Source organism: Amblyraja radiata, chromosome 27 (genome assembly GCF_010909765.2).
Source record: "Amblyraja radiata isolate CabotCenter1 chromosome 27, sAmbRad1.1.pri, whole genome shotgun sequence".
NCBI classification, from domain to species: Eukaryota; Metazoa; Chordata; class Chondrichthyes; order Rajiformes; family Rajidae; genus Amblyraja; species Amblyraja radiata.
Window position 1 is genome coordinate 18,081,112 of NC_045982.1, and position 72,089 is coordinate 18,153,200.

The 72,089-nt window shown below is 41.1% G+C and overlaps 1 protein-coding gene and 2 long non-coding RNA genes across 3 annotated transcripts; 2 read left to right on the plus strand and 1 right to left on the minus strand.

The window, feature by feature from the left end:
• Nucleotides 1–33,427: 33,427 nt before the first annotated feature.
• Nucleotides 33,428–48,321, minus strand: LOC116988527. The gene is made up of 4 exons (XR_004415974.1): nt 47,977–48,321; nt 34,191–34,322; nt 33,990–34,110; nt 33,428–33,486 (listed from the first exon to the last, which is right to left on the minus strand). It is a non-coding gene; the product is annotated as an uncharacterized LOC116988527 (long non-coding RNA).
• Nucleotides 40,651–42,676, plus strand: LOC116988528. Its single transcript, XR_004415975.1, has 2 exons — nt 40,651–41,408; nt 42,287–42,676. It is a non-coding gene; the product is annotated as an uncharacterized LOC116988528 (long non-coding RNA).
• A 764-nt stretch (nt 48,322–49,085) lies between the features above and the next one.
• Nucleotides 49,086–51,226, plus strand: LOC116988529 (POU domain, class 3, transcription factor 1-B-like). The gene has a single exon (XM_033045329.1). It carries the CDS (start codon nt 49,252–49,254, stop codon nt 50,383–50,385), a length of 1,134 nt encoding a protein of 377 aa, XP_032901220.1. The 5' UTR covers nt 49,086–49,251; the 3' UTR covers nt 50,386–51,226.
• The last annotated feature ends 20,863 nt before the right edge of the window (nt 51,227–72,089 follow it).

Sequence of the window (72,089 nt, forward strand, 5' to 3'; positions counted from 1 at the left end):
CTTGAACTTGATGTCACGTCACTCATTCCTTCTCTCCAGAGATGTTGCCTGTCCTGCTGAGTTACTCCAGCATTTTGTGTCTATCCAATATAGATGTTGGCAGGCAAGTCAAAGAGGATACAGGAAATAAACCAGTAACTAAAATAATGTAGGCTGTGATGGTCCTAATTGTACCTAATAATATTGTCTCGCTATACAATGCAGTAAGAAGGTGGTGTTGTTGTTAGTTCAGTGCATTTGCAGGTGTGGTACTTTATTCTAACACCCTTGAATCTTTCGGCAGTTCACCAGTTCATGTTTTGTTTAATCTCTACACCATTGCTCAGACATCATCTCGCAATTGTGGTTCATGCTCATGAAATCAGTTTAGTTTAGTTTAGTTTATTGTCACGTTTACTGAGGTACAGTGAAAAGCTTTCATTGCATTCTATCTAGCCAGCGGAAGGATAATACATGATTACAATCAATCCATTTACAGTGTATAGATACATGATAAGGGAATAATGGTTAGTGCAAGATAAAGTCAGCAAAGTCTGATCAAAGATAGTCCAAGGGTCACCAACGAGGTAGATAGTAGTTCTGGAGTGCTCTCTGGTTGTGGTAGGATGATTCAGTTGCCTGATAGCAGCTGGGAAGAAACTGTGCCTCAATCTGGAGATGTGCGTTTTCACACTTCCATACCATTTGCCTGATGGAGGGGAGAGAAGCGGGAGTGGCCATGGTGTGACTCATCCTTGATTATGATGCAGGCCTTGCCGAAGCAGTATGAGGTATAAATGGAGTCAATGGAAGGGAGGTTGGTTTGTATGATGGTCTGGGCTGTGTCCACAATTTGCCGCAAACTCTTGCTGTCAAGGATGGAGCTGTTCCCAAACCCAGCTGTAATGCATCCTGATGCATCTGTAGAAGTTGGTGAGAGTTGTAGGGGACATGCTGAACTAAGCCTTCTAAGGAAACCTTCTACTGTAAATTGTGGACAGAATTCACGAGGAAACTATTCAGCTGCCCATTCTTGTCCATGCCCTGCTGACATTATGGCTCCATTCATCTAATTGGGTTATACAAATTCAGTCTTTTTATCCAGTCAGGCTGAGGGCAAGGCCAGGAGAAATGAAACTGTGCTGAGGGAAACAGGAATTTGGTCTGAAGCCAGCAGCTCATATGGTCTACCAGTGATTAGTGTTGTTGGTTAAGGCTGCTTCACAATGGGCAGATAAGCTTCACTCCATGCTATGCATGGCCTCAGAATCTTTGAGCCTAGAAACATATTCCTGAAGTGGAAAGAGTTCCTCAACCCCTGTTCAAACACAGATAAATTCAGATTTATATTAATCATGACCAAGACAATGTAGTTGTGAAAATATTCCTTCATTGCTACCTGTATTGAAATCACAAATGAACCTACAGCTGACATACAAATAAAAGAAGGGTCTCGACCCGAAATGTCACCCATTCGTTCTCTCCAGAGATGCGACCTGTCCCGCTGAGTTACTCCAGCATTTTATGTCTATCTTCTATTTCAACCAGCATCTGCAATTCTTTCCTACACGTAAAAATAAAGGAAGTCTTTGCTTTCTCTTCAGTCTGAGGAAGGGGCCTGACCCGAAACGTCACTTGTCCTTCACTTCTCCAGATGCTGCCTGACCCCTTGTGTTCCTCCAACACTTTGTTTTTTTGCTCAAGATTTCAGCATCCGTAGTTTCTTGTTTCTCTTTCTCCTCTTTCCTTCGACGTGTAAGTTTGGGATCTTAAATAATGCTGTAGGGGTGGATCGTGCTTAATTCAGGAGATAAATGTTTGCATTTTCTCCAACCAAGAAAACAAAATCATATTTTAGTTTACGCTGGCTCAGGGCCAGATTGCTGTTCAGGCCTCAGGCTGAAGCAGGTTTATGCAGTTCTGAATGTTGTGTTTCAATGTTCAGCGGGCAGGTTCTAAGACTAAAAAAAATGTTTCAACTGAACGATAAAAGATACTCAAAATTAAGCAGGATATTTACTTGGTAAATTAATTCAATTACTGTTAAAAGGCATATCCTTCAACCAAATGCATGCTGATTGAATTTAGTTATCTGTGAACCATCCATCCACCTGAAGCTATTTTCCTACCTTCCCAACAGCTGTCAGAGTGAGACCATGAATCAGCACATTGACTTAAATGTGACTTCCCCGTGTTATTTGTGGTCCAGTGTACTTGATTTCCCGATGTACTCTGGCATTCCAACCACCCACCAGTTCCTATACAATTGGGTTTGGGAGGATAACAATGCAACTAAAGTAAGGCAGAGGCATGGTGATAAAGGTTCTCTCTTCTTGTGACAGTGTTGTATCAATGCACTAATCGGTTGTATAACAAGCACACTTTCAATCAAATCAGAATTCCACTTCCATTTGCTATAATTGATTTGACCCTGGTTGTGGGATTTATGGAGCAGCTAAAGCAAATGAACTGGCATTTGGGCAACATGGCATAAATCATAATTAACCATTTTACTCTGCTTATCCAACTCATAATTCCAATGCTTAGTGCGATACTTTACAAGTCATAGGTTTTAGTTTACATATGTTAATTGTAGAACAAGAATATTTTACTTGGAATAGTTCAAAACACTCAGTGTTGTTCTGTAGACTAAAAATGTATTCAATCTGATAGTTATCCATGAGATAGTCATAATTAAATTTCCCGGCAAATAAAAGAGTTAGCCATATTGCTTAAAATAAGAGTTTCTTAACTTCATAAGTTCATATCTGTTAGTAGCCGAATTAGGCCAAGTCTACTCCGCCATTCAATCATAGCTGATCCACCTTTCCCTCTCAACCCCATTCTCTTGCCTTCACCACATAATCCCTGGCATACGTACTAATGAAGAATCTGTCAATCTCTAAATATCAATTGACTTGGCCTCCACAGCCTTCTGTGGCAATGAATTCCACAAATTCACCACCTAATGAAATGTCTCCTCATGTCTTTTCTAAAGGTATGTCCTTTTATTCTGAGGCTATGGTCTCTGATACGAGACTCTCCCACTAGTGGAAACATCCTCTCCATCTCCACTCTATCCAGGCCTTTCACAGTTTACAGTAAAGATACATTTAGGTATAGCCACCTGTGTTTGCTCTTTTGTAGTGGAACACACTATAACAAAATAAAAAAAACAGTTTTCTTGAAGAGTTTTGGCTTTCCAAGATATTAGTTTGGAAGAGACATTGGGAGTTCACTGCCTCTGGTTTTATAAGTTTTGAAACGCAGAAAGAAAAGAACTACAAATACCGATGAAAGGTTATCGAAGTAGAACATTCCCTCGCTTTGAAAAGCAAAAAGATGCAGTTACTGAAATCTAAATTAACAACACATACTGTATATTTGGGGACATTCTGCAAGCATCTGTGGAGAGAGAATGGAACTAATGTTTCAGATCAATAACTTCACAGGAGCTGGAAAACTGAGCAAACAAGCATGTTTTAATTAATGGAGAAGGAAAAGGAAATGTCTGTGATTGGGTGGAGGCCAAGGATGGCAATCATGTATTGTCTTTCCGCTGAATAGTTAGCACGCAACAAAAGCTTTTCACATGACAATAAACTAAACTCACCAACTCAAACTCAAATCAACTAGGTGAGACAACTGCTTTGAGAGGCAGCCACGAGCAGCTTCTGACTGGAAGATTGAGGGCAGATAGAGAGAAACCAAATCAACAGAGCTGAAAGTGTAAGATGCTGGACACAGCAGGTGATGAAAATCCGAATCATCAACTTGAAACATTAACTCTGTTTCTCTCTCTCCACGATGTTGCCTGACCTGCTGAGTACTTCCAGCATTTTGTTGGGTGTATCTTCAGATTTGCAGCACTGTTTCATAACTCACATTCCCAAAGTTATTATTTCTCTTTTTTCTCCTGGGATATATTTTGTTAAAACAATGAAGAGAATGGTATTTTGCTTTATTTGTCACTCCACTTCTAACGTGACTATTTTTTAAACGAGGAAGCATTAATCTGTTTTTATATCTAGGTTCTTGCTCCATGTTCCATGCCCATTGTGCAACTGAGGAAGGGTTTGAGTGGGGGTTGAAAGGCAAACATCAGGGAACTATTTGGCAAAAAATATATTGACAGACTGATACATCAACCACTCAAAACAGGATGTCAAGGCTGCATCATCGTGATCTATTTGGCCTCATTGATCAGTGAAAACCCCATTAGTTACATAAGGCATTTCACTGAACAAAGCACGATTCCTGCATTTCAAATGAGAAGAAAAACAATAAAGGTAAAAACAGGATTAATGATGTGAAACAGTTTAAAATGATTGACCATATACAATAACAAGAAGCTTCTGCATTTCACTTTTAAATTCAAGATTGCATCACAAAACATTGACAGTAAATGCTGGGAAGCATCAGCAGATTGAGCAGCATCTGTGGAAAGAGACATAGTGAACATTTCAAGTCAAAGGGTCCTCATCAGAAACTCTGGGCATTTAACTTGAAACATTGACTGTTTCTCATTCCACATATTCCTCCTGATCTGCTATGTTTTTCCAGCATTTTCTAATTTTATTCCAGATTTCCAGCATCTGCAGTTTTTAAAATACATTCTCATTAAATATGAATTGATTAAAAAGGTTGAGAAAAGCTCAGGGTACTCACCCTAGGTTAATAATCCTTCTAGGTCCCATTCAACTTCACATAACTTACCTTTTATGTGATGCTTTTGCAGGGTAATGTAATCCTTCAAACATTGCATTGACTTTATTATAAATGTTGCTTCACAAGGAATCCTCTGCTATAGTCATAGAGTCATAGGAAGAGATCACCAGGTGGATGAAAGATTCAAGGATGTACGTAAAGCCTCGTTGAAGAAATGCAATTTCTCCACTGACTCCTGGGAGTTTCTGTACCATTGCATTGAGAATGGAGAAGGTGCATTCAGGGTGCTATTGAGAACTTAAGGCCATGTATCGGGAGCACACAGTGGACCTGCATAAACAATGGAACAAGCAGACCACTTTACACACAGATCACTTAACCTGCCCCAACATTGGAAGAACTTACTGTAGGATTCCCAATTTCTGCCTAATGGGTCAGTTTAGAGTCTATAAAACCAGAGTTGGAACCAGAGTCATACTCAATCCCAAGGGTCTGTTGAAGAAGTGAGAAGTATCTTATCTTCTGACTCAGGTGTCCATCCCAACTCAAAGCCCTCCTCCTCCTCCTCCTCCATGTTTCAACAAATTATAGAGTGAATGTTGAATTACGTCACACTGATATAATATCACACTGGACCAATGCGCATCACCTGTCCAAAGATTCATTGAAAGTGGTATTGTTGGGTTTCCACATGTGATCATCTGATTTCAGTGGTAAATTGGCAGCTTATTAAAAATGCAAATCTGAGTGAGTTCCTGAACTTCATCCACAAAACTTGCAAGGAAAGAGAGCTATGCTGTTGGAAATCAGGTTAACGGGTATATAATGATTTGTATTATGGTGCCTGAATGTCAATTCATTTACTCTAACTGGTCCATTGGGAACCTTACAACTTCATTTATCGGTTGGATTTTGCTCTCCTTAGCAGTTTTATTTGGAGCAAAACTCTTCCAGATTACATAAACATCAGTGCGATATTCAACATTCAGAGCATCTGAAAATGGTTCTTATTTACTCAAGGAGCAACCAGCTTTTACTAATCCTGTTTCTCATGAAAGTGACCTAGATGAAGGGCTAACACTTTAAGCTTCATTCCTTGTCCCTATATTGCAAAACTTTTTTTTATTGCTTGTTCATTGTGTTATCTATTGAGCATTATGATTACAACCCTGTTCTGCTGATGCTAGTAAGAATTTCATTGCTCCGTTTTGTAACATTTGGTAACTAAACACTCTTGACTCTCTTCACCATTCAGAAGCATGATAACAGAGGGGAAGAAACTGTTCCTGAGTCTGGTGGTGCGTGCTTCCAATGAATGGGGTGGGACTTTTTTTATTATGTTGGCTGCTTTACCGAGGCAAAGCGTAGATGGAATCAATGGTGGAAAGTCTGGTCTGTGTGGTGGACAGAGCTGTCTTGGGCAGAGCTGTTCCTAAACCAAGCTGTGATGCATCCCGACAGTATTTTTCTATGGTGCATGTGTAGAGGCTTGTGAGAGTCACTGGAGACATGCCGAATTTCCTCAGTCTCCTCGGGAGGTAGAGACGTTGGTGTGACTTCTTGTGCCGCAGGCTACCATCTCTGCCACATTGCCCAGTTTGCTGTTCGCCACTGCACTGGGGAGTTCATCCAAGTCCCTTACTCAAGGGCTGGATGTATCTTCTCATCGTTCAGCCCAAAGGAGCAGACAACACAGGCACGGCAGTTTGTCTGTTTCTCGCACTTTCCCAGGGAGCAGGAATTTATAGACCATAATCCTGTCCATATAGAGACCACCCTGGCTAACTCCTGCCTCCTGCTCCAAACACTATGCATCCCCCAATTCCTCTCTCCACATGAAGACTATATCCCTTGCGGCCTTGTCTATCTATCCAGGTTCCTCTAACTCTCCCTCCATCGCTACCACCTCCCCTACCCACCCCCCCTGCAACCCTACTAGGGCCCTGACTCATCTCCCCCCCATTATTGCAGCTTCTCCTTTAATTTGCCTCACTGCCCCAAACCTAGAAGCATGTTCCTTTCACAATGGTTTGTTCCTTTTAAGGGGTTCTGGCCCTGTGCCACACTGGGAATGCCGAGATGAAACAGACAAACAGTGTCAGCTACACAGGAAAAGCTGACAACGCTGATCTGGAAAGTTCACAATTGTTCACACCCTCTACATAACAGGGGAACCGAGAGTGATGTTGCATGCCAGAAATGTGTGGAGGAACTTCTAGCCCATTTTGAGATAACTAAGTGGTTAATCAGAATCTAAAGTTTCACCGTAACAGAAAAAGTTACACAATAAACGAAGGATCATTTTTCTTGAAATGTGGGAATGGTTATGACACAAAGTATTCAACACAATGAGATCCACCCTCCAATGTCTATTAGCTCAAACGTGTTTATTGTGAAAGAGTTAATAAGAGTCATTATAGCACACTAATGGCACAGTCAAGTTATTGAATTAATCACCTGATGTCCCGGGACTAACTATCCTGAGGCAATGATTCAATCCAGCCAACTCAGCTGTGAAAATGAACATCAGTTAATGAGGTAGGTTTCATAAAAACACTGGTCACCAATAAGGAATGGGAGGTATGGTGCCACTATAGTTTAGTAATGGGAGCTATGGTGGCACTGCAGTTAGAACTCTGTTGACCCAGGCTCGACCCTGACCTTGGCTGATGTCCATGTGGAGTCTTCCTGTGATTGCCTGGGTTTCCTCCCAGTTTCCTGGTTTCCTCCCACATCCCAAACATATGCTGCTGGGTTAATCATGTAAATTGACCTAGAATAAGTTGGTGGGCATGAGCGGGAGCGAATAGGTCAGGGGAAAGTAAGAGAGGGAATTGGGTTGATCTTCTTCTTCTTCTTTTTGTGTCCATCTTGTCACAAATGTTGACCTTGCTGTCATTGTCCGTCCAGCGACAATCAGTGGAAGCCATCACTTGTCGCAACAGATGATGGTGGTAGCAGAATTAGCTCAGGATACTTCCAGTTTCCAGCCCCACGATGTGAATGCTTCTGCTATGGGGCCAGTGGGTTGATGAAAGTGCTCTGAGAGCTGGCATAGACTTGAAGGGCGGAATGGCCTCCTTCTATGTCATCATTCATTCATTCATTCATTCATCCATCATTGTTGAAAACATTAACGATGCAGTGGTGCTGGTTTCCAACGCGAACGGTGACGGACGCACCACACATCCCTGTCCTCCAGTTCCTGTGGACCTCTGCAGCTGGAAGAATTAGATTTTGGTGTGTGTGCTTTATCATTGTTCCTTACAATGCTATGTACAACAGTAATCGCAACTTCTACTGAAGTGTGGATGGCCATTGGCTCGCTAGAAACTCATCCACCCTTTGACAGGTCTTGTTTTTGGTCCTGCTGGGGATCCGCAGCCCCCTCCTCACCTGGCAAACCAGGTGGGGGAGACGGTTTAGTCACCGACTATCCAACCATGGAGCAGGTAGCACAAGATTACATGGTACCTGTGGCGGGGGTAACTCCCCCCCCCCCCCCCCGACCTGAGCTGGATTCATGAAATATGATTATGACCTGATCATAAAATAAGTGAAAATAAGGTCCTTCAGATGGAAATCTGCCTTTTTAATTCTTCAGGCAAATGGTTCAACGCAGTGTGAAGGGTATGGTCTTAATGCCTGCAGTCGTGGTACTCTGGAGGATCTATCACCTGGCAAGACATACCCCAAAATGTGGCATCAACTGGTGAAGTTCCAAAGAGGACGGGATGCATGATAAGCAGCTGAAACAGACAGAGCAAGCAATCCCACAAACAGAGGATCAGATCAGAGGTCTACCATCCTGCCTAATTATGTTGTGGTAGATGATTAAGCAGCCAATGAAAGGAAGTGTCTCTGACAATAACATCAGCCTCTGAGTTGCCAGTACATGAATAGGAAAGACAGGGCTGAAATGTTTGTAACAATGTCCAGCCAGAAGTGACGAGTGGGCATTCCATCTCCTGCTTCATCCTGAGATCCCAATCACAAAGGCCATCTTTAGCCAATTACACCCAGTGCCTCGCATGTCACATTTGTTAGAATATCATCCGCTTGAGGACAGTAAATAATTCCCACAAATTCATGCGCTCCGCAAGCTCAATGTGTGTCTTCAGGCTTTGACGTATTTTGAGACCTCAGTATTTAACATTTAACATTTAATGTGCAAGTTATATAACACTTAATTTGAAACCATCATTATTGCATAAGGTAGGAAGAGTTTCATGGAGAAACAATTAACTGCAGACGCTGATCCAGAAAAAAAGACAGAAAGTGTTGGAGCGGGTCAGGTAGCAAATCTTGAGAACATGGATAGGTGACGTGCTGGGTTGGGATCCTTCTGACTTATCTATGTTCTACCCAGAAATGTTGCCTGACCTTTTGAGTTATGCCAGCACTTTGTGTCTTTTGGAAGAGTTTCAGCCAACCGCTGACGTAACACAAAGAAACCGATTCTAGTCTAGATCAGACATTTTAGACATCATAGTCGTGCATCATGGATACAAGCTCTTCAGTCCAGCAAGTCTATGCTCAGATTCAGATTCAAGTTACTTCATTGTCATATACATTGGTGTTCAATTAAATTCCTTGTTCACAGGAAACTAATAGAGTAAACAGTATATATACATTAACGATAAATATACTAATAAATACATTGACCAGTTCAATTTAACAGAATGGTGCAAGCATAGTTGTGCATTTCCTCTTATCCTTTTTGTTGAACCAGCAGGCAACAGTGCTATCATAAGTGAACTTAAAGATCGAGTTGGCACAGCACTGGGCTACACAGTAATGGGTGCACAGGGAGTAGCGAAGAGGACATATCCTTGAGCTGAGGATCAGAGTGGTGAAAATGTTATGACCAATTCTAATCGACCAATGATTGCAGGTCACGAAATCCAGAAGCCAGTTGCCGGATGGATGCCCCAAGCCCACACCTCTCCCAGAAGTTTATTTTGTAGAAGCATCTGACAAATATTTCCACCACGTACACTGAAAGTTTTAAGGAAGGTTGCAAAGTTTAGCAGCAAGGCAACTTTTCTCGTGGATTCTGTTGTTGTGCGAGAGATTGCATTCAAGAAGGAACCATTAAATTAAGTGACGGCATTTTACTGCATTAGGCAGCAGCTTCATATCGGTGGTGAAAGCCCAACAATCTTTCTACGGAAGGAATATCTCTGTAAACAGAAACTTGCTCAACAACCCACAAGATTTGAATACAATGCAGCCCAACGTTTCAGTTTACCAAGGCAACCTAACACAAGTCAATGATGCCAAATTTAAGTTTTAACCACATAAATATTGTTCATGGTATCATGATTATCTAGAAATGACATAAATCTGGTATAGGTTCTTTTGAGACAAATATTACATTAATATATTTGTAAATTTATAGCTACTTAAAACTAAGGGAAGATTTTTATTTTCCCTTTGTTTCCACACCTTTAAAATAATTAACCTTGTGATTATGTTGGACGCGGGCCTGTTGGTGATAGATAGGCAGAATGAACAGTTGAATATTACACAGTTGAATATTATCAGCAGCTTCAGTAATAAACTCTCAAATCATTTGTGATTTTAACCGCATCATATTGGTGGATGAGTAAAATCTTTATAATTCATTTATTCAGAACATGCACAAATTCCTCCTTTTTATCTTCATAAGCAATTCTGGAAGTTTTGCTTCCATCATTCCGCTTTCCACAATTCCGTTTGTTAATCTGTTCTTTCTACACAAAGAAACGGACACTAATCCTATTGTAATTTGAACAAAATCCTTTTGTTCCTTTGCTTCTCCAAGGCACGTTTTCCATAATATTCATCAAATCCTTCAAATCTCTTCTCAGATAATTCCTTAGCAGGCAGAAAAATCTGAGAGGATCCAATCCAATCCCCCGTGGTGTCTCCTCTGCTTGGATCATTGAGATGTTTACAACAGGAGATCACCATCCCATTGAACCCACGCCCATGTAGAAAGAGCCAGCCTTTCTAATCCTACCTCTGGTCCATAACTTTGCCACAGCAAGTGTTCAGACAAGTACATCTTAAACACAACTACTTGCATCTCTCTTGGGAAGTGAACTCCAAACCCTTTCCTTCCACCTCATGTACAGAAAATCTTCAACTCTACTCCTTCTATCAATGACTTTATACCCTCCAGTTATTGACCTCTCTGCTAAAGGAAATATCTCATCATTTAATCACCGATCGGCGGGACAGAGGCGCAGTGCCTTACATGTGCCAGAGACTCGGGTTCTATCCTGACTGCGGGTGCTGTCTGTATGGAATTTATACATACGGCCCGTGACCAGAGTGGGTTTTCTCCGAGATCTTCAGTTTTCTCCCACACTCCGACATACGAGTTTGTAGGTTAATTGGCTTGGAATAAATGTAAATTGTTCCTAGTGTGTGTAGGATAGCGTTAGTGTGCGGGGATCGCTGATCGGAGCAGACTCGGTGGGCCAAAGGGCCTGTTTCTACGCTGCATCTCTAAACTAAACTAAACTGAACACTTCTCAATACTCTATATCAACTGCACGTATGGCTATTCACCATTCAGCAGTCGAAATGAAAAATCTTCATCTATTTTTGAGACAATGCTATCTTGCTAATAATTAAAGTAATCACTTTAATATGGAAGATAGACACAAAATGCTGGAGTAACTCAGCAGTGTCAGGCAGCATCTCTGGAGAACAGGAATAGATGACATTTCGGGTCGAGACCCTTCTTCAGACTTTAATATATTAATACTTCAATATATTTGACGATTCACAATATTGTACTTAACAATGTTAGCTGAAGCAGTAATACATAATTGCAAATACATGCATTAATCCTGCTTGCAGAAAAATATGTTTGGTCAAAAAATTATTATAAATAATTCAAAGTTATGGAACTGACAGAAATGAAGTTTCCACCAATGATCCCCCCCCCCCCCCCCCCCCCCCCCCCCCCACCCTCCACTATACCTAAGAGCGAATACATGATATGGCAAAGGCTGATTAGGGGTAATGCCTCAATACATGAGGGCAAAAGCCATAATACATTTAAATTGGAGGCCCACACTGACCACATTTTGTACACAGGCAATTTTCATATGTATTTTAAACAAATACTTCTATGGCCAATTTTTGGGAGTCACATCACTGGAAATTGTGACATGCGTTGTTTTTTAAATGTGAATTTAAATGGCAAACCCCACTTCTCCTTTGCACAATAAAACAGAACGCAAAAGATGGATTCTTCACGCTTTGAGATATCACATTGACCATTCACCTCTGTGACCTGTGTAAGTGACTGAATGAGCAAACCACATACACATCACCTGTGACTCTGAAATGAGCCAAAAACAATGTTCGCAACCACATTTTGAAATTTAGACGTGACGAAATGATTTACTAAATATTCCCCATTGGTGTGTAGATTCTATTCTCAGACCTTTCCTGTTGAAAGTTGGGAATGTTAATCAGAGGAAATAATCTACTGCTTTGGGATTATACTGTCTGAATTCTCTCTCACATCTCAGTCGCAACATAGTCTCACTACACTACAGCACAGGAGCACTTTGAGAATGGTGGTTAGTATAAAAACCACACATGTATAATAATCAAGTGTTAACCTTCACTCTTCTGAGAAGTATAAACACTGAGAGCATATGTGCATGTTAAATGTACTGTACATCTCCATATTATTTAGAAACATATAAAAAATAGTTGCATGAGTAGGCCATTCGGCCCTTCGAGCCAGCAGCGCCATTCATTATGATCATGGCTGATCATCTAAAATCAGTACCCCGTTCCTGCTTTCTCCCCATACCCCTTGATTCCTTTAGCCCTAAGAACTAAATCTAATATTTAGAGCTAGCAAAGGATGCAATACAGAGATGCTACTGAGGTTTCAGCATTCTCTCGCTTTAAAGAAATCCCCTGGTTATCTCTGTCCCGCCCACTCCCCTGACATCAGTCTGATGAAGGGTCTCGACCAGGAAGATCACCCATTCCTTCTCTCCAGAGATGCTGCCTGTCCCGCTGAGTTACTACAGCATTTTGTGTCTATCCCCAGTTAAAGATTAGCTTTTTGAATCCAAATCAGCATTGTTTAAGCCACACACTTCTATTTCTCAGTATTTGTGACAGGGAATGACAGACGTGGGCAACAAAGAGGATGGTATATCGCAAATTGCCACGACCATGAGTGATCATTATGATATTGCTTAACAAAGCAACTCTAAAGACATCAGGTAGGATATTATCACCAAAAATGAAATGGTGAAAATTTCAGGTTGGCTGTGCCCATTCACGACTTCACGAATGGCGATCAAATCCTCAAAATGTTATCCGTCTGTAAGTATGCTTTTGTAAGATAAATCAGACTGTACGAGTAATGAACTAGAGGAACATTGTACACAGTACCACAGTAGATCCGAAATTTGAAAAATAAACACATTAAACACTAAAAGACTGTAAAATTAGAACAACAGTCTAAATAAATGAGCCAACTGCGAACTTGTCAAAATCGAACAACTTCTTTAAAGCGTATTGTTGTGGGTGCTTAACAAGAAAGGGTGCGTACTTGTGCTGCTTAATGGCAGTCTGGGTTTCTTGCAGTGTAGTGGTGTATGTGCAGTGAACAGTCAATCGATGTATGCAATATTGATCTGAAACCAAGACTGCCATGAAGCAGCACCAATACCCAGTCGTAACCATGCCCGGTCAAAAACATGTTAATGTCATAAGGTCATTAGTGATAGGAGTAGAATTAGGCTATTTGTCCCATCATGTCTACCAAGCCATTCAATCATGGCTGATCTATCTCTCCCTCCTAACTCTATCTCCTGCCTTTTCCCCATAACCCCTGACACCCATACTATTCAAGAATCTATCTATCTCTGCCTTAAAAATACCCACTGACTTGGCCTCCAAAGCCTTCTGTGGCCAAGAATTCCACAGATTCACCACCCTCTGACTGAAGAAAATCCTCCTCCTTCCTAAACGAACGTCCTTTAATTATGAGGCTATGACCTCTTGCCCTAGATTCTCCCACTAGTGGAAACATCCTCTCCACATCCTTTCACTATTCAGTAAGTTTCAATGAGGTTCTTGTTAAGCACAAGAAAGAACCCACAACAGTTCTGGATACCACATTGAACATTAGTCTCTCTCACCGCACCAACTCTGAGGCTTACTCCCTTGGTGGAATAATTGGCCCCACCCTCATCAGTCATCTTAATTTTAGGCCGTGCCCTTGGTGAATGGTTCAAGTTTTAACTGGAGCAGGTCATTAACTGGCCAATGGACAGTGCCTCCTGAATGTAGCAGTTATGGAAATCAGACAACTCCGTGTTCCAGAAGGCAGTGGAGGCCGATTCACTGGATGGTTTCAAGAGAGAGTTAGCTTTAGCAAATAGTGAGGTCCTGTCTTCAATTGAGGTCCCATCTTCAGAATCATATAGACGAGCATGGGAAGACGAGCTGGCTCAATCCATAATAAAAGACACATGGGATGAAAGTTTACAATATATAAATCACTGTTCGCTAAATGCTAGACACTTCTTGATTCAATTCAAAATATTATACAGTCTACATTATTCAAAGCTAAAATGAAATAGGATTTCTCCAAATATTTCCCCTCTCTGGGATAGATGTCAATTTCAAGATGCCAATTTAACGCATACCTTTGTAACTTGTATAAAAATTCAAAATTTCTGGGTGGACATTTTTTAAATTATTTCTGAAGTTATCAATATCCAATGGGACCCAGAGCCAAAATTAATAATATTAGGATTATCAGAACATACTAAAACTTTACGGCAAGTCAGAGACAATTTCTTGACTACAATTTAATAACTGCGAAAAAATTAATACTAAAATTCTGGAAAAACCCAGCACAATTAAAATGTGGGTTACGGAAATAACTGAGACCTTGCATTTGGAAAAAATAAGACTTGTCTTAATTGACAAACCAGAACTTTTTGTTAGAATATGGTCTCCATTTATTGAATATTTGAAAAGGTAAATTGGTTTAACACAGAATCAGGGCTGAAACCTGAGTTGGGGACTGGATGAATAGTTACACTCTACAGTTCCCAGATCTATCTCCATAATCTTGTTATTGGTAGTTTCTTTCTGCGTCTCCTTTGTTGTTTTTTTCTTTCTCTTCCTCCTCTCCCTCTATCAATTTCTCTCATCATTTTCTCCCTTTATCTTTACTCTTAAAAAAAAATTGAAGCTATGTAAGAAATTTGTAATTAAATTGTTGCTCACTATTATTTGTACATATGCTTCTAACAAAAATATATATTTTTAAAAGATTTAGCAAATAGGGCTAACGGAATCAAAGGATATGGGGAGAAAGCAGGTACAGGGTACTGATTTTGGACGATCAGTCATAATTATATTGAATGGCTGGTTCGAAGGGCCGAATGGCCTATTCCTGCACCTATTTGCTATGTTTCTATTCCATTCAATGAATGCAGTTTAGTCCTGTATGTAGTTCCACCTCCTGTTTTTTGTGAGATATTAAATTTAGCCCTCAATTTCAAGAGTTCAAGAGTTCAAGAGAGTTTATTGTCCTGTGTCCCAGTTAGGACAATGAAATTCTTGTTTTGCTTCAGCACAACAGAATATTGTAGGCATAAATAAATACAGAACAGATCAGTGTGCCCATATACCATTGAATATATATATATTTACACACATAAATAAGCATATAAAGTGCAATAGGTTATTAAAGTTCAGATTTTTGTTTCAGTTGAGTTTAATAGTCTGATGGCTGGGGGAAGTAGCTGTTCCTGAACCTGGATGTTGCAGAATTCAGGCTCCTGTACCTTCTAACTGAACATAGAAACATAGAAATTAGGTGCAGGAGTAGGCCATTCGGCCCTTCGAGCCTGCACTGCCATTCAATATGATCATGGCTGATCATCCAACTCAGTATCCCGTACCTGCCTTCTCTCCATACCCTCTGATCCCCCTAGCCACAAGGGCCACATCTAACTCCCTCTTAAATATAGCCAATGAACTGGCCTCGACTACCCTCTGTGGCAGAGAGTTCCAGAGATTCACCACTCTCTGTGTGAAAAAAGTTCTTCTCATCTCGGTTTTAAAGGATTTCCCCCTTATCCTTAAGCTGTGACCCCTTGTCCTGGACTTCCCCAACATCGGGAGCAATCTTCCTGCATCTAGCCTGTCCAACCCCTTAAGAATTTTATAAGTTTCTATAAGATCCCCTCTCAATCTCCTAAATTCTAGAGAGTATAAACCAAGTCTATCCAGTCTGGTCTGAAGAAGGGTTTCGGCCCGAAACGTCGCCTATTTCCTTCGCTCCATAGATGTTGCTGCACCCGCTGAGTTCCTCCAGCAATTTTGTGTACCTTCTATCCAGTCTTTCTTCATAAGACAGTCCTGACATCCCAGGAATCAGTCTGGTGAACCTTCTCTGCACTCCCTCTATGGCAATAATGTCCTTCCTCAGATTTGGAGACCAAAACTGTACGCAATACTCCAGGTGTGGTCTCACCAAGACCCTGTACAACTGCAGTAGAACCTCCCTGCTCCTATACTCAAATCCTTTTGCTATGAAAGCTAACATACCATTCGCTTTCTTCACTGCCTGCTGCACCTGCATGCCTACTTTCAATGACTGGTGTACCATGACACCCAGGTCTCGCTGCATCTCCCCTTTTCCTAGTCGGCCACCATTTAGATAATAGTCTGCTTTCCTGTTTTTGCCACCAAAATGGATAACCTCACATTTATCCACATTATACTGCATCTGCCAAACATTTGCCCACTCACCCAGCCTATCCAAGTCACCTTGCAGTCTCCTAGCATCCTCCTCACAGCTAACACTGCCCCCAGCTTAGTGTCATCCGCAAACTTGGAGATATTGCCTTCAATTCCCTCATCCAGATCATTAATATATATTGTAAATAGCTGTGGTCCCAGCACTGAGCCTTGCCATTGTGAAAAGGACCCGTTTACACCTACTCTTTGCTTCCTGTTTGCCAGCCAGTTCTCTATCCACATCAATACTGAACCCCCAATGCCGTGTGCTTTAAGTTTGTATACTAATCTCTTATGTGGGACCTTGTCGAAAGCCTTCTGGAAGTCCAGATACACCACATCCACTGGTTCTCCCCTATCCACGCTACTAGTTACATCCTCGAAAAATTCTATAAGATTCGTCAGACATGATTTACCTTTTGTAAATCCATGCTGACTTTGTCCAATGATTTCACCACTTTCCAAATGTGCTGCTATCCCATCTTTAATAACTGACTCTAGCAGTTTCCCCACTACCGATGTTAGACTAACTGGTCTGTAATTCCCCGTTTTCTCTCTCCCTCCCTTCTTAAAAAGGGGGGTTACGTTTGCTACCCGCCAATCCTCAGGAACTACTCCAGAATCTAAAGAGTTTTGAAAGATTATTACTAATGCATCCACTATTTCTGGAGCTACTTCCTTAAGTACTCTGGGATGCAGCCTATCTGGCCCTGGGGATTTATCGGCCTTTAATCCATTCAATTTACCCACCACCACTTCCCGGCTAACCTGGATTTCACTCAATTCCTCCAACTCCTTTGGCCCGCGGTCCCCTGCTATTTCCGGCAGATTATTTATGTCTTCCTTAGTGAAGACGGAACCAAAGTAGTTATTCAATTGGTCCGCCATATCCTTGTTCCCCATGATCAACTCACCTGTTTCTGACTGCAAGGGACCTACATTTGTTTTAACTAATCGCTTTCTTTTCACATATCTATAAAAACTTTTGCAGTCAGTTTTTATATTCCCTGCCAGTTTTCTTTCATAATCTATTTTTCCTTTCCTAATTAAGCCCTTTGTCCTCCTCTGCTGGTCTCTGAATTTCTCCCAGTCCTCCGGTATGCTGCTTTTTCTGGCTAATTTGTACGCATCATCCTTCGCTTTGATACTATCCCTGATTTCCCTTGTTATCCACGGATGTACTACCTTCCCTGATTTATTCTTTTGCCAAACTGGGATGAACAATTTTTGTAGTTCATCCATGCAGTCTTTAAATGTCTTCCATTGCATATCCATAAGGCAGTGGAGAGATGAGTGTGTGGCCAAACTGGGATGAACAATTTTTGTAGTTCATCCATGCAGTCTTTAAATGTCTTCCATTGCATATCCATAAGGCAGTGGAGAGATGAGTGTGTGGCCAGGATGGTGTGGGTCCTTGATGATGCTGCCAACCTTTTTGATGCACTGACTGTGGTAGGGAGGTCAGAGCCGATGATGGACTGGGCAGTGTTTACAACTTTTTGCAGTCTTTTCTGCTCCTGGGCACCCAAGTTGCCGAACCAAGCCACGATGCAACCGGTCAGCATGCTCTCTACTGTGCACCTGTAGAAGTTCGAGAGAGTCCTCCTCGACATACCGACTCTCCGTAATCTTCTCAGGAAGTAGAGGCGCTGATGTGTTTTCTTTATAATTGCATCAGTGTTCTCGGACCAGGAGAGATCTTCAGAAATATGCACGCCCAGGAATTTGAAGCTCTTGACCCTTTCCACCATCGACCCATTGATATAAACAGGACTGTGGGTCCCCATGTTACCCCTTCCAAAGTCCACAATCAGTTCCTTGGTTTTGCTGGTGTTGAGAGCCAGGTTATTGTGCTGGCACCATTTGGTCAGTCGGTCGATCTCACTTCTATACTGTGACTTGTCTCCATCAGTGATACGTCCCACAACAGTGGTGTCGTCGGCGAACTTGATGATGGAGTTTGCACTATGGCCGGCTACGCAGTCATGAGTATAGAGTGAGTACAGCAGGGGAGTGAGCACGCAGCCTTGAGGTGCTCTTGTGCTAATTGTTACCGAGGCTGACACATTTCCACCAATACGAACAGACTGTGGTCTGTGAATGAGGTAGTCGAGGATCCAATTGCAGAGGGATGCGCAGAGACCCAGTTCTGCGAGTTTGGTAACCAGCTTGGAGTGGATGATTGTATCAAATGCTGAGCTGTAGACAATGAATAACAGCCTGACATATGAGTTTTTGTTGTCCAAGTGGTCCAGAGCGGAGTGGAGAGCCAGCGAGATCTGCAGTGGGTCCAGGTTTTTTTTCGAGGTATGAGTTGGTTTGCGCCATGAGCAGCCTCTCAAAGCACTTCATCACCACAGACGTTAGTGCCACTGGTCGATAGTCATTGAGGCACATCACCTTGCTCTTCTTGGTCACCGGTATTATTGATGTCCTTTTATAGCAGGTGGGAAACTCAGACCTCAGAAGTGAGAGGTTGTAAATGTCCGTAAAACCTCCAGCCAGTTGGTCCGCACAGGTTTTGAGAACACGACCAGGTATACCATCAGGTCCAGGTGCTCTCCGAGGGTTCACCGCTCTGAAGGACTTTCTGACATCGACCTCTGTGACTGTGACCGAAATACCATCATGGCGAATGGGGGCTCGGGAAGGCACATCAGTATTCTCCCTATCAAAGCGTGCGTAGAACGCATTGAGCTTGTCAGGGAGTGATGTTACGCTGACATTCGAGCTGCCTCCTGATTTCGCCTTGTAGGAAGTGATGGCATTCAAGCCCCGCCACAGTTGCCGAACATCCATCTCATCCTCCAGCTTGGAGCAAAAGTCCCTTTTTGCCTTTTTGATGGCCTTACCAAGGTTGTATCGGGACTTCTTGTAGACCTCTGTATCTTCGGACATGAATGCCTGATGTCTGGTCTTCAGAAGAGTGCGGATCTCATAGTTCATCCAAGGCTTCTGATTGGGAAACACTCGGAAGGTTTTTGTTGGGATGCAGTCCTCCACACATTTCTTTATGAAGTCTGTAACGACTATGGCGTAATCAAAATGGCCAGTTCTGATTCAAACAGTAAGGGACCAGCAAAGTGGTACAGTCGTAGAGTTGCTACCTTACAGCGCTAGAGACCCAGGTTCAATCTTGACTATGGGTGCTCTCTGTATGGAGTTTGCACGTTCTCCTCGTGCCCGCGTGGTTTTTTTCTGGACACTCTGGTTTCCTCCCACTTTCCAAAGACGTGCAGGTTTATAGGTTAATTGGCCTCTGTAAATTGCAATAGTGTGTTGGATCGAACTTGTGCGCAGGTGATCATTGGTCGGCCTGGAATCAGTGAGCTGAAGGGCCTGCTTGCATGTTGTATCTCTAAATTAACCTAAACAAGGTATGCACTGTCTAAAGTTGGCCAATTCTCCAACCTCAATTCAATGGCCTATAACCTATAACCCATCGAATTAGATTGTAAGCCATTGAATTGCAGTTGGAGAATTTTATATTGAGTCTGGCTGGTTGCAACGTGCCCAGTCAAGAGATGAGGAACTGTTCCTCAAGCTTGTATTGGCATTCATTATAACATTGCAGAAGGACACAGATCAAAGATCATGTTGGGAATGGGATGGTGACAGGCAACCTGAAGACCATAAGGTCATAAGGCATATGAGCAGAATTAGGCCATTTAGCACAAACTGTGCCATTCAATTATGGCTATATTTCCCCCTCAACTAAATGTTCCTGCCTTCTCCCCATAACCTACGACGCCCTTCCTAAGCAAGAACCTATCATTTTCCAACATAAAAATACGCTTAAAATCAGTTTTTCTCCCACATTCCAAAAATATGCTAATTTGATTATTAGTTAAATGGCCACTGTAAGTTAGCCCAGTACAGGTGGGTGGTAGGAGGAGGATGGAAGAGCAAATAAGAGTGAATGAATTACAAGGAAATAATGTTTGGGAATGCTCTGACAGTCGACATAGACTTGATGGGCAGAATGGCCTCCTTCCATGTTGTGAGAATCACCCAAATCCAAATCCAGACACAATTCATTCTGTCCCATTATCAGATTGTGGACATCGTTAGCATACACGTCACTTATTGCCCATCTCTAATTGCCTCCTTGAGAAGGTGATGTGGAGGTACTTCCTTGTAAGTGGTGCTAGGTGCATAATGAAGGTTCTCCCAGAGTGTGTGGAGAGTATTAAAAGTCTGACCCGTCAAAGCGAAAGGCAAGGTAATGATTCTCTGAGTCAGAAGAGCATGCACGGTGGAGGGGAGTCCGCAGATGGTGGTGTCCTCAGGCACCTGTAGTCCCACACTGTGCCCCAGTGGGGATAGGGTCTTGGGAGGAACTGTCAAAGATCCCCATGACAAAGCAGTGAGCACCTTCCTAAAAGCAGAACATATTCAGATTAATAGTGTGATGTGACAAATAACTCCACTCCTGAGATTGAGCATAACTATCTTCTGATATCATTCTTCACAATTTATCAGGCTCGTCTCACTTATGGGGATATTCATCATATCACACTGCTGGCTACAACCGATCATCTATTTATAGAGGTTCCCAATGGTGTCTCTTGAGCTAACATCTGTGGAAAACTTGCTATCAATTATACATGAACATAACGTTTTCTTTAGAAGTGTACATGAATAGGGAACCATGTGATCAAGCAGCAGGAAAGTTGACCTCCTGGTAGAAGCTCAATTTTTTTCTTGCTAATTCCGTTGTTTTCAGTATCTGAATCAGATGTTTGCAATAAAGGCTGCATCTGGATATTGTTGCAGTCAGCTAAAGGGTTCCCTAACCTCCAGCAAAAGTACTTAGACTTTTAAATGGAGAGGAAAAGGAAAGAGAGATAAGGATAGAGAAACTGAAATAACATTAGCAAGGAATTGAATTATGAAGTGCCGAGGTTTTGTACACTATTTAGTTTGATTTTATTTAAAAAAAATAAAGTGTGCTGGAAAATTGTTAGCTTGCTTCACATTGCAGTCAGTGATCTTCTGACCATATCCACACTATGTCACATCCCCAATCTACTCACTAACTCATCCTGGCACCTGACTCTTACACAAGCACCTCAAACCAACAAACATCAGTAGCCCAAACTAGAGCACTCTTAATTTCAAGTTTAAAAATAAAGGGTAAGCCATTTAGAACGGAGACGAGGAAACACTTTTTCTCACAGAGAGTGGTGAGTCTGTGGAATTTTCTGCCTCAGAGGGCGGTGGAGGCCAGTTCTCTGGATGCTTTCAAGAGAGAGCTAGATTGGGCTCTTAAAAATAGCGGAGTCAGAGGATATGGGGAGAAGGCAGGAACGGGGTACTGATTGGGGATGATCAGCCATGATCACATTGAATGGCGGTGCTGGCTCGAAGGGCCAAATGGCCTACTCCTGCACCTTTTGTCTATTGTCTATTGTCAATCTCATTCCAGCACAACCAATCTACTGACCATCTCATTTCCAACTGGGGGTGATCAATGGTCTGTTTAGACTCGGTGGGCCGCAGAGCCTGTTTCCATGCTGTAGTTCTAATTTAAACTGCTGACCCTGACACCTACCCACCGATCTCTGACCACAAACCTTCCTTATGACCCTCTCTATCTAACATTCAACCCTAGCTTGCTAACTAACTCCCAAACCTGCTTCACCTGATTTCTTTATGTGGGTAAATGTGGGTAAAATGACTTTGATTGGAGTTAATGGACATTATCTTAAGATGTGTGTATTATTCTATTTCCCAGTGCTGGGCCACGGGGCAGGAATAGACCTAAGGTCAGACCTCTCAGCATATCAGGTTGCATCACAGCTTGGTTTGGCGACAGCTCTGCTTCAGACCACAAGAAATTGCAGAGTTGTGGATGCAGCCCAGTACACGACACAGGGCAGCCTCCCCACCATCGACTTCATGTACCCTTTACACTGTCTTCTTCACATCGGTTATTCCCTCTTCTCCCCTTTCCTTTCAAGCAGAAAGGACAAAGGCTTGAAAGCACGTACCACCAGCTTCTTGACACAGCTTCTTCCCAGGTCCTGAATAGTGTTCCCACACACTCGGGTGTAGTCCTGATCTTCCAACCTGCCACATTGTGGACCTTATACTTTTTATTCTGTAACAGTAATGCTATAATGCTCTAACACTACATTCTGCACGCAGGCATTTTATTGCATGAAACTACGTGTTGTACTTGTGTATGGCTTGGTTGCATTAATGTATTGTATGATTTGACTGGATAGCACACAAAGCATGCTTTTCACTGTACCTAGCCACAAACGACCATAATTAGCCAATACCAGTACTCATTCCAATGGCATGGGACAGAGAAGCGATAGAGCTGCAAAATTCATGAGATCAGTAACAACCTAAGACACAATGATTTGATATCCAATGAAGCCAGAGAACATGTCAGGTAGTTGGTGTTTAGTCTCCAGAGGGTAGGGGGTGGTTTGCTAAACTAGAGATTCATCGGTATCCCAGTATTTCAAGATTCAAGAGAGTTTATTGTCATGTGTCCCAGATGCGACAATGAAATTCTTGCTTTGCTTCAGCACAACAGAATTATAGAAGGCATGAATACAGACGGAACAGATCAGTGTGTCCATATACCATTGGTACACACATGAATAAATAAAACAGATAAAGTGCAACAATTTCAGGTTTAGATGGAACAATCTGCTCCTAGCTCCTTAGCTGGTAGGTGAGAGTGATTGGGCAGGGTGGAACAATGGAAACAATCCGTATCATGTTGGTAAGAGAGATATAGAGACAAGAAGCGGCCAGTGAGAATAGGTCAAAATGGAATAAGTGGCAGGAGGACACCACTGACTCAAATGTAGAAGGAGAAGAAGTTGAAGAAGGTCTCAGTATTGTGATGGACTCAAAATTGATCCGGGGGTGGGGAAACAAGTTGAGGGTCTTTGTTGGGTATATATATGGGTCATATGGGTCATAGGTTTAGAGGGAAAAGTCAGCAACGAATGAGATTGCGAATAGGGGTATCAACAAGTTTGCTCAACTTTGTAAATTTGGGAGTTCACACATTGAACATTGCACCATTCCAGGATTGCTACACAGAAAATGAGCCAAAGAATTTGGATTTTAACCTCCTTGCATTCAAGATGATGCTACATGGAGAAGGTGTGAATAGATACTCTGTTTGGTCATAAGGTCATAAGAAATAGTAGAATTAGGCTATTCGGCCCATCAAATCTACTCCGCCATTCAATCATGGCTGATCTATCTCTCCCTCCTAACCCCAATCTCCTGCCTTCTTCCCATACTCTCTCACACATCTGTTCTAATCAAGAATCTATCTATCTCTTCCTTTAAAATATCCACTGACTTGGCCTCCACAGCCTTCTGTGGCCTTCTTTGGACTGTGTCCTATGTCCATTACTTGGACTGTAAGGCTTGGTAGGTCCTGAAAATTATGGCCAGCGAGCAGGGGCATGGCTGGATGGAGAGGGTGAGTGCTGTCCAGTATGGTACTGTATGGAATGGACGATTCACTCGAAGGAATTTAACATTCAAGATTATGACCGGAATCTGGAGTTCAGAAGATTGGTCTCTCAGGAGCAGAAGGATATATGATTAATTTATAGATTCCTTGCTTTTTCCTTGATTTTTCCTCTACACATTATGAAGATTGCCTGCTTAAGGCGAAACATATGTTAAAGTCATATTTGATTATGCAAAGGGGGCACCTCTTGTTTGTTCGAGCCAATTTGCTGGATGGATTCCCAAGCAATCCTGCAAAGTCATCCCTGAACTTGAAAATAAATGAAGGTGACAAAGCATAACATACTCCATGCATAGCTACTGAACAGGATCCACTGAAGCATAAAGCCACATCCTCAGGACCCGTTGTGAGGGCAACTGGCATGTTATCAAAATGTATGCTCTGTTCCAGATCGAGAAAGAGGATTGATAGTTTGAAAGCAATAATTTAAACAGAAGTTAAAAAAAAATGCATCCATCTATTAGGAGGGTGGGGGAAGAAAAATAATCAGTTCACTTCAATAAGTATGACATACTCCAGTAGTGAAAATATTAGCTGTTAGTGTTCTTATCCAATCCACACTTTGTAACTGTTCTTGGAGTGATTTGTATTTACCAATGCTTTTAACAAATGGCAGGATTTATAATGTAAAGTGAGTGCTTGTAATAATTTTATTACAGTTTACGCTCTGTCGCAAGGCAATATTTCTGTCGCTAATGCCCAATCAAATATATGCAGCTTGTCTGTTAGACTCAAGCTTGCATTGTTATTATTGAACCGGTCGCAACAGACATTTGAGAAAAGTTTGTTGCTTTAGACTTCATGTGTAGCAAATAAATGATGTTTCACCTGATACAGATCAAGGCAGTGTCCACATCAATGATGAACTCAATGCAGGAACCAAAGGAAGAGAATATTGGACGAATGGCTAAAAGATTTCGGAAAGACTGAGTGGCACCCATAAAAATGAAGACGAAACCAGTAGCAAAGAAATGAATATGAAAGGAAGAATATACAAAAATACACGTCCCAATATGCAACAATATTCTGTGGTCTATTTCCACTGAAACAATATTCTAATTCTCACTCTTGCTGCCAAAGTTAATGACCTCAAATTCCCCACACTATACTGCATCTGCCAAACTTTTGGCCTCTCACTTCATCCATCAATATCCTCTTGCAGATTATGTTGCTTACAGAATGCTTTATACTCTCTCTGTTGGGGCCATCTCTCATGCATTTATATTCCAGCAAATGTAGCAACATTACACTTGGTCCCTTCATTGAGATGAAATGATTGAGGCCCCACCACTGATTTCTGTGACATCCCACTGCTTGCTAACCTGAACATGATGCATTCATCCCAACTCTCTGTTTTTGTTGACAACAAAATAGTGAATAAGTCTGAGGGATAAAGTTGCAAGGGGATATTGAAATAAAAACAGTTAGAGTGGACAAAATCGGGTTCGACAAACTGTGTCTGTAAATCTAGAGTATTTTGTTTTGACATATTAATGGAAAATTGAGTAATGTAAAAGAACAAAGGTATTTAGAGTGGTAACTCAGTAAAATGGAAAGGACAGGTTTCAAGGGATATGGACCAACTCTGGAGAAATTAGACGAGCTTTGATGGACCATTTTAGTCGGCATGGATAAGCTGGGCTGAAAGGCCTGTTTCTGTATAACTCTATGACTCTAAAAGCAGAATCTCAAGGGAATAGAACTGGGCAGTTCTATGCAAGTTTTCAGCCATTTCTTACTCTGGGAATTCATTCGTGCAATTAAAAGCTTCTGAAGCACTGACTGGATACTGCAATCATGGCAGCACAAAGTCAGCATGCATTATGGATTATAATCAACGGACACATGTTAAAAGCACATTGTGATCCCCGCATCAGTTCTTCGGACCAGTAAATATGGCCGACAAAAGACATAGCATTGTTGCTTGGCACGTCAATGATTTCTGCTTGTTGAAATCGTAATTGAAGACTTCACTTCATCTGTTCCAACTTGCTACTGGTGATGAATTCATCAATATTAGAATATTGACAATTGGAAGTGTGGGACAATGTTTTTGTCGACATTTATATTACATTTGCAAGTTCACTTATAGATCTTTGTTGCGTTAAGGACCCCAATACAAGAGAGGAAAATTAAAAATATTTCCAATATTAATACTGGCAGGACGGCACTAGTTCATAATATATAGGACTGTAGTATCCTAAGTGCTTCCAGCCACTTACCTGCTACAGATCCATTAGCCTAAAATGATCAGACTCACACCAATTAATATAAGGGGCACTTGAATGATTTATAAAACAATGTGCTACCCAAGTCTCAGGCCACTTTGTCAGTTCCAGTTGTTTATTTTTAAACCGGTGTAGCAAGGCAGCAGATCAGCGACTGTCTGTGCGGAGGTGGGGGATGTGAACTTGACCTCATGCTGCCGAGAGCAGTATCAAAAAGCTTGATCAACAAAAGTATGAGAAGAAACGGGGTGCCCTGTGTGGTCTCAAAGAGAGAGGCCTCCACCTTTTGCCATAGCAATTAGCAATTAAAATAATCTTTCCTGTTCTATGCATTTTAAACGTCTGTAATACAGAAATTGCCTACACCTTTTCAATGAAGATTTCCATTGTCTCGACACATATGGACCATGCATGACGAGGATATGAGAATTAGAAGGGATGGGACAACTAAGGGATTGAAACAAACCCATGGATATGAGGGCAAACCCCTGGAGTTCAAGGACTCCTTGGAGGCAGCATTGTCCTTTGCCTCATGCAAGTTCTCCTTGGAGACAGAGGAATACAAAATACAGCCGACTCGTCACTTTCAAGTGAGCAGGATGTGATTCTGACTGATTTGAAAGGAACTTAAGGCAATGCATTTTGATGGATCCAATAGTGACACATGTATCTACAACCCTGTACGCAATGTGTTGTCTGTCAACTGAAATATCGTTTCTGCGTCAGAGGATATTAAGCCAGTTGAAGGCAGTGAAAGAATTACACAGGATACAAACATTTAACATTGCCAAAACTAGCAATTAACCTTCAGTGTATGACTAGCTGTATAGAATATTGAAAATACGTGAGGACCAGAAGGACATTTTGCAAGCACGTTGGAAATGACACCAGAAATGAGAAGAAGCTGAATAAACTGCAATTGTTTTGACACCAGCATTTGAAGCCTTAAGCTAAAGTTTTGAACTGCAACCTGTTGGAGACTCATCAAAACAAATATCATCAACTCCATGAGAGATGCAAAAAAATTGCTTTTGATGGCTCAAGCTAATGTTGCACCAAACAATTCTAGAATCTATCAATTCTATCAATAACCCGTGCCTGCCTTCTCCCCTAGGGGCTAATGGAGTCAAGGGATATGGGGAGAAGGCAGGCATGGGTTATTGATAGGGGAAGATCAGCCATGATCACAATGAATGGCGGTGCTGACTCGAAGGGCCGAATGACCTCCTCCTGCACCTATTTTCTATGTTTCTATGTTTCTATGTTAATATTTTGTTGTGAAAACCCCGTCGTGACATATTTTAAGAAAACTGTCGCAAATGTTGTATATGATGTGATGATCTGTTGACAGAAATCACATTAAAACGGCAGAAGATAGAGTAACATTAATTAAGGATTAATTACCAAATGGATATAGATTGTAGGAATAAATAGATCATCTACTGAATAGTGGTGGGCAATTAGGAACCTTACCTGGACCTTTTTAGCTTAGGTTTAGTTTAGTTTAGAGATACAGTGTAGAAACAGGCCCTTCGATCCACCAAATCTGTGTAAACCAGTGATCCCTGTACATTTACGCCATCCTACACACTAGGGACAATTTACAATTTTTACTGAAGCCAATTAACCTACAAAACCTGTACGTCTTTGGAGTGTGGGAGGAAACCAGAGCACATGGGGGAAACCCACACGGGCACGGGGAGAACTCTGTACAGACGGCACGCGTTAATAGGATTGAACCCGGGTCTCTGGAGCTGTAAGACAGCAACTTTACTGTTGTTCCACTGCTCCGCCCCTTGCTAAAACCTTACTAATTTTCAATTTGTTTCAATAATTTAGCTAAATTTAGCGAATACAAAGCCCGGTGAGAAGGATGTAAAGGACCAGAAAGATCCTCATATTGCAGTTAATTGACTGTCCTAATAACTGATGGATTGTAAAATTTGTGGGAAACTTACCACGATGGTAGGGAAAATGAAAAGGTTGAATATCTTTTAAAAGACCGGATAATAATAAGCACTTTTTTTAAGGAGATTCAATTAGTTATTTTACTCAAAACTTCATGTATAGCATGCAATGAGTAATCTTTGTTGTAAAGAGTTGGTGTGAAACTGTTGATGTAATTAGGACTTTGGTGAGACCGTGTCAGGATTTTGTCTGCTGTTTTGGTTTTCTAATTGGATTCTAGTAAAAATCCATGCTTATTTATGAAAATTAATACATTTACTATGAAAATAGAAAAGCAAATTTGCTGTTCTTTGTATCTGGATCATTGAGCTCATACAAAGTTACATTTGAGATCTGACATTTGAAAAGGAAAATGATCACAGTGTCTCATTTGACAAATTTACTTTAAATCACTTCACTCGGTAAAATAACATCATGCTTTATCAACTATCAGTTTATTGTTTGCTGTTGTCACAGTACAATACACCATAGTCATACAAGGATGAAATGTTACACTTAATTACAATAATCAATGCATAAATTTACATCACATCATTCATGAGAAGTTGCAGAGCAAGTATATTTTCAAAGTGGCTGCTGTCACTTTGCAGCCAGTTTAATGTTTAACAGTATCAGAGTCTTCACAAAATATTCACCCAGGAATTTTCCATTCTATCTTCTTGTCCTTCTTTATGAATTCTAAATAGCCATATCTTTCTGGCTTGCATGTTTTCATCTTTCTGTTAATCGTGTCAAACAAGTGGTGTATTAAAGCAGAATGTCCAAAAAAGTGGCTGAGGTAATTCAAGATAAAAGTCAGGTATTCAGGTAAGCAGGTTTTTGTTTTTGTTTCAGAGATTCGGCGTATAAACAGGCCCTTCAGCCCACCGTGTCCGCGCCGACCAGTGATTCCTGTACACAGTAGCACTATCCAACACCCTAGGGACAATTTATAATTTTTACAGAAGCCAATTAACCACAAACCTGTACGTCTTTGGAATGTGGGAAGAAACTGGTGCACCCGGAGAAAATCCACTCAGTCATGGGGAGAACGTACAAACTCCATACAGTTAGCAACAGGAGTCAGGATCAAACCCGCGTCTCTGGCGGCGTAAGGCAACAACTCTACCGCTGTGAAACCGTGCCACTCATTTAATCAGTTTGAAGTCACTAAAATAATTCTAATTCACATTATAATGGGTGGGCTATAATGACAAGAGTTGATAGCAATCATTCAGTGCCTCCCTGTGCAAGGTGTTGATTGTCAATAGGCTGGCCAGCAATGGGGTTGTATTTTTCTGTAAATGAAACAAAGTTATCGCTCAGTGATGAAACACCATTTCAACTCATGTATCACTTAACATGGAAATATCCACAATTTGAAAGTAATTCAGCCTTCCTTCTCACAATTCGACAACAATTTTAAGAAAATTCAGAACTAATACCAGTAGCTGTGCTGGAAATCTTTGTTGCGTGTGATCTAAGTATATTTTAAATGGTGTGCTCAATCATAATTATCATTTCACAAAATATTTGTCACTAAATCAACAACAACTTTGAGTAATGTACACTATGACATTTATCATGCATATTATGTATATTATGTCACTTAATTAGATGTGAATGTTCAGATGTATATGTGGCACCCTGTATTATTCTTTGAGGGTTTTAATTAAATATGTGTCCTTTATATTCCATGTGATGCTGCCTGTGAGTATATTTTACTGTGAGTGGTTGCTCATCAGATTGACTGGCTGCTGGCCACTGAGGGAAGGTCCTTTAGACCTGAAGTCTGTTGGATGCCAACCAGCAGTTGTTTGCCTTTTTCTTTTTGTTTCTACTTTTAATTTCAAGTTTACTGTGGACCTTGAGTGTTGTGACTGTCGGCAGACCAATTTCCCTCTGGGGATGAATAAAGTTTTATTGTATCAAAACGTATCGTAAAGGTATTTGTGTTGTAGGAACGAAGGCTATTTAAGAGGTCTGAGTACAGCAAACCATGAAAGGGGAATTGAAGAGAGTGGTTCAAATAAAATATTGCTCAGGTGACTCTCCTTGCATTTTGTGCCCCGAAAATCAGAATGAAACCATCATCATTATTTAGAAGTTCATAATAAAGATACATGGAAGCAAATATTCTTCAGGGCAATAGCTCTCTTGTTTCGTTCATTCACTTGCACAATCTCCAACGCCCCTTTTAGTCCGTCTCCCTCAAATAATTCGCATTTGAAAACATCCTGAATTGGTTTGCCTGAAATCTATCACTGACTATGTCTGGGTTTAGCATGTTCAGGGGGTGCCATGCGTCACTGAACATGTGAGAAAATGTTGTGAGAAAACGTTACTGCTCTGTGCCTATGAGCCTCGAGCTTTAGGCTGAAGATCCACCTCAGCTGCAGAAAGCTGCAAGGGACCTTTAGGCTTGAGTGAAAAAAAATGTTAGTCATTCATAAAATCCAAGAGGAAACTCCAAAACATTTATAATTAAACAAAAACTATTGCATTGTGTCCTAGAGTACTCCATAAAATCTTAAATGAGGAATTATGCCAGTGCTATGCACATACAAAGCTGCTTTGAGGAATATTTAGAATGAAAGATTACTTTCCAACAGACATATAATTTTTATAGCTATTACATTGTAAAAGATCCCAAAGCACTCCACAGCGACATTATCAGTCAAGATTAGACCAGCACACCGCAAACATTGACCTAACACTTTGTCAAAGAGTAATGCTTTAAAGAAGGAGATAGAGCTAGTTGGAAAGGTTTAAGGAAGAAACTACGGAGCTCCAGGTATGGGCATTTCAACCAAAGGTGGGACAATAGAGATCAGGTATGTGCAAGAGGCCAGGTTTGGAAGAGCATTGAGATCCTGGGCAATAGGTTGAGATAGGGCCGAATGGCCTACTCCTGCACCTATTTTCTATGTTTCTATTAGATGTGGATCTTGTGGCTAAAAGGATCAGGGGGTATGGAGAGAAGGCTCTGAGTTGGATGATCAGCCATGATCATATTGAATGGCGGTGCAGGCTCGAAGGGCCGAATGGCCTACTCCTACACCTATTTTCTATGTTTCTATGTTTTTAATGTTGAACCAGAAGAGCCCGCGGAAGTGGGAAGGGGCAAAGGGAAGATTTGAATGCAATAAGGAGAATTTTAAAGTCAAGCCTTTCTCGGTCGTGTAGTTTAGCAAGTACAGAAGTAGTAGGTGTTGGATCAAAATTTGAAATGTGCATTGAATTTGCCAGTTTATCAAGGAATATACACCTGGGATTTACAATTGTAATGTTACCCCATGAATACCTGCACTCTTTACCCATCCATTCAATATTTCTGTCTGCTTTCTTAATAGAAACATTAATGTGGGTTAAACCTCCATTAAAAATAGACAGAAGAATAGAAAGGAATGGATTAGGTGTTTGTGTAATTGCACTGAAAATGGTAATTTGCCAGACCTGGAATAATTCTTAGCACTGTCCATGACTGCAATATTCATTGATTCAAAAAAAAACATTAGTAGTTGGGTATAACAGGCATCAAAATTACACAAGAAGGTCATACAACTTATGTTTCCTGTCTCAGTACCAGCTTTTCAACAAGACTATTACTTCAGACTCATTTCTCTGCTCATTCATTATCTTTCCCTTTTAAATGTTCGAACTCTGTAGACCATAAACAAGAATTAACAGTGAGTATGCACGCGTGCAAATGTACAACCATTTCGTTAATGGAAAAAAAAAGATATTTCACTCTGTGATGCCCGAGATTTACCAGCTTATAAGTGTATAACACATGCTATTAACTTCAATATGTCCACTCTTGTACATGTGTGCTCTCTTAATGAACTATTCACAAAGAAGACCTTATTCTATGGTGAGGTTCACACTGACTGTGCCATTTTGGTATAAAGCATGTGATTTAGTTATGCATTTGTACATAATAATTTATACTTTGAATAGTATATGGTGATGTGCTTAATTATGCATGCTTTATTAAAATAAACTATGCCTTACACCACTTAGGCTTTTAACTAAAAGGCTTTTAACATCATCAGATTAATTGTGTTGAAAGCCTTGCAAATTTATGTAATACTGTCACTCACAATGTGAAAATCATTGTATTAAAATAATGTGTTTACATTTCCTTTAGACATGTAACATTTAACATATAGAACCCGTTGGAATAATTTTTGCTTAGACACGGTTGCCTGTATATACAGTAGGCTGATTGTATCTTCGCAGTGGAATTATTATGCATTTGGCAGACAGGGCAAATATGATCTACACCACAAATTGATGCTAGATACACAGTGGAAATGCACAGATGCCTGTATGAACTACAGACAAACTCCATTAAAACAAATGAAAAGAGGCTTGTAAATCTTAAGTGGTAAAAATTGGAATGCAAAGAGATGCAGCCAGTGTCTAAGCAACACAGAGGTTAACAGGTCAGAAGGGGCATTTTATTAAAGTTGTGAATGAACATGGAGAACCTATTTGGAGGACTTATCAATATAAAGGAGAGGGTGAAGCCACAGATGGAAGTGCAGAATTGCATGGGCTTTATGGGCACATTCAGCCGGTGTTCATGCTTTCTATGTTTCACCTCACAGTCTATAATCTCTGGTTCCATCAGCATATCAATTGTTAGATCAAACAGGTATGCAGATCTTTGCTGAAAATTAGACTTGCCCACATTACATCATCTGTGAGATTGCTGAAAGTATAAACTGATAGTCGCGCTGCAAGTGAACAGGGCATTGCGTCTGAGGAAATAAGACAAACAACTGGAGAGCGATTTGGAGAGACAGAAATAAACAGTGAGAGCTTTAAGGAGCTTGAAGTAAGTCAATTGAAAGTCATATCAGATAGATAGGGAAATAAACAGAGAGAAAGACTGGATGGGGTTGAGAACTAGGAATTAAATATGAACATCTGAAATTTGGAATTTTTACAATTATGGATTGTGGATTGTCACCTTGTCGTGGTGGAGAAGCTTGTGTGGTCCTGAGATCCTGAGAGCGATGCCGTCTGGAGCTATACTCCTGGTAGGGCCACCCATGATGGTAAAGGTCGAAGGGGAGGACTCTGATAAAGAGCAATCCAAACTACCTCAACGGTGGAACAGGCGGAGGATGATGGCTGACCTTAGTGGAGCATCACAACGGCTGGGTAGGTGGATGAAGGCTGCAGCCGAAAAGGGCCTCCGGTCGTCTTGGACTCCATGCCACTGGATCCTGACCCAGATCTGTCAAGGACCGCGTGTTGGCTGTCTGTGCACCAGTCTCCCCACGTTAAACAAAGTCACGCACTGGCGTCCAACCCTGGAGACACCCATGGTCAGCCATGAATAAAGGGGGCCTAAGAATTTATAATAGTCATGTTTTGATTCCAGGTCTGTTGATTGACAATCATTAACACTTAACATATCATTAAAAGAGTATTTGCATTTTAATCCCTGATCATGCAAGTTTGCAGACTTGGTCTGAATTTGCTGCAAAATTCTGCAACTTCTCAATATTCAATATATTTCAACAAATAAAGGATTGAAGAGTCGCAAATTCTGAAGCCAGAGGAATGAATGTGGAATGAGGGGGAGGAGGTGAGAAATAGGTGTGCGTCCAGGTGGGGCACAGGGGAGGGGGGAGAAAAAGGGGGGTAGGGGGCCTTCACAATTTGCGACTCTTCAGTTGTTCTCTCTCACACCTTCTGCTTTAATCTCTGGCTTTTGTTCCATCCATCTGGTTATTTAATGCCCCCTCACCTGTGTCTGCCCACCCTGTTACCTGCCGTGCTTTGTCTGCTTCTCCTCTCTCCCAGCTTCCCCCCCCCCCCCTCCCATAATAAGTCTGAGTCAGTCTGACCTGAAGCATGACCTATCCATGTCCTCCTGCGATGCAGCCTCAGCCCACTGTTACTACTGTGTCCTGTAGAATTAGTTCATATTCAATGGGCCAGATTGTGCTGGCCCAGTCACTGTACCTCCTCAAAGACAGACACAAATGCTGGAGCAATTTTGCGGGACAGCCAGGCAGCATATACCATACCTCCTCATCTGTACCCACCTTGTCCAGATGTGAAGGGCCCTCAGTTCCTGGAATCCAGCAGTCTGGCCTCAATTGGGATAAAACGGCAAGGAGGATCTATCCCTGAATGTACCTGGCAGCCTCCAACAGCTGGCAGTGGGGCTTTGATGGCTATAAAAGATATAATTGATTTTAATAGTGTTTAAATGTCTCTAACATTTAAAGACATGAACAAAATTGAAATTGTTGGTGGTAATCATAAAATATTAAAAATGATTACATTTGACAAGGTCCCAGTTTCCACATTTCACAGTGCACAGACAGAGGCGTTGGATTTACATAACTTCCAAATGATTGATCGCTAATAGTTTAGAATCCTCGGCATCCGCCCACAAAATATACAAAATCTGACCATTGGTTTCATAATTATTGCAATAGTTAGCATTTTGTTGCGAATAAAGAGGGTGAGAATAAAAGTTTAGAAATGAATTAGGTGAATGACAAAAAATAAAAGGCTCTATGCCCGAGTGCAGGCCTGGCCTACTACCGCAGTAACGAGAACCAGCCTGGAGAGTTTGTCGTCGAGCCCGGCTTCTGCACATCCCTGGACCGGTGAGGAAGGGAGTAAGAACGAGGGCCGGTAGGTGGATGGCCGGCGGGAGAGAATGCAGGGACTCGATGGGGGAGAGGGCCGCTGGAGGCCCTGCAGCAGCCTGGAGCTCGGCTAAGTGGCCCACCGAGCCACAGCAATATTCCAACTGCAGGCCCTGCCCTCTCGGAGAGGAAAGGCCACCGAGCCCGGCCCCTGCTCGCCCCGTGGATCAGGAATCGGAGAGTGGGTGGAAAGAGACAGCGAGAGAGGCAGACGCTGGACAAAGGGCCCGTTGACAGAACCGAGGGGGGGGCGTCGGACCTTCCACGTCCTCAAGGTCGGCTGTGGGAGGCATCCTCCCCTTCCCTCAGGGATCAAGGGCTGAAGAGGGCCAGGCATGGAGAGGGACACCGGTTCGCGAGATGACCAAAATGGAGGTGACGGCTGCAACAGGTCTTTGTGGCCTGCTGTAGCTGGGACTGTAAAATGGCGCCAAAATAGCGCCTCTTGCACATGGACTCGGTGGGCTGTTCTGTACATTCTGTACTAACCTGAGGCAATTGTGTTTATGTACGGGGATAGTCCTGCTGATCCGTATGCAAAAAATGTATTTCACTGTATCTGGTACACATGATGATAAAGAAACCGTGGGAGCATCTGATGAATGACAGTAGTTATAGTTAAAGCTGCTAAAGGACTGGTTCCCTTAAGAGTCCCATGTCTGCTTCGAGAATACCCTGGGACTTAATTCCCAATCAGTGCTGTTAACTGCTTAGTCCAAGTAATAGAAGGAGCATAAGAATGAGCTGGCAGCATGTGATCCAGACAGCATTCCTATCCAGTGGCACAATATGGGAAGTACATATGACTAAGCATCGTGTGAGAACAGAAATGAACTTGGCTGTGTTCAACCTCATGGATTTAATCCAACCATACTTACTTTTCAGGATCATAAATAACCAATGGTACTCATGAGAGAAATTACTGAGGGAAAATGGAAACCAATAAAAGGCAAAACATTCGCTAGACAGGAAAAGGTTGGCAACAAAAACGTTAATATACCGGGCACCTAAAAAATCTACACCATAAGTATTTCTAATAATCTCAATAAATTGCAGCTAGGTACCATTTAATGCAGAGAGGCAATACATAACACACAGTAACATTGCTACGGTGATTAGGAGTAAGTGCATGCATCATTTAAGGTGGAATGAAAAATAGAAAATTGTAGATATTTGAGTAGACATCAGATGTTTAATAATGGCAAACGACAATAGTATGAGCAAGAAATAGATGTTGTATAACTGAATTTGTGGAACAAAATAGACACGTGAAACATGGTCATTTCATGTCCTAAGATGAGTCATTAAGTGAGGAACTGCGTAATCCTGAACTCCCATGCCCGAAACCTGAACAAATAAAATGGTTCAGCAATAAGTCATGTAACACGCCAACACAAATTTTAGAATAATTAAGTAATGTTTGTCACTTATATTGCTCACAGATTTCTCTGGGTTTTTGGTTGAGATGGTTCATACTACTGATTTCTACACAAGGTATTTGTCATCTACCTATATACAACTGGAACCATACAACAGTGAGTCCATCAACTAACCAGGTTGATGAATACCCACTGAAGGTCACAAGATTTCTTTGATGTTAAATGCACAGAATAATATTGGATGTGCTTTGTGTTTTGATTCCAAAATTCAGTTACATTGCCTTAAATGGAACAGAATATATTAAATAATATTGCATGTGCTTTGTATTTTGATTCCAAAATTCAGTTATATTGCCATTAATAGAACCAAACTTCAGGAGCAATATGCAATACAACAACATTGACTTGTGCATTTAGTGCATGTGATGCAGAGACAATTTATACAATCCAGACTCTGAACCAGAAAATGTAAAGTAAAATATTTGACCCAACATAAAATCATGCACAGAAATAAGAATAACTAGGTGGAAAGGAAGCTGAAATACTGCAAAGTAAAACAAAGTTCTTTAATGTGTATGTTTTAAATCTCCCACAATAATTACATCATGGATTGAATCTTCTTGCTTATAAATCAACCTTACTGTACCACTGAGATTATTTGGCAGTAATTAACAAACCATTAAAAAAAATACTTATATCTGTATGCACCAGTACTAAATTGTTCTGACATATATAGTGGGTAACTATTCAGTAAGTGCCACAACTTCATGCATGCCTGTACTTGGGGCCACACTTCTCACCGTGGTTTGAACATAGTGAAGGGCAACTTCCAGGTTTCTACTCCTGACTGACCACAAGTTGATTCTCCAAGTTGATCTTTGATTTACCACATAACAGCGATTGCAGATGGCCTCACCAAAATCCCCACTGCAAAATCTGAGCAATTACCTACAGGCTTCAGTTTGTGAAACATATCGGACTCATTTTTATTCACTTCCTATTTTAACTAGCAACTGGAAAGTAGAACGGTTTAAAAATATTGCTCCCCAGTTTAATTAGCTTCCTCCGTAATAATATGAAAAATATGAGTACTTAATCTTGGATGTAGTAGACCCTTCCAGTTCACTAAGTAAATCCAGTATTATGGATGCCCACCCCCTCTGGCAGCCCATTCAGCTGCTTGATCACCTCAGGCATCCAAGCCTCGTTCTTCAAAGTCCAGAAACTGTTCACTCTTTGTAGTGTAACGTGGATTGGACCGACACACATACACCGCGCTCTCGCCCTGCTGCTAATGAGCATTTAAAAAAATATTTTGTTTTTATTTTATTATTCTAAAATAAAATATTTATTTTATCCACCCATTTCTGTGGCCTATAGCTCTGCGTACAATACCCCAGTGAGATGCTTATTTCCAAAGCTAAAGCACACTCACTTACTCACTTATTCTGTTGTCCCTCTTAGTTAATCCTGCTTACTTTATCATTTTGATAGCTAATAAAGATTGGCATTATTTGATGTTTGAAATTCCTCCAAGACTGATATTTTCCAATAATAGGCCTGATGAGGCTGTATTTTTTTATGAACACAACCCCAGCAGATCTATTAATTGCCATAGTTGTTCAACCTACAAACAACTCAAAATTTATGATTAAAAGAATCCTTCATCGCCATGTTGTTTATCAATGTTGCTGGGAAAATGGTTTAAATGATTTTGGTTTGGACACGATGAGACAATGCACTGCTGCTCACAATGGCCCCACTCTAAGGGAGACCTCTCCAAAAATGGCCACCAACAGTTAGGTTTAAATCTCTTTCATCCCTCTCCTCTCCTACAGCCATTATCATTATGTGCTCATCGCTCTTTCTCTCAGTGCTAATACTAGGCTTTAATTCAGCCTTCAGAGCTGGAAAAGTAGAATCCAGAATGATTAAACCTCCCACTGTGCACCGAGAAAATGCCAATCAAAGTCCTGCCATCCAGAACTGAGCGATTATAGATGTGCTTATTGAGAGGCAGGCAGACGGTCAGAAAAGTGGGAGGCTGGGGCCAGGCTGAAATATTACACGATTGATCATCTCATTGTTTTTTGTCCCACAGCAGCACCTGTGGAAACAGCTTGCAGCAAAAAGTACGAACTAACCAAGGTACAAGTCACACTCATGCAGTTTACAGTGACTGTAACAGCAAAAATTCCCATTACGTGCAGCATAAAGTCATGGGATATATTAGTAAAGACATGCTGCACATAAAGAGAATATATTTTGGAACATATTTAGAATAAAGTAAAAAGCAACTTGCCTGAAATTACAGCTAGTGTCCACATGATAACATTATATAAAAATTACTGAAAAATTGTTTGAGAATTTATCAACTAAATCTATTTAATCCCTCCTGAATAAACAATGAAATATCTTTTGTGCAAACATTTTGCTCCTATTCACAAAAAAACATAAATGAAAATAATATAGCAAAATACAAAATATTCCCAAGTGGTATCTCTGAGGCTTCATCCTCTGACTAACATTTTAAAGAGCCTTGGAAATAACTGAAGTGTTGTGCAAAGCCATCAATGGGTTTTCCTTCACATAAGTTCTGCAGATCTAGCCAACGACAACATAAGAAATTAGTCCCATATTTGTGGGGTTGCTCTATGTAATGTGCAGTTTCCATAAATATAAAACTTTGAAAAACATTCTTTATCAATAGGTTGTTCATTCAGTGGATTAGAGACATTGATCTTAATATTAACTATAAAAAGACGTGTTAATATCGTAATAATAATTACCGTGAGATGAACATTTTGAACAACATCAGTGTTCATTTTGGAAGTGGAGGGGAAGCAAAATTTGTGATGCACAGCGAACATTTGTGTTACAACCTTATATTGAAACTTCTATTTAACAATTTGTTAATGTTGCTTCAAAGGAATCCTTGCTTAGCTGCCCTTTCTTTCTGCCTGGTTCTTTGGTGACTGTTGTAGTCTTAATCAAAATAAATATCAAATGAGGATTTGGCTTGGAAACACTTCCTAAATTGGAAATGGAAAACATAGTTTTTGTTACTAACTTGACGCAGCTAAAATTTGAATAAAGCATATACAATCTTTGTGAAATAAGTTCCATTGATTTGGAATCAAAGTGGTGATCTGAACCTTAGATGAAAGAGGAAAGTACAACAAGAAAATCTGCAGAGGGAATTGACGAGAAAGTTAGTTCTGGTTGTTGAGAAATCATACACATGTTAATGTTCAATGAACCTGCATTGCCACTATACCAGTCCAGAATAATTATTCTCAGTGGGTGGCAAACAGATGTCCGGCTGTGGATTGATTTAAATCTTGCCTGCTTCTAATCTAACACTTTAGTCCTACAGTCGCTTTAAAAAAAAAATGCAAAGGTTTTTGAAAGAAATTCATTTAAATTAGACCCATCAAAGGAGTCCGCAAGTTGATAAAACAAATGAAGATGACCTTTTTCAGGGACCATTTCAAAGAGCAGTTTTGTAATCTCACACTTGAAAATGAAAATTCCATAGGGTTAAAGATCACATTTTTACAAACTTTAGCAATTGTTTGTGTTCGCTGAAAGTACTCCAATTTGCATTTTGTTCACCTGCCCCATCCCATTAAGTCTAAGGTAGAGGCAAAAAGCTGGAATAAGTCAGCAGGTCAGGCGGCATCTCTGGAGAAAAGGAATAGGTGGCGTTTCAGGTCAAGACCCTTCTTCAGACTGTATGGTGAGGTGGTTCATTTGGAAATAATGGTGTTTATACAAAGTTCCCTTGGTCACAGATTCTGGATTGCAAGGTGCTAGGTGCATCCTTAAGTTAAAATATTCAAATAATAACATTGACTTTCCCCTAGAAAGAAAAATAATTTGCCTTCTTTTCCCAAAATCTCTAAGAACAAAGAAAAGTTTTATTTATTTGACATTATTTTTTTACTTTGTAAATTAATCACCTGCAACAAATTAAATCAAAAATGCGCCTGTCGTTTTAGCTTTAAATATCCTCAAGAGCCATCTCATTTTATCCCTGTCAGACAAAAATGCTGGAGAAACTCAGCGGGTGAGGCAGCATCTATGGAGCGAAGGAAATAGGCAACGTCTTGGGTCGAAACCCTTCTTCATTTTATCCCTGCTTCTTGCAGGAAAGGGTTAAAATAAGGCACCACCTCTGCACAAAAACAGCACTTTGTCCCCCCGATTCAAAGCAGCTTCAAAAGGGAAATAGTCAGCAGAGCAAACATACTTTAAGAACAGCATTTCTTACAGCGGTGCCAGTGGAAATGGTAGGTCTGGCCCTGAAATGAAACTTTGGATGTTGGGCTGTTTGCCTTCGCTTCAGCTAAATTTCCTCAGAGTTCAGAGCGTACGTGGCTGGAAGCCTTCGGTGGAAAGAAAGAGGTGGAGGGGGGGAGGGGGGGGGGGGGGGGGGGGGTTACACCCTCCAAATGACACCTTACTCTCCGGGCTATAACAAGCATTGAGATGCCCATCCGGGAGAACAATCTCTCAGGGATGAATTGGGCTGCAAACTGATGCATGCCATACGTGGTAAGCGAACAGAGACTAGGAGCCAGAGTTATGATTAATTTAAATTGAGAGGAATCAAATGCTCGCGTAAAATAATATTCCCTTACTTGAGTAAGGGAACCGAGGGTTTTAAACGCACTGTAAGAATTCATTGTGACAATGGTGATAATGCGGAGATTGTTCGTGGAGGAATCCCTTTGTTGCTGTTTTCACTCTTGAGTGGGTGCAGAATGCGTGCCTTTGCACTATGCAAATATGTCCCTAGCGCCTTTGTTTACACACTTCCACGAATGACGTGCATTCTTAGGGCATGAAATAAAAACAAGAATATATGTTGTTAGTCATGCTAAAGTGATTACCCTTATGTGAAAAATTGTGATTAAATGCTAATTAGTAATAACAAATGATAATGTGATACTCAGTGGAGCCACTGTACTCTGTACAAAGAGAATGTGCTGTCCGAAAATACAAGAACTGTTTCCATGTATTTTTTGGGCTGATTGTTCTCAATCACTTATCGAACTCATGCGAGAGGGGGCTGGTGTTTCTAAGAACATTTCAGAGCAACGGGCGAGTGTGAGAGACGACATTCACGAAGGCAGCGCAGAACAATTTAATGGCCCACCGCTCGTCAGGAGCAGAGCAGGGCTGATACACTGATTCCCACCGACCTCTTTCTGCCGCCGAAGTGAGTGACCTCAAATGGCCCTTGTAAAGGCAAGGATAATGAATGGTTGTCAATACACCAGGCAGTGCTTCCGTGGACAGGTCCGATGGCGTCACAGCCGTAACTTTCAGACGAGAATCTGAAAAGGCTGGAATCTTGAGCAAAGCACAATGTGCTGGAGGAATTCGGCATCTGTGGAGGGAATGGACGCAACGTTTCTAGTCGGGACCCTTCCTCGGACAGACTGGGGTTGGCGGGGGTGGGGGGGGGAATGCTGAAAAAGAGGGATGGGGGCCAGGATAAAACCTGGGAATTGGTAGGAAGGAATTTGCAGATACTGGTTTAAACTTTAGATAGACACAACAAGCTGGAGTAACTCAGCGGGACATACAGCATCTTTGGAGAGAAGGAATGGGTGACGTTTAGGGTCGAGACCCTTCTTCAGACTCGTCCAGTCTGAAGAATGATCTCGACCCGAAACGCCCCCCATTCCTTCTCTCCAGAGATGTTGGCTGTCCCGCTGAGTTACTCCAACATTTTGTGTCTATCTGGGAATAGGTGGGTAAGATGGGTCTGATTAGCAGATGGGACTTGTGACAAAGGGCAGAGGTGAAAAGGATACAAAGGGGTGTCAGATGAGGAGAGAAAGCAGAGCGAATTGTAAGGCTAGAGGGAGCAATGTGGGTGGAAAGGGGGAGGAGAGAGGGGAAACGGGATAAAGGGGAAATGGGGACGTGGATGGGAGATGAGCGTAAGGGAAGGAGCAGTGTTACTAGAATTGCGTGTGCACTGGGATGGGAGGGCGGGGTTGGGAAAGAGATGGGCGATGTATTACTTTGAATTTGGAGAATTCAATGTTCAAATTACAGCTTAATGTTCCACTTTTTTCTCTCCTTTAGGGAGTCGAGAACAGGAAAACAAAAGTGTAATTTCTAACTGGGTAGATAGAGGCACAAGTGGAGACGGAGCGGACGAACGTCCTGAAAGTTACTAACATCGCGAAGTGACACCATAACATAACATTTACTTGTAAGCACATTACTGAGGAATGAACCATACAGTGCACGATATGTTTATTGCTGGGAGAGATAAATGGAGATCTGTCCTGTGCATCTTTAATAATAATTTCCGCAAAGGCCCACTGACAACAACTGTTCAAATAGAAATCTGGTATTGTAAAATGTTACTGAACTTACACTGACCAAAATATTTTCCATACATAACTTCGTGTGTTCTTGCTTTACGCATGGGTGCCTGAATAATAATTCTGAATAAATCGTTTAAGGATATTTGCACCGTGATTTCCACAATGTTATAAGATATTTTGATAAGTGAGATGCGCCATTTAACGAGAAAAGAACAAAGTTATTTTTTTAAAATAAGTTGTGATTCATGTACTTTAAAAAAAGATCAAAAGTGATCCTCTTTTTAAAGTTTGACCAAACTGATTGCATTCCATAACATAACTCAATGCAAAGACTAGACTTTGATTCTGGCCTTTATTTTCAAGTTACACAGGCTTTTTTTCTCCTGAGGTTAGGCTCCCTTCAATGTGAGCTCTGTGATTCCTTCATCTCCCTCTCCATGGAAACCATCAACATCCTGGCAAAAACGCACCTCACCCAGACAAGGGCATATTCTTCCCCATCCAGCATCTGGACACTTTTAACAAACTTGCTGCTTGTCCTTCGACCACAACAGGCCTTGCACTTCCGCCTGATTCCATTGAAAGTAAAATATGAGCTTTTGATGTTTTGCAATTAGGGAATATCGCAAGAAACGCAGTTTCTGCGCTGGTGTAAACTTTCAGCAAAAACATACTTCGGAACTGATAAAGATGCCCATCGAGCAACTCAACATCAACTACGAATGATCGTGTGGTAGGAAATACAGAAATCAATACACTTTACCGGAAACAGAGCGTTGAAACGATCAACCTAGAAAAATAATATATTTCCTCTTGTGGATTCGAAATTGTTGGATTGGTGCCAGTGAATCATTTCATTCTTTATGCAGAAACATTCGAAGTTGCATTGGCTCGTGGGGCAATTTGTGAGAAGTGAGGGAATTAATTAAATTAATCCAACTTGAACACCCATGCCCAATGTTACATCTGAACATATAATTGCCAGCCCTGAGCCCGTTCAGCCTGGTTGAATATATATACAAATGAAAAAAAGGTTTCCTTGTTGTTTTTCTGGTCAGTTCTGTCAGTCCCACAACCAGAAAATCACTTCTGTGAAATTAAGTTGATCTCAAAACAAATTGCAGTATCACCAGATACCTGTAACAGGACCCTTTTCTTGCTCTGTGAGAATGTAAAAAATAACATTAGCAGTGTGGGAGTCTTGTGGTGAGTGGCTCCTGGACACAATTGAGTTGCAGCCTCAGTTAAACAAGGGGCAGAGCACCATGGCATATGGTGATGGCTGTGGCTGGAGATGACAGGGGGGCCTCATTGAAACTTACAGAATACAAAAATAATAAAGTGGATGTGGAAAGGATGCTTCCACTGGAGGGAGAGTCTAGGACCACAGGTCATAGCCTCAGAATTAAAGAATTAAAGAATTAATTTAGAAAGGAGGTGAGGAGGAATTTCTTTAGTCAGGGGATAGTTAATCTGTGGAACTCATTGCATTATGTGGAGAAGGCAGGAAAACTGGATTAGGATGCAGAGATCAGCCATGATTGAATGACGGAGTAGACTCAATGGGCCGAATGGTCTAATTCTACTCCTATAACTTGTGAACTTGTGAAGGTGGCAGTACTAATGCTATCATGCCATCATCCTTTCAAACCCTACAGCCATCCAGAAGCAGATTTCCAAATATAACTTACAGACTTTCTAAAATATCAGGTTTAGGGGAAGAAGGATGAAATTAAACATGATTCAACAAATGTTTTAAAAGCATTTTACTTATTCTATCATTTTCAAGTTCCAAATGGTCAGAAATGTTTAGTGTTTGGCTACATTGATTGACACCATGAGGAGAATTAGATACTTGGAGTAATTCTTATTCCATTTATTGTTATGTTGTAATCAAAGGAAAAGCTCTTTGCCTTGGTCTGTCCACCTCATCGGCAATAGTTCAGAATATTATTCTAAATCTTGCATCAACTGAATTGAATACCAGTTGATTTTGCAGAGACTCCATGCAGCATGACATAACAAGTCCTTTGTGACAATTAGGGTGAGGCACATTGAAGATGGATTGTGAGGGAAAGGAACAAACATACTATCCCTTTACATGCCTGAGAAATTCACCTAAAAGTGCCAGCTTTTCAAACCCCATTGTTGTTTTTCCAATGTATTTGATTTGTTGGGAGATGACCTCCAGTAAGAAGTGAAGCTTCACTCCACTGTTACAGCTCACAATTACAATGGTCATTTCACCAAGATACCAGAAGGAAACCAAGACAGAGCCACCTGTACCTCAAAAGGAACTCAACATAATTCAGGAATTGCAAGAAAATAAACCCTTTTCTGTACCTCACGAACAAAAGCTTGATGCGGTGATAGAAGTGCCATTCATAAGGTCATAAGTGATACGAGCAGAATTAGGGCATTCGGCCCATCAAGTCTACTCCGCCATTCAATCATGGCTGATCTATTATTTCCCTCCTAACCCCATTATCCTGCCTACTCCCCATAACCCCTGACATAATTCCTGGTCAGAGTTTGTAACTTTAACAATATGAAGCTGACCAGCAGTAAGCAAACTGGAGTTTTGCATTAATCAATATCAAACAGCATTGTCAGCAGCTATGTATTTTTTATGATTCGTATATTTCTGCATTAAAATCACCTGAGGCTTATTTTTATTATCTTGTTTGTGCAAATTGGAAGTGAGTCATCTTAATTCAGTGCAGTTAGTTCTACAGCAATTTTAAAGGCTTTTTCCCCCTCCACATCTACCTCTCTGATGTATTCCTCCCATCCACGGATATATCACAGGATGGATGTATATTTCAATTGATAACATAGCTGTTCGTCACTCTGGCAGCAGCAATGCTCAAATATAGTCATCATCTCATATTCTATATAGCTTTGGAGAGACTGATAACCTCACTTTAGGAATAGCCCTCGTGTAAGAATAAAATAAAACAGTTTTTGAAATAGCAGGAGGGTCTGGCTAAATGGCTCACAGCAGAACCGTAAAACTCTCAAATAATCATCCCATCTATGAAGATATATTTCGGTGCTCCATACAAGATATAAACCATTTTACAATTATATTATTTCAAATTATATTAGCATTCTCCTAAAAGACTAATCCAAGATCCTGAAGTATAAACCCATTTTACGTTATTGTTGGATTTACTGATGGTCACAATCAAGAAGAAAACCAACTGTTTTTACTGCAGCAGTGTGCAACCAAATGTCTCAGAAGGAGCAAACGAGATTTATATATAGTGGTTCTCACTTCCACTCTCAAGTGTGAGGTCCGTTACTCCTTAAAGGCTTTGTAAATGAAATCGAGGTCACGAATCAGACTTTTTAAAATTCTAAACTCCTCTGTTTAAAAATTAAAATGCCCCAATTTCACCCTATCTATATAACGCTCAAATCATATCATGGTGTTTGTTTAATATTAATAATTTATGTGTTGCTTAGATATTGATTACAGGCACTGATCTCTGAACTGTTTGTGCGTTACATGCCACTAATGCATTAAATCCTTTTGTTAAAGTATTGAAAAGCAACACTGCTGAAAAGAACATGCAAGAGGTTGTTCGCGTTATATATGTAACAAATACCGAGGATTTAACGCAACGGAATTTAATGGGGGAATCAGATATCACATGTCTTAATTGGGGAACTTGAATGACGTTGTGATTGGCCTTGGGTCTCACGATTAAGGCTCTGTTAGGCTTGCTTTTTCTTTACATACACTGGCCTTTTCCGTTGAGTGATAAAATTCCGTCTGATCCACAACGGGGACGTGGCTTCTCTCCTCCTCCTTCTCCCCCCCCCCCCCCCCATATAATTAACGGTTTACTAATAAAAAATAATGGGAAATGTAACATTGATGATTCCCAATAAGTTTTTGTTAGCAGGCTGTTAATTATTAATTAAAACGGACAGGCCTCTGCTTTTCATTGAAAGACGAATTTCACATCTAATATTTCAATGGCACCTTACACAATCCTCCATCCACAAGCTTGATGGCAGAACATGGTCATGGGTTAAAGCGAGGGTCGGCAAAATACAAACTGACCCTTCCTTGAATATAAAGTGTGTGACCCGAAGATTACTGAGGGATATCATGAAGATAACGTGACTGGCGTGTCTATTTATACACTGCATGCTCACAACAAACCCTCTCAAAGTTATGTACGCAATGAATTGCTTTTTTTTTTTAAGTACCGGATACTGTGAACACTGTTCTAGAGTAGTTTTAACCTTACGAGCTGCCGAGGGTTATTTGAATCCTGGGATAAGACAACTGCCAAGTTAACAAATAGGAGTGACAACTCTAATCACGTTGCCACTCCCTCAGCACTTGCATTCCCCACGTTAGAACCGTGACCGCAATTCCAGTGCACGTAATTGGCCGTGAGGCGATTTGGGGCGTCCTATGAGCCATGTCAAGTCGCCATATCGATACAAATCTTTTTTTTTACCACTGCGCGGCCACACGACTCACTTAAGGCAGCGCTCCTACTGAATGGTGTGCATGGTTGTTCCTGAGGTAGTGCTCCCTCATGCGAGGCTTTGGGCATGATCCAGTGCTGTTAATTTAGGACGAACGATAGATAGATGGTTCAGTATCTCACTTTCCAACAAGAACAGTCGTACTTTCTCGCCCTTTTTGCCGAATAGTCTCTATAACTTTCAAAAGATATTCCACATCTCCTGAATTGCAATTGTTTTTAAGTCGGAGACAGGGTACCGGTGAGTGGCACTGCATTTCACAGAGGATTAATGTTGGGGTGAATTCGGACTAGTGATTTGACCATTCACCTAGGCAGAAATGACACTCGCCCCAACCATTCGGGAGATGAGACAGACACAAAATGTTGGAGTAACTCAGCGGGTCAGGCAGCATCTCTGGAGAGAAGGAATAGATGACGATTCGGGTCGAGACCCTTCTTCAGACTGAGGACCAGGGGAAAGAGAGACGAGACCGGATTTGCTCAACCTGCCTCACTGAGATCCCTCACACTTGTGGCCCGCCAGCCCCCATATGTAACCGTGAAAGTAAATCACACTTTTAACGTGACCTGTAAATGAGCGAAAGCCGGGTTAATCGATGCGAATAAAGAAAAGGACATCAGAAATAGTCCAGAAAGACACGGCGATGCGAGGAAGCAAGCTTGAAGATAAACAACCGCGCACACACACACACACACAACCACACAATATTATTCACATATATTTCACTCAACAGAAATGTTTTCTTTACGAAAACCGTACAGCGGTTGCATATTTTGATAAAGTGGGCATCTACAAACCTCTAATTCAAAACTTGAGAAGACATCAGCCTCTAGTTTAAAATAAAACTTCAGCTGAGTTTTAAGGCGAGAAAAACTATTATTTCCTAATAAGTGTCAATCAAATTGCAGCCCGTGAAGTGTGCAAACTTACCATCTTTCCCAAGCGCTCAGTTTCGTAATGAGAGTCCACTGTGTGAAGAAAACTTGCAAAGCAAAGAAACGCACTAAATAAGAGGGATAGATGCATCCACGGTGAGATTTGCGGGACTAATGGGAATTAAGGGCGATGTAAAACGTGCATGTGGGTCTAGAGTTATGGTGCCTTGCAAAGTACGATCTAACATTAAAATGCCCTAAATTAACATTAAAGAACGTGCTTGTGTTTATAAGAGACTTCCCCTGCAGCGGGGAGACCTGCACTGAATGCTATTCTGCAATTCATAGAATTGGTAATTTGCTGTGGAGCGAAAAAAAAGAGACGTGAAGAGAAACATAATCAACCAGGACTGTTTAGCCGAAAGTGTATTCCCCTGAGGGTGGAGTGAAATGAGTATTAACCATAAAAATAAACAAATTAGAAACTTATCTTTCAGTTATTCAGATGGATTGTTCCAACAATAAACCAGATATAATTATCTCGATTCTGATCTTTATAAACGTGGATGAATTGAAACAAATAAGTCATATTTGTCTCAATCCCGCTTTGTTGGTGTGATAATGATGTACAACTGTGTTTTTGCACAGAACTCGTTTATTTTGCAGCTCGGTTTCCCTGAAAATAAAAGGTCGTTCGTTTTTTACTTCTCCAAAGCAGCCACAGTAACCGGCTGTGTACACAAAAACAAAGCGGAAACAAACAACATTATAGGTGGGTGTGAAACAGCCCGCAGTCGCGCTTCTTCTGCTGAGAACACTTGCCGGCGGACGTTAAAACACACGCGGGCTATCTTCACTGAGATCATTGGTATTATCTATGAGCAGACCCCAGCCATTTCCGCACTCTTTTATTGTTACTTTTTTTTTTGTTAAATGGGGATTGCTGTGAGATTAGTTTCCCCACGTGGTAACGAATTGCACGGTGACCAATCCCACGCCGACAGACGGGATCCGAAGCCCCGAGCGCCCGTTGACTGGCCAGTCGGCTGCTTCACGTTGGACCAAAGCGGTGTCAGTCAGCGGCAAGTGTCCAATGTGCGTCCGGCTGCGTCTCTAACCAAAGGCACTGAGCTCTCTGCTGGCAAGAAGGGGGCAGGTCGCCGATCAGCGACGAATCAAGAAGCGAAGTCTGGCTGTCAGTCAGAGGGTGTGGGCCAATTGAGCAGGCGGGCGTGTTGTACGATCCTTGCCCCCCTCCCGCTGCTAGGGACTTGGCTCCGCTAAAGCTCTGCAAAGTAGCTGCAACCTGATCAGTTTGGAAGTGCGAGTCATGGCCACCACAGCTTCGGCTCATTACATTCCGAGGAATAACTCGCTCCACTCTAACTCTTTGGTGCATCCGGACTCTGACAGGATGCATCCAGGAACTACCTATAGAGAAGTTCAGAAAATGGTGCAAAATGACTACTTGCATGGGCTGGCCAGCAATGGGCATCCCATTACACACAGCCACCAGTGGCTGTCTTCTGTCACTGACGGGGCACCTTGGGTCACCGCTTCTCACCTCGGACAGCCAGACCCAGTAAAGGCCACTGTGCAGACAGCCAGGGATGACCTTGGAAACAGCCTTCATCACCGGACACATCATATGGTCCATCAACAGACTCATGGCAACCACCCTGGCGGCGGCTGGGGAACGGCGGCGGCGCATCACATCCCGGGGATGCCACCATCCACTAACGGCCACCAACCGCTCATCTACTCGCAGCCGGGGTTCACCAGCCTCAACAGCATGCTGAGCCCACAAACCCAGTCTCTCCACCATGGGATGACGGATGCACTCCACGAGGATCCAGGTGGCCATGACAACCACCAGCAGCATCCTCCGCAACATCACCAGGACCACTCGGATGAAGATGCGCCCACGTCAGATGACTTGGAGCACTTTGCAAAGCAGTTCAAACAAAGGAGGATCAAGCTCGGCTTCACCCAGGCGGACGTGGGCCTGGCCCTGGGCACACTGTACGGCAACGTTTTCTCCCAGACCACCATCTGCAGGTTTGAAGCCTTGCAACTCAGCTTCAAGAACATGTGCAAACTGAAGCCCCTGTTGAACAAATGGCTGGAGGAGACTGACTCCACCTCGGGGAGTCCCACCAGCATAGACAAGATCGCTGCCCAGGGGAGGAAGAGGAAGAAGCGGACGTCCATTGAGATAGGAGTGAAGGGGGCGTTGGAGAATCACTTCTTAAAGTGCCCCAAGCCATCGGCTCATGAGATCACCAGCTTGGCTGACAGTCTGCAGTTAGAGAAAGAAGTGGTCAGAGTTTGGTTTTGTAACAGAAGACAAAAAGAAAAGCGGATGACCCCAGCCGGGATCCCCGGGCACCCAGGGATGGAGGATGTATATTCACAAAGGGACACTCCGCCGCTTCATCACACACTGCAGTCCCCTGTTCAATGACTCTTCCAAACACACACCCACTTCCCACCAAGAAAAAAAGACTAAAAAAAAATTAAACTGGATTTTACAAAGCAAAAAAAAAACTGTCTGAAAAAGGGATCTAGCCAGTGTTGCAGAGACTGTTTATTTAGCACTGGACTGTACTCATGCTTAGGAAAGAGGGAAAACATACATTTCATGCATTTCTTGTGGTAAATCAAGTGGTTATTTTTTTCCCCTGCTGTAGAACAAAGCTTCCCCCCTCCCCGTAATTAATTGACACGGATAATTTGCAAAAGTTGTAACAAAAAATAATCGTTTTCTCTGCTGAATTGTTTCAGGGGATTCCTTAAAGCAGCGGTTTCTCTTAAAGGGTAAGCGAGAGCTGAGTTTAAACAAAAAGTAGACAACCATCGAATTGTCCGCATACAGTCGCAGGTTTGTTAAATGTGGCAGACCGCCGGTGGGGGGAAAAGCGTATATTTATTATCTTGAACTGATCTGTCACGAATTTTATTAAAACAAATATTTATATATAGTTCGCCCTCAGAGGATGTGTCTTGTAAGTAAGTAAAGGACGCCGGAAGATCAATTGTTTTGACTTTTATTTTCTGTGATTTTAAATAAATATTCAAATCGATTCATTGAGAACATGGTCTGACATCCCAGATAAATCAATGTCTTACAAACATCAGTTCTTGTTGAAAACAAACCCTGATTTTGACTGTGCACTTACTTGCGAATTTTGCCCATGAAATGTTGAAGTCATTCTGTCAGATAAATTGTTGGAAACTGAAAGGGAGTACTGACTGAGGACTGAAGTTTTCTGAATCAGTGCAAGCGTTCATTGCCGATCCTGTTTTAACATATAAACAAATCAGGCGAGTTAAGACAAGTTTAAGAAATCAAAGAAAGTGACGTCAGTTAACAACTTTGTAAAAAGGTGTCTTTAAATGTTGGGACGAGGCGGAAACACGTGAATGAAAATAATTGGAGAGTTGAAATGGTCCATTGCTGATCACCCGTTTAAGTTTACCATGTGGAAAATAGAAACAAGTTAAAATGAGGAGTAGTGGGCCCTTTTGCATCGAGATGCACTTAAATGATTGAACTGGTATCGCGTTGTACATTCATTTCGTTTGCTGGTTTCTTTTTACAGCAACAATATATCTTTGATTGTTCTGTAAATGCAAATACGTCAAACATGGCAAACGAGTAAATGTGCCGATGTGCAGGCCACAGTTTACCTCCCCGTTCTTAAATCTTACCGGACGCGAATAATTCTCGGGTCTCCGACCACCACCCCCCTCCCAAAAAAAGAACTCAGGTATTTAAGAACAGATTAACAAACAAAACGCCTCATTCCCCGAGACGCGTTTCCTTTTTCATTTCAGACATTTGAGCAGGAAAAACATAACCGTGCATTTCTGAGAAATCGCTACTATTCCAAGTAGCAGAGTTGCTATTTGATGTAAAGAAGAAATAATTTGGGGTTCCCCTACCACACAATACTGTTTTATTTCTATCTGGATTTTTTTCAAGCTAATTGACATTGTTCTTTTTTTCATCAGGACCTAAGATACTGACCTTGTAAAATAATTCACCTAGACAATTGCCAAAATAAAGTGTACATTATACGTGTTAGAATGTTTACAGATCATCTAAAGAAAGGTGAAGAAGTTAAACCTCGGTGAGTTAAACATTACTTAGGACATAAAGCAGTGGGAAAAGTGGCTTGTTTAGTAATTGGAAAAATAATAATGGTCTGCTTTTTTACTGTACCACTATGTAATATGTAAATATGTTGACTATGTTACATATGTATTTGTTTTTTGGAATTTAATGATTTTGGATGATTTTTTTTGTATGCTTACTAATTCCCAGAGGATATTTTAATATAATTTCCATATGAATTTCCCCCTTGTATTTATTTCATAAACGCGTATTTGAAACTTTCTTTTTCCTGTAGCTCTCATTGGGGTTATGTTACAGCAATTCAAACAATGTTTGTTTTAGTACATTTTTTTGTTGTATCTTATCAAAGACAGGCTGCAGAGCCATATTAATATTTTGTTATAGTAATATTTTATTACTTGCATATAATGTATACGCAGGACCCAACTGTGCCCTGCCTCTTCTCCCGGAGGTTTGGGGGGGGGGGGGGGGGGGGGGGGGGGGGTGTTGACACCATGCTGGGTTTTACTTGTTAATCCTTTCTGCTGTTGCCTGGATTGAATGTCACTTAAGCAAAAAAGCAGTGACAAGAAATCATTAAAAGTGATGTAAGGTCAAACTAAATTTCTCGAATTTTAATAGTTGCCTGGTTTGTCAATTTTATTTCTTTATTTTGTGCATTCTTAAGCATATTAGAGCATCCCTCTCTCCATTCAATTTTGCTCATATTCGTCAAAATTCAGAGGGGAAATTATTTTTCCTAGATAAGTAAAATGTTTTTATTAATGACTGGATACAAATGCAAAGGCACGTGTTTATCTCTGATTTCAGGATACTATGGGTCAGTTATGATACTGTTTAAGGTGGCATAGTAAAATTGGCCCCGAGAGCCTTTTCATTTAAATAATTGTTCACCCTTTTTATTTGTTTTGCTCTAACCTTATGGGTGTATGTAGTTAGTAGTTAGTATTTATTATAATACCTGTTTTGCAGCATTGGCTGTGATTGTGTAACAATTTGAAGATCTGAACTTGAGTGGTGTGGCTATGTACGATTTAGCAACAAATCGCTGTCACATAGATCCTTCTGTTGTCTCAGACCATATGTGGCCATATCTATACTATAATTCAGTTACAATATTTATTTATATTTTCATTACCAAATTTGCGATTAGGTTGGAATTACAATTTTAATCTAGTGTTCTCTGTTTCCAAAGCTCTGGAGTTGGGCAACCATCTCAACAGACCCCATGATTCCTATTTTCTGCCCACTAACCAATTTGGAGTCCCACATATTTTTTTGCTCCATACCGTCAGTGAAGTTTTTCACCTGGCCAAGATCAGTAGTAGCTGATTGCCTGCGGGGAAACTTGATTCCAAATGTTAGCAGGAGCTGAGATTCAAAACCATTGCTTTCCATCCAAGTTGAGACAGTCTAGTCCAGATGCTTTTGAGAAGTGGGCTTTTGCCAGTTTCTGATTCAAATTTGCCTGAACCCTGGTTAAGGCTGCTGAACGAATACTAATGAGTTTGCAACTGAAAGAAATCATCCCTTTTCTATTTGCCAATATATCACTATCATAACAGTGAGCAGTTTCCCATCACAGCCCTAGTTCTATTGTAACATGAAAAGAATACTAGTTAACTTCATTTGAATGGTAAGCCAGTTTCATAAAATAATTCAAAATCAGCATACCAAGAATCTTATCCTCACAGTCTTTTGGCAATGCACACCTAACATAAAAGGGGCCCCTGTTGGACAGCTTAACTCCCTACTTGAGTTGTTTAAAGAAAATAGGGTTGGCAGAGGAACCAGTAAGAAATGACAAGGGAGAAACAACTCTATGAAGGGCAATTAGTTTTTACTTCATTTAGATTTCATACCAGATTTTTTAAAGAGAACTTTACAATGACAGGCTTGTTTTGTGTATTTTCTACAGTAGGGCATCATGTTTAATGCTTGATATTATAAATAATAGGATATGACTAATTTAGGGACCCATAGATTTGGATTGACAACTTAATGTTAAGGTTAATTGTTGACATTATGGCTCTGAATTAAAATCAGTAATTGAAATAGCTAATTGCCTAAAATACCTTAACAATTCCAAGTTCTGATGTTTTAGTAGGAATCACTTATTGGCAGAGTTAGAGACAGGCTGCTGTAGATGGTGTGTTTATTATTAATCTAAGATTGGGTTCAACACCAATGCGGTTAGATCTTATTTGACCTATAGTAATAGTCTTTCCTCTATGTACATGCAATGTTCTTATCACTCTGTTTTAATGAAATGGATAAAAATCCAGAATCTGGCTCCCCAAAACATTGTTAAATCTACACAAATTTCATCTAATATAAAGTAAATTTAACTTATTTGTCACTATAAATATGTGGTGTTGTGAACCTTATCTGAGAATAGGTTATGGTTAACAATAACAAAGGGCTCTAATCAATTAAAAACTGCTGGAAAATCCCCAACAAATAGTTCAACACTGCCCCAGGCAATCTTATTGTTGTGTCAGAAACAGAACCCCTTTTGTACTGCAAGGGAATAACAGACATTAAAGCATATTCTAAAATATTTTTATTAATGAGTAGATATATTACCAAAATTTAGTAGAAATATCGACATGGATTTCGATTATCTCAATTTTGTGCAAATTAGACAACTCTTTGTTTACTATTGCATAATATTCAAAGAAGTAAATTAACACAAGTCTTCAATTAAGACTATTACACCATCTGAAGAGAACCTCCAGTCCATTCAATCATTCTTGAAGTAAATTTAAATATAGATCAACTGAAACTTTAAATATGACACCAATTTACATTTAAGCGGGTTGCTTCTGAAACTTTGCAAGTCAGCAGCTTATGCCGTTCAGTAGGAAATAGTAAGTAAGATCAGATGAAAAAAGTTGTTGCCTTGCAAAGTTTTAGACTGTTATAAACTCACTATATAACTAACATTTTAATGCTTTGAATCTGAATTCAAAAGATAATATGGTTCATCTTAGGCTAATATACCTGGAAACTTAGATTGTTGCAGTTCTCTTAGTCCTATATAGCTAACATTCAGATTCAATATTGAAAGAGAAGAATTGCAAGCCGAAGTTTCCTAACCCATTGCTTTAACAAAATAATAAGGCAAGGTACAGAACAATAAAATTCTTTGTCATTCACCTTCAATTACTCAAAATAAATTAATTAAAAATGAAATATATACCATGATACATACATGTTTATGTATTTTTCCTACCTGTACAGGCATATTCCATTATAAAAAAGCATTCTAAACTATTTTGTTTTAAATAACTCAGATGCCAGGAAAAAAAAAATAGTTTGCTCTTCCAAAATAGTCTATTTCACACTTATTTTATCCTTTAATGCAGACCACCTATTATAGAGCATCGATGTAGGCAGATTGTTTAAGATTTCTACACATCATATGCTACCAAACAGATGCAAAGACTTAATTGGTATATGAAATTGCCTCAATATTAGAATATGAAATTTTGATCTAATGGACTGGTCTTTTGTATTATATAGAATTTCCCTCAAAGAATACATGACACTGAATTACTAGAAATTATTGCCGTCCTGTTTTTTGCTGAGTTTCAAGATATGACGAGATTAAATACTACATAACTGGCATTTTATTTGAACAAAATCTTCACCAGGATGAGGTACCAGTTGGTAACGTAACTGTACATTTGATGTGATCGCGGAAACATAAAATTGTAGGTCTTCTGGGTGGTATATGGTCTGGATGTTATCTGAAGAATTCATTTGCATGAAAAATAGGAGCAGAAAGCTCTATTTCTGATATCTGAGCGGGATTTAAAACTATTTCATAATAAGACAAATGTAAGGACTAATTTATTTTAACTTGCGGAGCCCTCATCCAGCCAGTGTGGTGACAAATAACATGGAAGCTTGCATGAAAGGGAGAATGTGCTGATTCCTGATTGAATAGTAAACTGAGTGATACAGGCTTAGTAACAAGGCAGGAGGGGAATGAAAATGTTTGAATATTAATGCTACACCAGTAAGCAGAGAGCTTGCTTTGCTTGTCCACCGGGAGCTTGATTGCATTGTGCAACTAAAGAGCAAGGGGGCTCAGATGTATATCTCCTTTCTTCCCCATTAAACTAGGATATATCAGACACACACACACACACACATTGTAGGACTGCATTTGCCCCTATCTCAGTGCCCCCATCTTACTCCTTCTGTACATGTACACACATACATAAGATTTATGACCAGCACAGCAGTTTACAAATGCCACAAAGTAGTAAAGGAGTCAGTTTAAATTAAAAGATATTGCCTTGATGTTGTCATTGTGGGTCCGGTCAAAATGGTGGAGAAAAATGTTAACGAAACACTCATCATACACAATGCAAGGAGCAATATACCCTCCAAGGCACAGACAGCGGGAAAACACATTAAGAAACAGCAGAACTGGGATCACAGATGTGCAAAGGGATATTTTGTGTGTGTGTCAATGTTGTACTCAAAGGGGCGCATCTAAACTGAGCACAGGGATAAATTCAGATATCTTTCAATTAATCTGAAGAGGCTCAGTTGGGATCAATCTGGATATACCACTCATCCTTAATTACAAGTCTTACCCTGCCACATTCTGCATGACTTTACAGTGATATTCAGAATTTCTTAAACAACAATTTGCACACAAAAAAAAAATAACGATTGAGAGAGGCTACACAGCATTGCCAGACAAAATTTATCTTTATGGTCATTTTTTTCATTTTACTGAGAATGAAATCTATGCACAGCTAGGCAAGGCTATATGCATTATTAACCATTGCAGGTAAAATTGGGATTATTGTCGACTGTTTTGGAGGAAATCTCCAAAGACGAGAATGGACTTTATTGGTAATCTCAGCAAATAAATAAATAATCACTAGTCACACCTTCTGTAAGTACATTATGATATTCATCTATAAATAAAGCAATAGGGAATTAGCAATGTCGTAGTCTAGTCATTATGAATAAATCATGGAGTTGCCGAGATAAACATTGCACATACCTGCAAAAGCTACATTAATATATAATAAAATAGTAAAAGCAGCATATATTATATGAATAATTTATCTAAAGTGTACTATGAAATTAGAAAAACAAGATAGAGGCATGAACATAATATGTGGTGAAATATTCAAGGTCACAGAGGCACAAGATAAATAATATCAGTTAATCCCAGATCCTTAAATATCAAATAATATTAGATGATTATTCAAAAGTATAGAACCAAATGTAAATATACACACGTCCTCGTCGTTCCAGTTCAGAGAATAAGAAAATAGGTTTAAGGTATCGAATTAAAACAATGTATTACAATTGTATTGTGCAAATTCAAACAAAAATCAAGTGTTTGATTGAAGTGTTGTTTGTAGGATTATCATTCGCCCATTATGCTAAATATTATATGGGCCGCCTATCTCTCTTTATCTTTGCTGACCTGCAAAACGGCGCTAATTTGACAAAGTCCAACAGAGAGATTATTAATTTATTAAAACGATGACTCTTACGTTTTACATGATCTGAAAGGCGTTTCTGAAGGGGGACGCGTGTGGTAAAGCATGGCGGGTTATATCATTTAACCTGTTATACACCGAACTTTCAGCGAATTGCTCTCGGTTCTTCATTAATCCAATCACATTCTAGTGACCAATCTTCAAATGTGTTCCAAAGGCGGGAGATGTTTCAAAATCAGTCGAAATATGATTTAGATCAGGAACATCCTGGGTTAGGTATTCCCGAAATACCGCCCCACTGGGCAAAGATCAGGATAAAGTAAGTCTGGGCCAAGACCGATGTCAACAATTGTAGGAAGGAACTGCAGATGCGGGTTTACACCGAAGATAGACATATCATGCTAGAGTAACTCAGCGGGCCAGGCAGCATCTCTGGAAAAAAACGAATAGGTGACGTTTCGGGTCGAGACCCTTCCGACTGAGAGTCAGGGGAGCGGGAAACTAGAGGTATGAAAAGCTACAAAGAACAAATGATAACAGTTGTTGTCGGTTTCCACTGTAGAAATGATTGCAGAGAAAGGATGGGAGAGGTTGGGTGTCAGATTATCGAGGTCATCACCAAAGGAAACCGTTGCTTGCCCGAACTGACCGTGTATAATTTGATTGTCTCACCTCGCTGGTTCTTGAGGGAAGATAGTTCGTAATAAAATATTTTAACCCGGACATTCAACTCAATGGGAATATTGCGAACGTCAGGGTTAGACACGGAGGTACACAAAAATGCTGGAGAAACTCAGCGGGTGCAGCAGCATCTATGGAGCGAAGGAAATAGGCAACGTTTCGGCCCGAAACGTTGCCTATTTCCTTCGCTCCATAGATGCTGCTGCACCCGCTGAGTTTCTCCAGCATTTTTGTGTACCTTCGATTTTCCAGCATCTGCAGTTCCTTCTTGAACACAAGGGTTAGACACGGGCTAGCTTTGAATTGAAGGTGTTTCAAATGATTTCAGATTACCAGCCTATGTATGATGCCTTAAAAAGATGTGCCGGAGTTTGAAAACAGTAATTAGCGTAGGTATGTAAATGCTGGGTTGTGTTAGAAAGAGTCATGTACTCAGGGGCCGAGTTTCTCCTTGTTGTACAGGCGCACTGGGATACACTTTCCCCATTAGACTAGGGTTAAACCGCATCATTTTACGACCGCTCCTTTGACAGTTTCCAATTCAATAATATTTCAGAGCATTTCATGTTCGCAAAGTCAGGATTTGAGTTGGCTGCAGTGGTTGGTGTTATGTGAATCTACTTTCGCACACAGAGCGAGTGCACAGGAATCCGGGGTGTATATGGTGGACAGGACATCATCTTCTAGTCATACATAGACACTAAATGCTGGAGTAACTCAGCGGTACAGGCAGCATCTCATGAGAGAAGTGTCTCGACCCGAAACGTCACCCATTCCTTTTCTCCAGAAATGCTTCCTGTCCCCGCTGAGTTACTCCAGCATTTTGTGTCTATCTTCGGTTTGAACCAGCATCTGCAGTTCCTTCCTATGAATCTTCTAGTCTAAGTTGTGGACGCCTCTCTCCCTCTTGACAAGTTGCAACCACTACACAAATGACACCTATGTGAAGTCGAATACGCTTTACACCAAGGCATGTATTCGACCGACAGCGCGAAAACAGGCGCAGATGTTATTGCACGTAGACTTGGAAAACCGAAATGCTAAGTATTGTTATGTAACATTTTAAAAGCACCGATATGAAAATGTTATATTTTGGGCTCCATTCACATCACACACAAACCCTAAAGTATTGCATCACACCCATCCCTTCTATTCCAGAGATGCTGCCTGACTGAGTCAATCCAGCATTTCGTGTCTATCTTCGGTGTAAACCGGCATGAGTTGAAGAAGAGTCTAGACCCGAAACATCACCCATTTCTTCTCTCCAGAGATGCGGCCTGTCCCGCCTGAGTTACTTCAGCATTTTGTGGCTTTATCCTCAGTTCCTTCCTGCACAACCCCGAAAGCATGTCCTTCCTGCACGGTATCTGTGAGCGAGCAGGTGAAACCCACAGATGTACAGTGTCCTCGGGTCAGTTCGCCCAGTGATAGCGTCTGGCAGGTTATCAAACAGCTACAGGATGACTAGCAACAACTTTCACTCCCAGCCTCACACGCCACCACACTTCACCACCCTCAGCCTAACTCAAGGCTTTCGCGACGGTTCCCCTCCCGGATTTGTTCCGCGCTTGTACTTCTGGACCTCAACATCCTACTCCAATATGTTGCCCTCTCTCTGTCTCTCTCTCTCTCTCACTCACTCTCACTCTCTCAGTATTTCTCACACACGCCAGTATCCAGTGGACAATACAGCCGAACATTTGCGAGAATTACATTCGTGACCAAAAATATGTTTGATGTGATTGCAAATTATTGTAAATAATTAAGGTCCAGTGCTGGTGAGGATCACGGCCAGAATTACTTTAGCTGCTGGTGGACTGGCACGGACAATAGCAAATCCCCCCAGTGCCTGAGTTACTTGGGGTCAGAACTCAAGGATGCTCGGCTCTGCTTTTAAATACTTCTGGGGGGGGAAAACAAAGCAAATTAATAAATACAATACTTTCTGCCCTCTACCGGCGATTGTCTTGAATTATTATAAAATAACTGGCTCCCTTTGAGATCTAAAACAATTGGCGTATTTAATTATTATTTACACTCATAAAGTAGTGGGAATTATTGAGGAATATAACCCCGGCTGTAATCAATGATAGAGAACCCTAACCCTAACCCGAAACGTCACCTATTCAATCTCTCCAGGGATGCTGCCTGTCCCGCTGAGTTGCTCCAGCATTTTGTGTCTATCTTCGGCATCTGCTGTAAGCAATGCCGGGCTGGGTCCTACGTGGATGCAGCCTTTCCCCTGATTTTTTTGTTTGTGTACCTGGCCCCTGTTACTTCATGCCCGCACATCTCAGTGATAATCCTGATAAAGAAAAAAAAAATTTAAATTGGACAGTTATTTTGGATTTCATTCCTAGTGAAAGAGATAAACCTAGTAAGCAGGAGGTTGCATGTTAGGAATTACGTGGGACCAATTCAGTCTGTCCAAAGTGGAGGTGAAGTCAGTCTGAAGAAGGCTTTTGACCTGAAACATCACCTATTCCTTCTCTCCCGTGATGCTGTCTGACCCGCTGAGGTAATCCAGTATTTTGTGTCTACGTTCAGTCTGTTCCAAAGCCTGTTTTCTTCCATCTTTGATTTAGACCCCCAAACCAACACCCCCACCCCTATAAGTAGTCCATGTTGTTTAGGTTGTGTAACCAAACGGAACAGCCCCCTTCCCCAGCTCTCTTTCTCCACACGCATCCTCAATGCAATCTGGGAACATTTACAAGATGCCTTTAACTGAGTAAAACATCCTACGGTGTTTTGCCAGAGTATTATTGAACATAATTTGACACTGAGACACCTGAAGAGATGTAGCGATCAATGAATAAAGGGCTATATGAGAGCAAAAAAGGGCTGGAGTAACTCAGTGCTGGAGGAACTCAGTGCTGGATCAGGCAGCATCAGTGGAAGGAATTAAGTTCTGGTTGGAACCCTTCTTCTGACTGAAGGTGAGGAAACTGCTATTAGAAAGACAGAGCACCTTGGAGAGAGAACTTCAGAGCTCAGCATATTGAAAGCAAAAAAAAATCCCAGATTTATAGGAGTCCAATTAATTTCTGATGGAACAGTGATGGGGAATTGCCACCCACTTCATCCAAATAAGAGGTGATATAGGGACCCAAACCACGATTCTGCCCTCTATTCAGCATCACTCATGGGAGTGTCCGAGTGAGGAAGGACTAATTTCAGATTTGATTCCTCCCATTTGCAATAACTTACCAATGGTCACATTTAAAGAAGTGCCACTTCCAGGCAAACATCGGTCATGGAACTGTACTTGAGCAAGAAGTGAACACCTTCAGTGTCAGTGGCAGATATAATTCAGTAAAATATCCCAAATACCTGTATTTGGGAATTCTACGCCCATGCCCGTTTAGTGTTAGTTTCAAACATTCATTTTTTGCCAGATGATACTGGCTCTTTAAAGACCAAATCGTCTCTGAGATCAGACATTATTTTTATAAAGCACGCAAGTATTTCTCTAAGGGCTTGTGGCATTACTGAATGTTTCAGCTGTACAGCATGGTAACTCTCTTCTCTCTATATTTCACCATGAAAAGATAACTGCACAATATGTCAAATAACATCCATCACATAATTTTTTTTTTGATTTTCCTTGCTCACTCCTTGGTCTGTACAATTTCTAGAGTACTTGGTTACCACGTTCTGCTAGCTAATTCTAAAAGCCTAGCTTGTTCGGGTGAAGGCTTTTGTATTTATTTCAAAACACATTGAATTCAGAGTAGAATAACTCCATTGACTAAACAACAAAGACTGGCACTGGAAACTATTCTTCCTATTTACAATTCTACAGGATTGGTGTTAGCAACTGTTTGTATTGTGATGTGTCCTTCGACCACAACTACCACCAACTGTTGAATACTCTCAGTATGGTTTAACCACTGAAGCACTGTGGTAAAGGTTTCTAACATTGCATTTTTTAAATGGAAGAAGAATGTTGTAAAAATTAATATGAGAAAAAATAACGGTTCGACTTTTGCATTTTATTACACGCCAAGTTATTGCAAATATTTCTTCTCTCCTTCGCGACTGTCCTCCATAAGGAGTAACCTCCAGATTTCCATTATTCTTTAACTTAATTGCAAAATCTTAACTGAATGGACTGTTTATTCTGCTATTTGAAATCCTTAATCATGATCAGTCTTACCGCAATTTTAGAAATGAGCCACTTATATGGTGACTGCAAGCAAGAAGCATTGTAGAACGTGGCCTGAGAAACGTTTTGAAATGTAAAATGGTTCAGGAAAATTTCTCACTGAGACAAGAAAGGTAAACGTGAAATGCTTTTAACCTTATTTTCTACATCACTTTCATAAGTGTCAGTAGTTAAAAATTGTAAAAACTATATTTCAATAAGGGGGGAATCAAATTGTAGGTGTGAATTAATTCTACACTGCAATTGATCTTGCACTTTTGGTGGATTCAACATAACACCAATTGTGAATGGAAGAAAGATGATGTGCCCTTGATTTATTCAAAGTCTAGAACCTCAGACATATTGCATATAACATTGCTTCTCTCTCTTTATCATCACAAATACATTAACATATTTAAATCCTCCCAAATTCAAAGCCTTAATCTAGATGCAGTCACCTAATTGCTGAAAGTCTATCTCACTGTGTTTCCATGCCACTTGGAGTTTACACATTAGAGGTTTTGTTTATTTATATTTACGATATATGTTGGCTGTCTGTAATTCAATCATCATCAAATTCTGATGGATAGTTCTGACAGTGGGGTGCCTTTATCTCTTGGGGAAAAAAGAAAATGCTGAACATGGAATTATGAAATAAAATTAGAAAGTATTGGAAGTACCAAGCAAGCTTGGTAATTAAGATTGTAAAATCCTATCTTACTCCTATGAGCTTGGTTCAAGAGGGATGAAACCTGAAAGAATTATATGATCTTCACTCAACTCCTGTAGGACCTAGATTTCAAATTGTGGAGAACGCAGAGGAGATTTGCTAAATACTGTAGATTCAATGATGAGGAACCTCAATTGTATGGCGAGACAACAACAAAGGCAGCACAGTGGTGCAGTGGTAGAGCTGCTGCCTTACAGTGCCAGAGACATGGGTTCGATCCTGACCTCGGGTGCTGTCTGTACAGAGTTCTCCCATGTTCTCCCTGTGTCTGCGTGGGTTTCTCTGGATGCTCCGGTTTTCTCCCATATTCCAAAGGCGTTATGGGATTGTAGGTTAATTGGCTTTGGTAAAATTGTAAATTGTCTTTAATGTGTTGGATAGTGTTAGTGTACCGGGATGATTGCTGGTCGGCGTGGAGGGCCTGTTTCCTCGCTGTTTCTCTAAACTAAACTAAACAGGTAAGATTGTTGTCCAGAGGATAGAAACTGACGATTTACTAGATTTGCTCAAAATTGTGAATGCTTATAATGGAGCGGAGAGAAGGAAATTGTTTCCGAGCCGAAAGAATGGTAACAGGAGGACACCGATTTATACTAACTGGAGAAGAATCAGAGGGCAGGCAAGTGTTTATTCAGTGAGTCAGGAACACATTGCTGCAAGTCTGATGAAAGCATATTCATTGCTAACTCACTGGAGGGAGTTGGATCTGCAGTCAAAGGGGAAAGAATTACAGGACCAAGGAAAACAAGCAAGAAAATGTGACCAAAGAAATAGCTATTTGAGTGTTGGCACAAGCATGATGGAATTGGTCTTAGTCTTGTTCTGTGCTGTAACATTCCATGATCTCATCATGTAGAACATTTCAGGAGCCCACACATTTAAGGAAGAGAAGAAACATCACACGGGGCTCTGAAGCCTATTTACAACTCATTGAATCAGATGGACCTTTGACAAGAAGAGGATCCAGTTCAGTAGTTCCCCTAGAAACATCATGGTGTCTGGCCTGATTTATAATAAACTGCCACTAGCTACTGCAGAACTAAAAACACTATGGAAGCACAGTCTGGCATACAATACAGATTTTAGAGAAGATGAATAACACAATAATTCTGATTAAAATATAGCTTTAAACAATACTTCAGTCGGATAAAAAAAACCCACGTTAAACGATAAAACAGGAGCTTTGACTTGAGAAGATGCTGGAGTAACACAATCCCAGAACATCTCAATGGTGCTCTAGTAGATCTGCAATTTGATAGCACCAGAGACCCGGATTTGATCTGATCTTGGGTGCTCAATCCTGATCTTGCACATTCTCCCTGTGATCATACGGGTTTCATCTTGGTGCTCCAGTTTCCTCCCACATCCCCAAGACATATTAGTTTTGAAGGTTAATTGGCATCTGTAAAATTGCCCCTGGTGCGTTGGCACTGGATGCAAAAGTGGGATAGCAGAGAAATAGTGTGAAAGGGGCGATCGGTGCTCAGAGTGGACTTGGTGGGCCGAATGGCCTGTTTCCATGCTGTATCTTTCAATCAAATAATGCAAACAGCTGCATATTGCAGACTAAAGTAGATGCCCAGAAAATAAGTATATAAAGTGTCTCACTTCTCAATGCAGACCATATCATTGAAGAGGGTCCGTAAGTATCAAAAGTGCAGAAAATGCAACAAAAAATAAACACACAGGAGCAGGTCACCACAAGAGGATGGGTGCCCACCATATAATACCATTCTTCAATAATCAACTCCCTGGAAAAAAAATGTCTCATCCCTACAGGTCACTCCATCTATCTTTATGCCTTCTATGTGTAATAATTACTGACTTGCTACTGTTGTCTAAAATAGTACAATTTCAGATAAAAATGGAAGGAAAATGGCTCAGGGACATTTTTCTAAAAAAAGAGTAGGGAGAGTTATGCATAATTTATCAACAATCCTAATTCATAGGAAAGAATGACAAAAACTTGCATTGAAATAGTACTTTTATATACCTGTTTCTTCAAAACATCCCAAAGCTTGTCAAGCAACGGAAAGCAGTTGTTCTTTCACTGCCTATCTTAGAACTGCGCTATCACAGAGAATACAGTTACACATTCTTTTTCTTAACAACATGAGCCACATTTTACTTTTTTCTAATTTTGAATTTGTCAAAAAAACCTGGTTGGTGTAAAGTTGTACAGCATCATCTCACCTTTGCCTCATTAATGGATTTCTTTTTTTCTTATCCAGTCTGTGCTAAAATGTTTTACGAAGCCACTGACTCCCATAGTTATCTAGACTACACTTCTTCCCACCCTGCTTACTGTAAAGACTCTATCCCCTACTACCAATTCCTACGTCTACGCCGCATCCTATGTAGGATGAGGTTTTCCATACCAGGTCATCGGAGATGTCCTCATCCATTAGGAAACGGGGGTTTCCCTCTTCCATTATAGATGAGGCTCTCACTAGGGACTCCTCGGTATCCTGCAGCTCCGCTCTTGCTCCCCCTTCCCCCATTCGTAACAAGGACAGAGCCCCCCTTGTCCTCACCATCCACCCCATCAGCCATCGCATACAACATATAATCCTCCAACATTTTCCCCACCTCCAACGGGATCCCACTACTGGCCACATCTTCCCATCTCCACCCCTTTCTGCTTTCTACTTTCCGCAGAGACCATTCTCTGCGCAACTCCCTGGTCAACTCGTTCCTTCCCACCCAAGCCACCCCCTCCCCAGGTATTTTCCCCTGCAACCGCAGGAGATGCAAACCTGTCCATTTACCTCCCCCTCGACTCTATCCAAGGACCACAACACTCTTTCCAGGTGAGGCAGAGGTTCACTTGCACCTCCACCAACCTCATCTACTTTATCCACTGTTCCAAGAGTCAACTCCTGTACATTGGCGAGACCAAGCGCAGGCTCAGTGATCGTTTCGCTGAACACCTCCGCTCAGTCCACCTTAATTTACCTAATCTCCCAGTTGCTCAGCACTTTAACTCCCCCTCCCATTCCCAATCTGACCATTCTGTCCAGGGCCTCCTCCATTGTCAGAGTGAGCACCTCATATTTTGCTTGGGTAGCTTACACCCCAGCGGTATGAACATTGACTTCTCTAATTCAAATAGCCCTTGCTTTCCCTCTCTCTCCATCCCCTTCCCTTTCCCAGTTCTCCTACCAGTCTTACTGTCTCCGACTATATTCTATCTCTGTACCACCCACTCCCCTGACATCAGTCTGAAGAAGGGTCTCGACCTGAATCGTCACCCAATCCTTCTCTCCAGAGATGCTGCCTGTCCTGCTGAATTACTCCAGCATTTTGTGTCTACCTAAAATGTTTTACAGTGGGCTCATGTTTTAAATTTATTGTATTGACTCTTGTCCCTATTAGTATCACTTTAGATCACCAGCAACCTTCCAATTAAACATTTACATGCCGTGGATTTATTATCCTTAAAGCAAAGTCATTGTACCCTTCCGACATAGGAGAAACCAAGAAAACAGTGATCTGTGATGTCGAATCATTTTCCTGGCTTCCTTCCCAATCTTCTTCCAATCTATTCTTCATGACCATTAACTAGATTTTATTTTCAATTTAGGACACAAGAAACCCAACTTTACTCCCCATATGTTAAGTACAGCAGGCAGTGAAGAAAGTGAATGGCATGTTGGCCTTTATAACAAGAGGAGTCGAATATAGGAGCAAAGGATTCCTTCTGCAGTTGTACAGGGCCCTAGTGAGACCACACCTGGAGTATTGTGTGCAGTTATGGTCCCCTAATTTGAGGAAGGACATTCTTTCTATTGAGGGAGTGCAGCATAGGTTTACAAGGTTAATTCCCGGGATGGCGAGACTGTCATATGCTGAGAGAATGGAGTGGCTGGGCTAGTACACTCTGGAATTTAGAAGGATGAGAGGGTTTCTTATTAAAACATATAAGATTGTTAAGGGTTTGGACATGCTAGAGGCAGGAAACATGTTCCCGATGTTGGGGGAGTCCAGAACAGTACAGTACAGAGACAACAAAATGCAGTTACATCTCACACAGAAGAGCGAACATAGAATAATGAACAGTAAAATATATATATGTACAAACAGTAGCAGTAGTGCAATTTTTCTGGGGGGGGGGGCGGGGTGACTGGCAATCACCAAGGTGCAGAGTTAAGTAGTGTAACAGCCACAAGGAAGAAGCTGTTCCTGAACCTGCTGGCCCGGCAACGGAGAGATGCTGGTGAGCCTTCTTGACCAGTGTTGAGGTATTGTGGGTCCAAGAGAGGTCATCAGAGATGTTGACCCACAGAAACCTAAAGGTGGAAACACGTTCCACCTCCGTCCCGTTAATATGGATGGGGTGACTCTGTGGAATTCTCTGCCTCAGAGGGTGGTGGAGTCCGGTTCTCTGGATATTTTAAAGAGAGAGCTAGATAGGGCTCTTAAAGATGGCAGAGTCAGGGGATATGGGGAGAAGGCAGGAACGGGGTACTGATTGGGGATGATCAGCCATGATCACATTGAATGGTGGTGCTGGCTGGAAGGGCCGAATGGCCTACTCCTGCACCTATAGTCTATTGCCTATTGTCTACCTGCAATCAGTGTAAGTGGGTAAAGACCAAATAATCTGTCAAATATCCAGTGATTGATCAAAAGCACTAGTTGTTTGACCATTTGACCAAGTTTCATGGGCGTAATCCAGAACCTAACCATCGGGGAATCAGGTGGATTGCCTTGAACTTTGATGGTGCAACTGTGGTCTTCAAAATGCCAGATGATTCAATTACTAATACCATTCCAACACACCAGCTCTGTGCACTTAATGTAGCATGATCATGGCGAGCAAACGTCAAGGGATGGGATCTTCACCTCTCTGAGTTATTAAAATATTCCCACTAAAACCTCCAGGAAATCCAACTGTGCAGGATTCTGTGCAGGAAGGAACTCCAGATGCTAGTTTATATCGAAGATAGACACAAAATGCTGGAGGAACTCAGTGGATCAGACAGCATCCCTGGAGAAAAGGAAAAGGCGACGTTTCGGGTTGGAACCCATCTTCGGTGCTTTTTTCACCCATCATTATGGTTTGAATCTGCGTCATTTAAGATTTTTAGTTCTATTTATTTATCACTATGCTCTTCCATTAGGGAGTTTAAAGATCCAGGACTGTTTAATTGTTTAATAATCACGATTTATGTAATTTAGTCTCAGACAAGCAGAAAGGTATTCGAGGTGAAATAAATCCTTGCAGGAGAAAAGCGAGATGTTTTTAAGTAATATTTTAAAGCTGTCAAAATAAAGCAAATCTGAAAAATCTGAAAATATACCAGATAAGGTATATTCTTGCCTTGATTCGAGGTTGCAATTAACACATGTCCAAATGCTTTGCATTAATTTTTTAACCAGCTGAATTAGTTAATTTTGGTGTTTGTAAGAGATATCTCTCCTATGTCCATATCTATGATATAAATCAAACGATTAGGTGCTGCCTCTCTCCTTATCCACATTAATGCTATGACATAAAATGGAACTGCGCAAATATCCTGATTCAAAAACCAAACATCACACCCACTGCCTTCAACATGCTCAGAGAAGTTCATGTTGCATCACCCATGTCACAGGTTGGTGTGTAAACCTGCTCCATAAAGGGAACATCAGAGCCAAGCCAGAGTGTGATTGTGACCATGCAAAACAAACTGTGGAACATTTGGTAAACCACTCACCACTATACTCTGTGCTCCTTCTGCGGAGGAAGTGCAAAAACTACACAAATTCTCTCCTGAATCCCTTTTAGGCTCACGGAACTTGGCATTAGTGTTTAGCTTCTGAGCATATTGCCATATCCTCTCTCTCCCTTCTTACATAATAAAACTGAGAGCTGTAGAACTTTGAAGAGTTGCCAATGTTACAACTGCACTTACAGAAATTATCGTTTCCAGCTTTTAAATATAATCCCCTCTCACTTTACTTTGTTACATATTTAATTCCATAATGGTTTTTTTTCGTAATTTTGTTTGCATGTGTATTCCTTCTTTTTGTCTAATACCCGAGAGCAACAAAGCTGGAAACCAAGACAGATGAGATTAAGTCAGCATTACCTTTCTCCGGCACCTCACTGACTAACTACTTAAATTGAAACTAATTAAACATCATATAATTTTTTTTTTTTTGTCTAATTGAAAAAGAAATTAATTTATCAGCCAGGTTTTCTGTTCCTCATTGTTACCCCATGATTCATTCTTGGGTGTAAATAATGAGAGAACGTTGTCAATCAGAAGTTAAGATTGCGATCCATACTTCAGGAGACATTTTGGGCTGGATCACTGTGGATCCAGCAGGTACCTGAAAGGTCAGTACCCACCTATCATCAGAGACCTACTGAGCTGACCCTGTCTATCCAAGAGTCCTCTGGTCAGGTGCATCAGGCTGGAGGTGATGTCCAAGCCTCAGACAGCAGATGTTGAGACCTCCTCTTAGAATGTTCTGATGGACTTTTCACAGCTGCGACCAAAACACTTTTGGGAGGGGGATTTAAATATTTTGAATGGTATTCAATATTTTATTAAGGACAGATTGAACTATAAAAATTATGCATATTAATGCATTTAATTTTAAACACATTTAAGTTGTATAACAAATACCATCAAATTAAATGGAGAAAAACAAGCAAACTACATTTTGGAACTGCAGATGCTGGTTTACACCGAAGATAGCCATAAAATGCTGGAGTAACTCAGCAGTCAAGCAGCATCTCTGGAGAAAAGGAGTAGGTGACATATTGGGTCAAAACCCTTCTTCAGACTGAGGGTCAGGGGGCAGGGAAACTAGAGGTGTGAAGTAAGACTTGACACCGATGACCAAGAAAAGGTGGTGTCCACAAGGGTCCATTGTTGCTGTGGAAGAGGTGCTCCTCCCTTCCTGTTTTAAATGCATGAGACTGTGCTGCCCCTTGTAACCATGGCGGGACCAGGTAGAAAGTGCATGCAGTCCCTCGGTTCAGCAAGCCAGTGCTTCATCTCCAGGCTCAGAGAACAGCCCCAAGGGAAAGCAAGAGGTCTTGTGCTCTGGCATCTGACTTAAATCTCATCTCAGACTGTTGTGTTTCAATGTGAAGTTGATGTACGCTGCAAGGGCACCTCAACAACAGATCTCCCCAGAACTACCAGCTGCATGTCAATTCTGGGCACCATATCTGAGGAATGATGTGCTGGCATTGTAGAGGGTCAAGAGTATGTTTATGAGAATGATCCCAGGAATAATTAGGTTAACATATGATCAGTATTTGACGGCATTGGGCCTGTACTTGCTGGAGGGGGGGGGGGGGGGCCTGTACAAAAGATGAGGGGGGACCTCATTGAAACTTACCAAATAGTGAAAGGCCTGAATAGAGGGATGTGGATGGGATGTTTCCACTAGTGGGAGAGTCCAGGAGCAGAGGCTATAGACTCAGAATGAAAGGGTGTGCCTTGGGAAATCTCCTGAGGAGGAATTTCTTTATTCAGAGGGTGGTGAATCTGTGGAATTCATTGCCACAGAAGGTTATGGAGGCCAAGCAAATGGGTATTTCTTATGGCTGAGATTGTCAGATTCTTGATTTGTATGGATGTCAGGGGTTATGGGGAGATGGCAGGAGAATGGGGTTGAGAGGGGAAAATAGATCAGCCATGATTGAATAGTAAAGTAGGCTTGATGGCTGAATGGCCTAATTCTGCTCCTATAACTTACAAACTTATGAATTCAATCCCACCCAATAAACGAGTGACAAATGCTCGCCCACATTAAGCCAGAGAAATTACTCAGGTTCATCGTAGTCTGTTTTCATTCATCCCCCTACTGATGGATCAGAATGGGTATTTTCAGAAATCCCAGAGTTCAGCTAGGGAACGGAGTGTAGACACAAGAGCAGAGGTTAGAAAACAAGCAACGTGAAGGTGCAAGGTACAGAATAAATAATTTTCAATTTGGCCTGCTGACAAGAGAAAGATGAATTCAATCATGCTATGCATTGAACAGATTAATGACAGGTTATAATGCACTCTTGAATCTCAGTTTTAAAAGGTATCATGACTATTTAGTTCACATAAAAAAAAACAATGTGACACATGTGCTCTGTAGACTCCACACAAGTGCTTAAGGTCCCATAGAATAATAGAATCATAGAGCACAGTAACGTGTCCCTTGGACCAACTCGTTCATACAGCCAATATGCCCATCTAGGCCTGGTCCCACCTGCCCATGTTTAAACCACATCCCTTTAGTTTAGTTTAGTTTTGAGATACAGCGTGGAAACAGGCCCTTCAGCCCACCGAGTCCACACCACCCAGTGATCACCCCTACACTAGTACTACTCTACACACTGGGGACAATTTGCAGAAGCCAATTAACCTACAAACCTGCACGTCTTTGGAGTGTGGGAGGAAACTGGAACCACCTGGAGAAAACGCACGTGGTCACAGGAAGAACATCCAAAACCTATACAGACAGCACTCGTAGTCAGAATCGAATCCCAGCCTCTCTACCACTGCACCACTGTGCCATGATTAAATCTCCCTCTTAAGGACCTGTCCCACTTGGCAATTTTGCTGCGGTGATGCGGCACGATGACGTATGACGCGCTGTTTTTTCAAGTGTCGCAACATTTTTTTGTCCCGCTGGATTTTGAAATGTTCAAAATCTTTTGGCAACACTGATACGGCGCTGGCAGTCGCAGAAAAAATAGCCAAGTGAGACAGGCTTTTAAATCTTTCCAATGCATGTACCAGTCCAGATTTCTTTTAAAATGTTGTCACCGTATCTGCCTCAACCATTTCCTCTGGCACTTTGCTCCACGCTACACTGTGAGACAAAACTCCAGGTTCCTGCTAAATCTTTTCCTGCTCACTTAAACCTAAACTCTCTGTTCTTGATTCCACTTCTTTGGGAATATAACTGTGCATTCACCTTGTCTATGCCCCTCATGATTTTATACACATCAATAAGATCACCCTCAGCCTCCTGTCACAGAAAAAATAAATCTTAA

Excerpts from the sequence above, each read along its gene's own strand:
- LOC116988529 (XM_033045329.1), top strand. The coding sequence starts at position 49,252 with ATGGCCACCACAGCTTCGGCTCATTACATTCCGAGGAATAACTCGCTC.